The 60948-nt window shown below is 38.5% G+C and overlaps 2 protein-coding genes across 8 annotated transcripts; one reads left to right on the plus strand and one right to left on the minus strand.

Annotated features, from left to right (window-relative positions):
- The first annotated feature begins 25767 nt into the window (after positions 1-25767).
- LOC127413778 (polycystic kidney disease 2-like 1 protein) lies at positions 25768-42410 on the plus strand. The gene is made up of 15 exons (XM_051651208.1): positions 25768-25850; positions 32506-32698; positions 33308-33413; positions 34548-34675; positions 35943-36130; positions 36414-36638; positions 36832-37060; positions 37192-37335; positions 37463-37612; positions 37837-37935; positions 38039-38137; positions 38317-38438; positions 38525-38642; positions 38824-38900; positions 40921-42410. Exons 1-15 carry the CDS (start codon positions 25768-25770, stop codon positions 41108-41110), a joined length of 2151 nt encoding a protein of 716 aa, XP_051507168.1. The 3' UTR covers positions 41111-42410.
- A 669-nt stretch (positions 42411-43079) lies between these two features.
- On the minus strand, positions 43080-60693 carry LOC127414095 (nucleolysin TIAR-like). 7 transcript variants are annotated; one of them, XM_051651834.1, is made up of 12 exons: positions 60531-60693; positions 53045-53141; positions 52650-52802; positions 52463-52517; positions 52288-52375; positions 50252-50327; positions 49836-49944; positions 49552-49647; positions 49380-49464; positions 48496-48619; positions 48225-48364; positions 43080-43998 (listed from the first exon to the last, which is right to left on the minus strand). In XM_051651834.1, exons 1-12 carry the CDS (start codon positions 60557-60559, stop codon positions 43884-43886), a joined length of 1167 nt encoding a protein of 388 aa, XP_051507794.1. In that variant the 5' UTR covers positions 60560-60693; the 3' UTR covers positions 43080-43883. The 7 variants fall into 7 exon arrangements, 6 of the variants coding, with proteins under 6 accessions (XP_051507794.1, XP_051507795.1, XP_051507796.1 ...); XM_051651835.1 differs by lacking the exons at positions 52650-52802; positions 53045-53141; positions 60531-60693 and adding exons at positions 50792-50859; positions 51069-51138 and having other exon boundaries at positions 51277-52375; XM_051651836.1 differs by lacking the exons at positions 52650-52802; positions 53045-53141; positions 60531-60693 and adding exons at positions 50792-50859; positions 51069-51138 and having other exon boundaries at positions 52463-52504.
- Positions 60694-60948: the final 255 nt, after the last annotated feature.

Here is a 60948-nt window from a genome sequence, read left to right on the forward strand (position 1 = left end):
CACTGAAAAGGGGACATACCAGTAGATGCCACAGGAAGTGTATTGTGTGCATATTCTGCCCAGGTGAGCTGCTGGCTCCAGGAGGCGGGATTATGTGATGCCAGACAGTGAAGCATACGCTCCAAATCCTGGTTGGCCCGCTCGGACTGCCCACTGGTCTGCGGATGAAATCCTGAAATTAGACCAGCAGTAGCCCCAATTAGATGACAGATTTCCCTCCAAAAGTGGGAAATGAACTGGGGCTTCCTGTCAGACACCACATCCGTCGGAAGACCATGAATCCTGAAGACGTGATCGACCACCATCAGTGCCGCTTCCTTCGCAGTGGGCAGTTTGGGAAGGGAAATAGAGTGCACCGCCTTGGAAAAACGGTCAACCACCATCAATATAGTGGTGTTGCCTTTGGAGGGAGACCAGTAACAAAATCAAGGGAAATGTGAGACCAGGGGTGGGAGAGAATGGGCAAAGATTGCAGCAGACCAGCGGGAGCCTTGTTAGAAGATTTATTCTGGGCGCAAACCAATCAGGCTGCCACGAACTGTCTGGCATCTTGGTCCATGGATGGCCACCAGAAATTTTGATGGGCAGAAGCCAATGTTCTCCACACTCCTGGATAGCAAGCCAGCCTTGATGAGTCACTCCACTTCAACACAGCTGCGTACAATGGCTCAGGAACAAACAACAGACCATCAGGGCACCCCACTGAAACAGCCACCCCTCGCAGAGCTGCCCTGACCTGTCCCACGACCCCCCAGGACACAGCAGCCACCACAACATCCCCAGGCACAATCGTGCCGGGCAATGACTTACCCCTAGGGCAGTCAAAGAGATGAGACAGAATGTCAAGCCTGATGCCCTTCAACCCCGGCCGGTATGAAAGGGGTGAAACAGAATTGGCCAAAAAAAGAGTGCCCATCTGGCCTGCCAAGAGTTCAACCTCCTGGCCGAACGGATATACTCGAGGTTCTTATGATCCGTCCAGACCAAGAAGGGCTCTGCCATGCCCTCCAGCCAGTGGCACCACTCACCCAGGGCCAGCCTCACCATGAGCAGCTTCCGGTTTCCAACATCATAGTTCCGTTCAGCCGGGCTCAGGCGGTGCGAGAAGAAGGCACAGGGGTGTACTTTTCCATTGCGAAGAGATCGCTGGGAGAGGACTGCTCCTACCCCAACTTCAGATGCATCCACCTCCAAGATAAATTGCAGATCAGGGTCTGGAACTGACAGGACAGGTGCAGAGGTGAAACATTTCTTAAGTTTCTGGAAAGCTTCCTGAGCCTGGTCCGACCACCTGAAAGGTACACAAGTGGAGGTTAGAGCTGTCAAGGGTGCAGCAGTTTGACTGAAGTTGCGGATAAACCACCTGTAGAAGTTAGCAAAACCCAGGAACCGCTGCAACGCCTTACGGGAGTCAGGGACTGGCTATTCAGAGACAGCCCTTACCGTCACTGGATCTACCTTAATCCCCTCCACTGAGATTATTTGCCACAGGAATGGAACAGAGTCAGCGTGGAACATACATTTCTCCGCCTTGACATACAACTGGTTCTCCAGAAGATGTTGCAGCACCTGGAGTACATGCTGTATGTGTACTTGTAACGAAGGAGAAAAAATTAGGATATCGTCAAGGTACACAACGACAAATCTACTGATCATGTCTCTCAACACATTGTTACCCGAAGGGCATCACCCTATATTAAAAGTGCCCAGTGGGAGTGTTGAAGCCCGTTTTCCACTCATCACCCTCCCTGATCCGAACCAGGTGGTAGGCATTGCAGAGATCCAACTTCATGAAGACCCGAGCTCCCTGCAACAGCTCGTGAGCAGTCGACATCAATGGCAGGGGGTACTGGTTCTTTATGGTGATGTCATTCAGCCCATAATAATCGATGTAGGGGCGGAGTGAGCCATCCTTTTTCCCCATGAAGAAGAACCCCGTGCCTGCAGGAGAAGAGGAGGTCAATAGCACAGTCATACGGCCGATGCGGAAGAAGAGATGCCGCCCGGGACTTGCTGAACACGCGTCGCAGACCAAGGTACTCCACAGGAACACTGATTAGGTCCACCACCTCCTCTTGTAACATAGAAGAAAAAGAGCCAGAAGACGAAGCAGCACCCAGACAAAACTTATGACAAAAAGAGCTCCACACGAACACAGAATTTTCTGACCAACTCACATGGGGATTTTGCTTAACCAGCCATGGATGCCCCAATACAATGGTGGTGTTAGGAGACTTGAGGTAGAACACAATTTCCTCATGGTGGTTGCCCGAGATGACTAGGCTTACAGGGTCAGTGACATGGGTTATTTGGGCCAAGATGGAGCCGTTAAGTCCCCTCGCTGTGATAGGTTTCTGGAGAAGGGAGGAAGGGATTCTCCAATGAGCCACCAATTCAGCATCAATAAAGTCACCCTCTGCACCAGAATTAACTAAGACAGAGCAACGTCTCGAGTAGAGGCCCCAACCGACTGTGGTAGGAAGAAGGGTGCGGGAGCAGGGGGAACAAGACAAGGGGGTAACACTCACCAGTATTTCCCCAACTACTGGCGAGCCCTGGCTTTTAACGGGCACGGAGCTGCAAAATGTCCTGGTTTGCCGCAGAAAAGACAGAGTCCTTGGGCTATGCGGCGTTGTCTCTCCTCTGCTGCCAGATGCATCCGCCCCACCTGCATGGGCTCCGGCTCCGGGTGAGGCTCAGGACCACGGCTGGTTACCACCAGTGGAGACAAGGTACCTCTCCACTGGATGCGGACAGATCGTGTCTGACGACGCATCTCTAGACGAGTCTCCACTCTGAGGGCCAAATCCATCAAGATGTCGAATAATGATGGTAAGTCATGAATGGCAATTTCATCCTGGAGGTCGTCGTTAAGGCCCTCCCGGAAGCGGTCCTCCTCATTCCATCCAGTTAAGGCAGCAAGGGTACGGAAGCGGATGGAGTAATCAGTCATAGAGAGGTCCCCCTGTCTCAACCTGGCGAGCTGGCTACCAGCCTCCTTACCGGCCAATGAACGATCGAATACCTTCAACATCTTCTCGAACAGCTCGAAGGAGGCACAGAACGGAGCCTTGGCTGCCCACACAGTGGTTCCCCATTCACGAGCCTTGCCGGAGAGCAGAGTGATGACAAATGCCACCTTGGTGATCTCTGAAGCATAGGTGGTAGGTTGTAAGGCAAAGATGATGGAACACCAAGTCAGGAACGAATGGCAGGACATGGGCTCGCCATAGTAGGGGGTCGGTGTGGGCATTCGGGGTTCTGGAGTCAAATTGGAGTGAGCAGGTACAGAAGGTGAGGCAGCAGCAACTGCTCTGATGGAATCCTGGTCCCTCCGCAATTCTCTAAGCTGTGCGGTGATGTCTGCCATCTGGTTGGCCACTACCTCTACATCACGGGTGGTGGTTGTGATCTGTGAGGCATGTTTTCCTAGCAGAACTGCGTCTGACCCTGCTGAATCCATAGCTGGCCAGATCGTACTGTCAGGGTTCAGAAAGAAGACGATTCAATTTGCAGGGTAATACACAGTTTATTGGGAAATGGGAGTTCAGGGGGGGGTGACAAACAGAAGCAAGGGCTAGACTGGATAAGGTCCACAGTCAATGATGGCCTCAGGAAGCATAGACAAAGTCCATGGAACGGTAACGCCGTTACCGTTTTTTTTCTCTGTATTGGATAAGTACTTCATTGTGGATAGTGAAAGGTGTAAGATAGGCTCTTATTAAAAGAGGAGAATAATATTCCTGAGCTGTACAGACTTGCTGATATATGTTGATCATGTCTGCTGCAACATGTTCCTTGTCAAAGATATCTGACAATTTGCCAGACTGCAGTATTGCCTCTGAAATTGGCAGGTTAAGTAATTTTATACACAAGACTAGCTTTAAATATAGGCATATGTCAATATGTAGGCATTTAATAAGCATTTATGAATATTTTTTTTCATAAACTTTCACCACAAATTAAAGGAATAGTTCACCCAAAAATAAAAAATCTCTCATTATTTACTCACCCTCATGCCATCCCAGGTGTATTACTTTCTTTCTTCTGCTGAACACAAACAAAGATTTTTAGAAAAATGTCTCAGCTCTGTTGGTCTTTCAATTCAAGTAAATGGTGGCCAGAACTTTGAAGCTCAAAAAAAGCATATAAAGGCAGCATAAAATATATCATATAATCCCTATATATCCAGTGGTTAAATCCAAGTCTTCAGAAGCTATATGATTTTAGGGTTTGTAGAAAAAGATTTTGGAGTAGAAACAATGTGTGTTTGTCTGTTTCTTTCATGATCATAATGTGGATTCTATTCACAAAATTAATCATAAACTATAATACAGAGGGTAAAACAGGTGTATATTATGGCCATGTGTAAGGGTCAATGATGTGACGCTCAATTTTTTTTGTCCAGATCTATTAAACAAAAAATACATAAAAATGCATTTAGCACCAAACATTTACTTGAATGCACATCTTCTAAGATAAGCATATTTTCAATTTTTGAATTTGAAGTTACATTGATATGTTTTCTGGGGCTTAAAGTAAAAAAATGTCATGCGGTGTCCAGAAACATTAAATAAATAAATACAATTAAAATTAAATGCTCATTAAAAGCTGAAATTCTTTAAATAATAAATGTTGCCATGACTACTGCAGAATAATCTTTAGTTATTTCTTACAAAAAAATAGTGAAACAATTGCTTTAAAATGTGATTAATAATAATTTTTTTGTTTATGTTAACCATAAAACAGAACTGACACCTTGATACCATCAAGACAGCGTGAAGTTTTAAAAAACCATCTGAATTCAACTTCAAGTCAATAGCACCGAAATACTACCAACACAACAGTTTCAACACACGAGGGGACGGGGTTTTGGACCATTGCTACTCTCCCTTCCGGGATGGCTACAGATCCCTCCCCCGCCCACCATTTGGCAAATCGGACCATTCTTCCATTCTGCTTCTGCCCGCTTACAGGCAGAAACTGAAACAGGAAGCACCCACCCTCAGAACGATCCAGTGCTGGTCAGACCAATCAGACTCTACGCTACAAGACTGTTTTGATCACGCGGACTGGGAGATGTTCCGGTCCGCCTCTGATGACGACATCGAGCTTTACACTTAATGCGCGGACCTCCGCTTTTAATTCCGGGAATGCAGAGGAGCATAAACAAGCCAGTTATGCCCTCCGCAAAACTATCAGAGCAGCAAATCTCCAGTACAGGAACAAGATTGAAGGACAGTTTAACACCACCAACTCTAGAAACATGTGGCAGGGAATTAATATCATCACGGACTTTAAAGGGAATAAAAACTCCGCCGTGAACACCGCTGCCTATCTCCAGGATGAGCTAAATACTTTTTATGCTCATTTCGAGGGAAATAACACTGCCCTCGCGGCCGAAGCTACAGAGGTTAGTTCACTCTCCGTCTCTGTAGCGGATGTAACCCGATCCTTCCGACGGATGAAGATCCGTAAAGCTGAGGGTCCAGACAGCATTCAGAGTCATCAGAGCATGCGCGAACCAACTGGCTGGTGTTTTTACAGACATTTTCAACTTTTCCCTCTCCTTGTCTGTGGTCCCCACATGCTTCAAAATGTCCACCATTGTGCCTGTACCAAAGCAATCCAAAATCACTTGCTTAAATGACTGGCATCCTGTTGCTCTGACCCCCATCATCAGCAAATGCTTTGAGAGACTAATCAGAGATTACATCTGCTCTGTGCTGCCTCCCTCACTGGACCCATTGCAGTTTGCATACCGCAACAACTGCTCCACTGATGATGCCATTGCATCTGCACTACACACTGCTCTCTCCCACCTGGAAAAAAGGAATACTCATGTGAGAATGCTGTTTGTAGACTACAGCTCAGTATTCAACACCATAGTGCCCTCCAAGCTTGATGTGAAACTCTGGGCTCTGGGCTTAAAGAGCTCGCTGTGCAGCTGGATCCTGGACTTCCTGTCAAGCAGACGTCAGGTGGTTAGAATGGGCAGCATCATCTCCTCATCACTAACCCTCAACACTGGAGCCCCACCGGACTGTGTTCTCAGCCCACTCCTGTATTCCCTGTACACACATGACTGTGTGGCAACACATAGCTCCAATGCCATCATTAAGTTTGCTGATGATATAACAGTGGTAGGTCTGATCACTGACAATGATGAAACAACCTACAGAGAGGAGGTGCACACTCTGACATGCTGGTGTCAGGAGCACAACTTCTCACTCAACGTCAGCAAGACAAAGGAGCTTGTGGTGGACTTCAGGAGAAGAGATAGAGAACACAGCCCCATCACCATCAATGGAGCACCAGTGGTGAGAGTCAGAAGCTTCAAGTTCCTCGGTGTCCACATCACTGAGGAACTCACATGGTCTGTCCACACTGAGGCCATTGTGAAGAAGGCTCATCAGCGCCTCTTCTTCCTGAGACGGCTGAGGAAGTTTGGAATGAACCGCCACATCCTCACATGGTTCTACACCAGCACTGTAGAGAGCATCCTGACTGGCTGCACCACCGCCTGGTACGGCAATAGCACCGCCCACAACCGCAAAGCCCTGCAAAGGGTGGTGCGAACTGCCAGACACATCATCGGAGGTGAGCTTCCCTCCCTCCAGGACATATACACCAGGCAGTATGTGAAAAAAGCTCGGAGGATCATCAAAGACTCCAGCCACCCGAGCCATGGGCTGCTCTCACTGCTACCATCAGGCAGGCGGTATCGCAGCATCAGGACCCACACCATCCGACTTCGTGACAGTTTCTTCCCCCAAGCAATCAGACTTTTGAACTCTTGATCTCTCACAATCAACATACATCAGCACTGCACTTTATTAATCTTATTATCTCACACTGGCCTGTCATAAATTATATTCTCTCTTAACAACACACTGGCAACTGACTATCAACCAACAGCCTGAATGTCAATACAGTACAATACAACCTACTGTACATTTTATATGTACTATATATTCTATTTTTTATTGTATAATGTGTATTCTATATTGTGTGTATTGTATACTGTACAGTGTATATTATTATTTGTATATTGTGTTGTGTGTAATTATGTGTATATTAGATTTTAAACTGTGTTGTTGTTTATTGTAAATTGGTATATGTCTCATCACTGTCATGACTGCTATGTTGCTCGGAACTGCACCCAAGAATTTCACACACTATTGCACTTGTGTACAGTATATGGTTGTGTGACAATAAAAGTGATTTGATCTGATTTGAATGGAATTTATTTTTGACATTTTTATGAAAAGGCATTTTGCATTCATGTGTTGTAACCCTGAGAGAACGTCTTGATATTTTTGACTAAAAATTTCATGATATTTATAAAAAATATGTTGCACCTAGAAAAACGTGTTTGAAAACCTTTTTGAAATTAATGAATAAGTTGTTTATCCTCTCATGTATTCAAGGTGCAAAGAAAGTATTATAATACCTTTTACTTTGTGGTTAGACCACATTACATTTTTTAAAGTTTAAAAAAAAAATTTTTTGTAGAAAATGCTTTAAAGGTTTTTCAAAAATGTATGTAACCAGATTGAACATAAACATTACATTTCTAAGAACTTGACACAAGTGTTTTAATCTTAGTTTTTAAAAGATTTCTCTTCGGACAACCTTATATGTCAATGATACATAAGCATTAGCATAAATATATACAGGTGCATCTCAGTAAATTAGAATGTCGTGGAAAAGTTCATTTATTTCAGTAATTCAACTTAAATTGTGAAACTCGTGTATTAAATAAATTCAATGCACACAGACTGAAGTAGTTTAAGTCTTTGGTTCTTTTAATTGTGATGATTTTGGCTCACATTTAACAAAAACCCACCAATTCACTATCTCAAAAAATTAGAATACATCATAAGACCAATAAAAAAACATTTTTAGTGAATTGTTGGCCTTCTGGAAAGTATGTTAATTTACTGTATATGTACTCAATACTTGGTAGGGGCTCATTTTGCTTTAATTACAGCCTCAATTCAGCGTGGCATGGAGGTGATCAGTTTGTGGCACTGCTGAGGTGGTATGGAAGCCCAGGTTTCTTTGACAGTGGCCTTCAGCTCATCTGCATTTTTTGGTCTCTTGTTTCTCATTTTCCTCTTGACAATACCCCATAGATTCTCTATGGGGTTCAGGTCTGGTGAGTTTGCTGGCCAGTCAAGCACACCAACACCATGGTCATTTAACCAACTTTTGGTGTTTTTGGCAGTGTGGGCAGGTGCCAAATCCTGCTGGAAAATGAAATCAGCATCTTTAAAAAGCTGGTCAGCAGAAGGAAGCATGAAGTGCTCCAAAATTTCTTGGTAAACGGGTGCAGTGACTTTGGTTTTCAAAAACACAATGGACCAACACCAGCAGATGACATTGCACCCCAAATCATCACAGACTGTGGAAACTTAACACTGGACTTCAAGCAACTTGGGCTATGAGCTTCTCCACCCTTCCTCCAGACTCTAGGACCTTGGTTTCCAAATGAAATACAAAACTTGCTCTCATCTGAAAAGAGGACTTTGGACCACTGGGCAACAGTCCAGTTCTTCTTCTCCTTAGCCCAGGTAAGACGCCTCTGACATTGTCTGTGGTTCAGGAGTGGCTTAACAAGAGGAATACGACAACTGTAGCCAAATTCCTTGACACATCTGTGTGTGGTGGCTCTTGATGCCTTGACACCAGCCTCAGTCCATTCCTTGTGAAGTTCACCCAAATTCTTGAATCGATTTTGCTTGACAATCCTCATAAGGCGGCGGTTCTCTTGGTTGGTTGTGCATCTTTTTCTTCCACACTTTTTCCTTCCACTCAACTTTCTGTTAACATGCTTGGATACAGCACTCTGTGAACAGCCAGCTTCTTTGGCAATGAATGTTTGTGGCTTACCCTCCTTGTGAAGGGTGTCAATGATTGTCTTCTGGACAACTGTCAGATCAGCAGTGATTGTGTAGCCTAGTGAACCAAACTGAGAGACCATTTTGAAGGCTCAGGAAAACTTTGCAGGTGTTTTGAGTTGATTAGCTGATTGGCATGTCACCATATTCTAATTTTTTGAGATAGTGAATTGGTGGTTTTTTGTTAAATGTGAGCCAAAATCATCACAATTAAAAGAACCAAAGACTTAAACTACTTCAGTCTGTGTGCATTGAATTTATTTAATACACAAGTTTCACAATTTGAGTTGAATTACTGAAATAAATGAACTTTTCCACGACATTCTAATTTATTGAGATGCACCTGTATATGCTATTTAAATGCTGGCATATATATATACTGTTTTATATATATTAATATAATTTAATATAACAGCCTTCTGGTTTTTGGCCCACATTCGTAAACCCCGGGTTAATGTTCTTATTTGCATATTTGTGTACACTAACAATAACAGTAAAACATTGTGGTTTTGTAAAATAAAGAATTCATACAGGATGCGCTTTCTGCCGTCTCGGTCTCCGTGAACTTCTGTCTGGTTCGCGTCACGAAAATGAACCGAAACTCAGCGTATACTTGCCTCGCAGACATGAGAAATATGTCTATAGGAAGCTTGAATTGTCTACTTTTAAATGAACCAACTTAAATTGAAAACAAATATTCTCTGATTGTGTAATCTGTATGAAACCAGCGAGAGGTACAGTCTTTCCCGTTTGAGCTCATTATCGTTTTTGGAAGAAGACACGCTGTGAATTTACCTCAGAAGAAGAGCGTGATCCGATACGGCCTTTCTAACACAAAAAGTGTCTCAGAAAAGTTAATTTTGTGAGTGAAAACTGGAGTCTACAAAATCTGTTATGTGTTTCATGGCCTTATTTCAGTGACTTAAAAATTACTAACCACGCATAATCTTGATTTTCTCAAAATGCAAACATGTACATCTCATGTTTGGAGGCTCTTATGTTACAACACTGCTGAGAAAGTGATGCAGTTTATTGATTCATTTAGTTAATTATTCATGCTTGACAAGATGACTACAATCATGTCAACTGTATCTGGGCAAACTTTTGTATTGTTATCACAAAGTTATGGCATTTGGAACCAAGGTAGCCTTTTTTATCAAAAGTCCAAAAAACTCTCCAAACAAGTGATCTGAGGGTTTTACTGAACCTAAGAACTACTTACATTTGTAAATGCCACAATAAACCAGAAACATAATTACATAGAATAAGTAACAAGTAATAAGATCCAGCACTGTTTCAGTTGTGCACATGGTAAATCAAGACCTGTCAATCTAAGCGATCAGTCCAATCCAAGCTGTAAAACAGTGGCCGATTGGTCTCTACACATCGTCCCTTCCCACCATACCCACCCACATACCTGAGATCAGAGATGATAAGTTTGCTGTTTGTTAACTAGATATGAACACATTAGCTGTTATATTGTATTTAATTAATTTAACGTTGAACAGGTTAGCTTTTTTAATTAAATATGCTATAAGTTGATAATTGTCATTTTCTTCAATCATCTAATTATTAGGACACCTAAAATATGTTGCTTGTAAGTGTTTGTTTCAGCCAGTGGAAGGCATGGTACAAGTGTACAGGTGCATCTCAATAAATTAGAATGTCGTGGAAAAGTTCATTTATTTCAGTAATTCAACTCAAATTGTGAAACTCGTGTATTAAATAAATTCAATGCACACAGACTGAAGTAGTTTAAGTCTTTGGTTCTTTTAATTGTGATGATTTTGGCTCACATTTAACAAAAACCCACCAATTCACTATCTCAAAAAATTAGAATACATCATAAGACCAATAAAAAAAACATTTTTAGTGAATTGTTGGCCTTCTGGAAAGTATGTTCATTTACTGTATATGTACTCAATACTTGGTAGGGGCTCCTTTTGCTTTAATTACTGCCTCAATTCGGCGTGGCATGGAGGTGATCAGTTTGTGGCACTGCTGAGGTGGTATGGAAACCCAGGTTTCTTTGACAGTGGCCTTCAGCTCATCTGCATTTTTTGGTCTCTTGTTTCTCATTTTCCTCTTGACAATACCCCATAGATTCTCTATGGGGTTCAGGTCTGGTGAGTTTGCTGGCCAGTCAAGCACACCAACACCATGGTCATTTAACCAACTTTTGGTGCTTTTGGCAGTGTGGGCAGGTGCCAAATCCTGCTGGAAAATGAAATCAGCATCTTTAAAAAGCTGGTCAGCAGAAGGAAGCATGAAGTGCTCCAAAATTTCTTGGTAAACAGGTGCAGTGACTTTGGTTTTCAAAAAACACAATGGACCAAAACCAGCAGATGACATTGCACCCCAAATCATCACAGACTGTGGAAACTTAACACTGGACTTCAAGCAACTTGGGCTATGAGCTTCTCCACCCTTCCTCCAGACTCTAGGACCTTGGTTTCCAAATGAAATACAGAACTTGCTCTCATCTGAAGAGAGGACTTTGGACCACTGGGCAACAGTCCAGTTCTTCTTCTCCTTAGCCCAGGTAAGACGCCTCTGATGTTGTCTGTGGTTCAGGAGTGGCTTAACAAGAGGAATACAACAACTGTAGTGTCTGTGTGTGGTGGCTCTTGATGCCTTGACACCAGCCTCAGTCCATTCCTTGTGAAGTTCACCCAAATTCTTGAATCGATTTTGCTTGACAATTCTCATAAGGCTGCGGTTCTCTCGGTTGCTTGCGTATCTTTTTCTTCCACACTTTTTCCTTCCACTCAACTTTCTGTTAACATGCTTGGATACAGCACTCTGTGAACAGCCAGCTTCTTTGGCAATGAATGTTTGTGGCTTACCCTCCTTGTGAAGGGTGTCAATGATTGTCTTCTGGACAACTGTCAGATCAGCAGTCTTCCCCATGATTGTGTAGCCTAGTGAACCAAACTGAGAGACCATTTTGAAGGCTCAGGAAACCTTTGCAGGTGTTTTGAGTTGATTAGCTGATTGGCATGTCACCATATTCTAATTTTTTGAGATAGTGAATTGGTGGGTTTTTGTTAAATGTGAGCCAAAATCATCACAATTAAAAGAACCAAAGACTTAAACTACTTCAGTCTGTGTGCATTGAATTTATTTAATACACGAGTTTCACAATTTGAGTTGAATTACTGAAATAAATGAACTTTTCCACGACATTCTAATTTATTGAGATGCACCTGTATGTGTGCACATGATCAGGATGGTACCACCTCTGCCTCATTTTAAACCAGGAAAAACCCTATATAGCGGACAGCTTCATGCCTAAAAGAGCAGGACTCAAACACCATTGCCAATATTAGAATATTGCCGTTATTGTAGAGGTTTCAACTAGTTTCTGTGGAAGGACTCCCCATATGCATTAGCACGCAATGTCAAGTGTACTGAGTCGTAAGGGAACTGCAATGCTCCCATTAGCTTAGCAGGTGCAACCCAATTCAGAAACAATCTGCAACGCTAGCATTTGTGCTACAGGTGTACGATTATCAAAAGAGAGTATAAGTTACCATGTTTTGAACACCTGCTACTCTGCTAACGTTTGTTAAAAAGAAAACAACATATTTCTTAAAAGAATAGTTCGCCCAAAAATTGAATTCCTCTCATCATTTACTCACCCATATGTCATCTCATTGTATATGACTTTCTTTCTTCTGCAGAACACAAATGAAGATTTTTTAGAAGAATATTTCACCTCTGTTGGTCCATACAATGCAAGTGAATGGTGACCAAAACTTGGAAGCTTCAAAAAAGCATATAAAGGCAGCATAAAGGAAATCCATAAGACTACAGTGGTTAAATCCATATCTTCAGAAGTGAAATGATAGGTGTGGGTAAAAGAAAAAGATCAATATATAAGACCTTTTTAATTATAAAGCTCCACTTTTGACCAGCCTGGATCAGTAGGTGGCGATATGCACGAAGAATACGAATCTCAAAAAAAAAAAAAAAAAAAGGTGAGAAATGAAAAAGACTTAATACATAAGTCACACAAGATATAAATTCAAATATAAGAAATATATATATATATATATACAGTACTGTGTAAAAGTTTTAGGCACTTAAGATGTTTCACAAAAACATTTGTCTTAAGATGGTTATTTATAAAAACAATTTCAGCTTTAGTGTGAAATATAAAAGATTAGAATAGAAGAACAGGGCACTCTGCAAGAGAAGGCATTGCCCCCACAGAGACCCCCTGGGGTCTGGGATTACAAGAAGAGACAGAAGCAATTGAGACAGCCTAAATAGATAGAAGAACTGTAGCGAATTCTCCAAGAAGGTTGGTACATCCTATCTGCCAACAACCAAGAAAAACTGTGTCCAGGTGTACCTAAGAGAATTATGGGTTTTAAAAGCAAAAGTGGCCACACCAAAAAATTATTTAGCTTTTTTTATGTTTACTGGACTTTGTATGATGTTAATTGATAAATGAAAACTATTTATGGCATTATTTTTGAAGACATCCTCACTATGCAACATTTTTCACAAGTGCCTAAAACTTTTCCACAGTACTGTATATATCTGTTTCTCACCCACACCTATCATATCACTCCTGAAGACATGGATTTAACCACTGGAGTCTTATGGATTACTTTTATGTTGCATTTATGTACTTTTGGAGCTTCAAAGTTGTGATCACCATTCACTTGCATTGTATGGACCTACAGATCTGAAATATTCTTCTAAAAATTGTAGTTTGTGTTCAGCACAAGAAAGAAAGTCATTCACATCTGGGATGGCATGAGGAAATTATGATATAATTTACATTTTTGGGTGAACTACTCCTCATATATATAAAATTATCCAGGTGCAACAGTCAGGCTGAGAGAGGATTTTCAGAAATGTGTTCTTGGGCTGACAGAGTAGGTATCTCACTTTATTCAAGTAAATTGACAGTCATTATAATTTATCCCAGGCAGATGCATCATGTATAATTATGTTAAGCTAAAAATATTCTTTATGAAGACTAAAGACATATGCAATAAAAAATACTCGTTTAAATCTTACCTAAAATTGGCATATGCAAATAAATATCGCCATCTACCGTCCATTACAAACATGCAATACTCCAAACCATGCCACAGTTATTGTTGCTACTTAAAACCATCGAAGGTTCATAAAAATCGGAAAATAAGTCCCACGACCCTTTAAATGTCAGGAGACCATCAAATGTAACATTCATTCATACTTGTCATACGGCAAATGTTTTCATTATTGAATGTCATCGTAGTGGACGTGGTCAAGACTCAACATCTAACTCTTCTCAGCAAACCCCAGAAAATCCACCGGAAAACAGGTACGCTGTTCTTAATTCATATACACAAAACTGTTCTTGTGTTTTTAGATAATGAATATTGTTGCAGAATATCATTTAATTATATGTGATCGTATGTTTTACCGTCCCACCCGTCGCTTTCAGGTGAAGTGGGACACTTAAAAAAAAAAAAAAAAAAAAAAGAAAGTGAATTAATATTATTATTTTAAACTGACATGATCCATGCCATCAACAACAGCTAGAGACAGGATATTTCATGATAGCCTTAACTGATTACATGTGCTAGCCAGGGGTGGTCTGGGAAGAAATATCGGCCCGGAATTTTACATAGAAACTGGCCCAAACGTTGGCGCCCGTTCTGCATATCGCGGCGCCGTTTTGTGGCCCTTTCTGCACAACGCGGCGGCTCATTTCAGCTTATCGCAACTGGAAAGTCGTGCGGAACTTTTAAACTTCAAACGAGATGCAGGTGCGTCACACAGTAATGTCGGCACCCAGGAAGATATACAAAATAATGATAAACATTCACTTGTATTAAATAATATCGATAAATGAGTCAAAGTTCCTACATTACATAATATTAAAGCGTGTTTAAATAAGTCAGTTAAAATCTCATACAGAAACATAACATGCTGTATTGGAGGGGTGTGGGTGTCACATTTGCTCTGCTAAGACAGTGCATGTTATAGTGATTTGAAAACGCAAATCCAGTTATTTTTGCAAATCACTGCAAAATAAAATTCCTAAAATATATTTGTGTGTCTTCTGGCCACTTATGCTGACATTGCTGTAATTTCTCTGTACTTCAAACTAAAACCAAAGAAGGCAGTTTGAGCAAAGTGATGACATTTGTGAGTAGCCTTATTGCCACAGGCTCTAAGATATATATTAACAATGTCAATGATAGCCTATGCAAAATAATATATTATTTTAAATATAAATATATTAAATAATAAATAATTTTTTAGTACAAATATGATATGTAGCATTTGTGTACTTTTAAATTTGTCTCTTTGTAGGTTCTTTTCTGTTGTTATTATACAAAGTATGTCCTTTAATTGTCTTAAGGACAATGTAAAAAATGTCAATGCCATAGCCGAATGTAAAAAAAAAAAAAAGAAAAGAAAAGAAAAAGTGACTAATAGTCTCTAAAACTACTATGATTTAAACATGCTGTAAAAGCAACAGTTTTTGTCCTATTTTGTGTGTGAAGTCTAGGAACACATTTTGTCAATAATTCATATGAAAGTTTTATATCTTGACATCTGACAGCATTTTGGTATAATGGTTTAGGTATTTTGCCAAACAGGTTTTAAGTAAAAGTACTAAGCTATATAAACTATAAGCTATATATATATATATATATATATATATATATATATATATATATATATATATATATATATATATACAGTAATGTGCAAAAGTTTTAGGCACTTCTGAAAAATGTTTCATAGTGAGGATGTCTTCAAAAATAATGACATAAATATTTTTCATTTATCACTTAATATAATACAAAGTCCAGTAAACATAAAAAAAGCTAAATCAATATTCGGTGTGACCACCTTTGCCTTTAAAACAACACCAATTCTTCTAGGTACACCTGGACACAGTTTTTCTTGGTTGTTGGCAGATAGGATGTTCCAAGCTTCTTGGAGAATTCCCACAGTTCTTCTATCTGTTTAGGTCTCAATTGCTTCTGTCTCTTTATGTAATCTCAGACTGACAGGATGTTCAGTGGGGGGCTTTGTGGGGGCCATGCAGGGCTCCCTGTTCTTCTATTCTAATGTTTTCTATTTGAAAAAGTAATGTTTGGGAGTCTAACATTTATATTTCCTATTGACACACTAAAGCTGAAGATATAAATAACCATCCTAAGACCAATGCTTTTGTAAAACATCTTATGTGCCTAAGATTTTGCACAGTACTGTATAGTATATCTATATATATGTACTGTATGTGTGTATGTATGTATATATATATACGTATTTACATATATATATGTGTGTATGTATGTGTGTGTGTATATATTTTTTATTCTATGAATACTTTATTTTCAATATTGGTTTTTTTTAATTAAATTTTTAATTATTTTTTAAAAGTCTTGTTGCTGTTTTGTATTGTTGTGTACTGGAAGCTCCTGTCACCAAGGCAAATTCCTTGTATGTGTAAGCATATTTGGCAATAAAGCTCATTCTGATCTGATTCTGATATATATATATATATATATACTGTATATATATACAACAGTTAGTTCCGGTCTTCGAATCTGATTGGACGAGAGACGTTCCATGAGTACTGATGGTCTCACACTATCAGAACTCGGACACTTCACTGTGTGTATCACTCCAAATCAAATCAAATCACTTTTATTGTCACACAACCATATACACAAGTGCAATAGTGTGTGAAATTCTTGGGTGCAGTTCCGAGCAACATAGCAGTCATGACAGTGATGAGACATATACCAATTTACAATAAACATCAGATTTACACAACACAATTTAAAATCTAATATACACATAATTACACACAACACAATATACAAATAATAACATACAATGTACAGTATACAATACACACAATACAGAATACACATTATACAATAAAAAATAGTATATATAGTATATATAAAATGTACAGTAGGTTGTATTGTACTGTATTGACATTCAGGCTGTCGGTTGATAGTCAGTTGCCAGTGTGTTGTTAAGAGAGAATATAATTTATGACAGGCCAGTGTGAGATAATAAGATTAATAAAGTGCAGTGCTGATGTATGTTGATTGTGAGAGATCAAGAGTTCAAAAGTCTGATTGCTTGGGGGAAGAAGCTGTCACGAAGTCGTCTTGTGCGGGTCCTGATGCTGCAGTACCGCCTACCTGATGGTAGCAGTGAGAGCAGCCCATGGCTCGGGTGGCTGAGTCTCTGATGATCCTCCGAGCTTTTTTCACACACCGCCTGGTATATATGTCCGGGAGGGAGGGAAGCTCACCTCCGATGATGTGTCTGGCAGTTCGAACCACCCTTTGCAGGGCTTTGCGGTTGTGGGCGGTGCTATTGCCGTACCAGGCGGAGATGCAGCCAGTCAGGATGCTCTCTACAGTGCTGGTGTAGAACCATGTGAGGATGTGGCGGTTCATTCCAAATTCCTCAGCCGTCTCAGGAAGAAGAGGTGCTGATGAGCTTTCTTCACAACGGCCTCAGTGTGGACAAACCATGTGAGTTCCTCAGTGATGTGGACACCGAGGAACTTAAAGCTGCTGACTCTCTCCACTGGTGCTCCATTGATGGTGATGGGGCTGTGTTCTCTTTCTCTTCTCCTGAAGTCCACCACAAGCTCCTTTGTCTTGCTGACATTGAGGGAGAGGTTGTGCTCCTGACACCAGCGTGTCAGAGTGTGCACCTCCTCTCTGTAGGCTGTTTCATCATTGTCAGTGATCAGATCTACCACCGTCGTATCATCAGCAAACTTAATGATGGCATTGGAGCTATGTGTTGCCACATAGTCATGTGTGTACAGGGAATACAGGAGTGGGCTGAGAACACAGCCCTGTGGGGCTCCAGTGTTGAGGGTCAGCGATGAGATGTTACTGCCCATTCTAACCACCTGGCATCTGCTTGACAGGAAGTCCAGGAGTTTCTCATCAAGCTTGGAGGGCACTATGGTGTTGAATGCTGAGCTGTAGTCTACAAACAGCATTCTCACATAAGTGTTCCTTTTTTTCCAGGTGGGAGAGAGCAGTGTGTAGTGTAGATGCAATGGCATCATCAGTGGAGCGGTTGTTGTGGTAAGCAAACTGCAATGGGTCCAGTGAGGGAGGCAGCACAGAGCAGATGTAATCTCTGATTAGTCTCTCAAAGCATTTGCTGATGATGGGGGTCAGAGCAACAGGATGCCAGTCATTTAAGCAAGTGATTTTGGAATGCTTTGGTACAGGCACAATAGTGGACATTTTGAAGCATGTGGGGACCACAGACAAGGAGAGGGAAAGGTTGAAAATGTCTGTAAAAACACCAGCCAGTTGGTTCACGCATGCTCTGATGACGCAGCCCGGAATGCCGTCTGGACCCGCGGCTTTACGGATATTCACCCGTTGGAAGGATCGGGTTACATCCACTACAGAGACGGAGAGTGAACTAACCTCTGTAGCTTCGGCCGCGAGAGCTCTCTCCGCGAGGGTGGTGTTATTTCCCTCGAAATGAGCATAAAAATATTTAGCTCATCCGGGAGAGAGTCAGTGGTGTTCACGGCGGAGTTTTTATTCCCTTTAAAGTCCGTGATGATATTAATTCCCTGCCACATGCTTCTAGAGTTGGTGGTGTTAAACTGTCCTTCAGTCTTGTTCCTGTACTGGCGTTTTGCTGCTCTGATAGTTTTGCGGAGGGCATAACTGGCTTGTTTATGCTCCTTCGCGTTCCCGGAATTAAAAGCGGAGGTCCGCGCATCAAGTGCCACGCGAACATCGCTATTAATCCAAGGTTTCCGGTTGGGGTAGATCCGTGTTGTTTTGATCGGAACAACATCCTCTACACACTGTCTGATGAAACACGTCACGCTATCAGCATAAAGCTCGATGTTGTCATCAGAGGCGGACCGGAACATCTCCCAGTCCAAGTGATCAAAACAGTCTTGTAGCATAGAGTCTGATTGGTCTGACCAGCACTGGATCGTTCTGAGGGTGGGTGCTTCCTGTTTCAGTTTCTGGCTGTAAGCGGGCAGAAGCAGAACGGAAGAGTGGTCCGATTTGCCAAATGGTGGGCGGGGGAGGGATTTGTAGCCATCCCGGAAGGGAGAGTAGCAATGGTCCAAAACCCAGTCCCCTCGTGTGTTGAAACCGATGTGTTGGTAGTATTACAGTGCTGTTGACTTGAAGTTGGCTTTGTTAAAGTCCCCGGTCACAATGAACGCAGCCTCAGGGTGTGCAGTTTCCTGCTTGCTTATGATCCCATACAGTTCCTTGAGTGCCTGGTTTGTGTCGGCTTGTGGCGGGATGTACACAGCAGTGATAATGGCCGCTGTGAATTCCCTCGGTAGCCAGAATGGTCGACACAGAAGCATGAGAAATTCCAGATCAGGAGAGCAGAAAGACTTGATAGAATGTGCGTTCCTCTGATCACACCAGGATTTGTTGATCATAAAACATACACCACCACCTCTGCTTTTACCTGAGAGGTCTTTCGCTCTGTCCACTCGGTGCACGGAGAACCCCGCGGGTTCGATGGCTGAGTCTGAAATCTCCGCTGACATCCAAATTCCTGTAAGGCAGATAATGCAGCAGTCCCTCGTCTCTCATTGGAAAGAGATCGACACTCTCAGCTCGCAGAGCTTGTTGTCCAGAGACTGAACATTTGCCAGTAGAATACTGGGTAGCGGGGGTCGATTTGCATGACGTCTTACTCTGATGAGAACGCCGGCTCTATTTCCCCTTTTCCTTCTGCGTTTCCGTGGCCGGGCTGCCCAGACAAAGGGCTCTGCTGCCATGTTTGTAAACAGCATGTCGGCATTGAGGAATTTGAAGTCTGGTTTATGGTGTCCAAAAGTGTTTGTCTGTCGTAGACAATAAGGCAGACAACATCCAAACAAAAAACACAAGAATTGTAAACAAAACAAACAATAAAACTACAATGTTGTGTTGGAGCTCGCAACGCAGCAGCCATACTCGGTGCCACCTTGAGTCCGCTTGTGTTCGTGCATTCTGAAGTAAAGTGTAAGAGCAGTGCAGATGTGTTAAGAGCTATCTGTCTCTTTACATTTAATATTGTGACATTACATATTTTAGCCAGCAGGTGGAAGCAAAAGACCATTTTTGTTTGTAATATGAGCCAGTTGGTGATGTGAAGTGAGTCAGAGTCACTTAGCGTTTACATTCAACAACACTCCGTGATCACTCGTATTACTACTACACTACTAAAGCTAGGAAATAGCTTTAAATGGCTTTAAACTAACAACTTCAGCATTAAGGCTCATCACAGCTGAGAGACACAACAGACTGATTAATTGCACAAACTCAAGGCGCTTACCTCTTAACAGAGTTTCCATGGTGGAGGACACTGCGGTTTCTTTAGTGAAAGACTCTTGCGCACCGGCTACCGTGAAATAGAGAGGAATACCCCCGCTTGGATGGTTATTTTTCCACTGAGAAAATAGGATGAATTTCACCAAAATGACATTATCTTCAGAAAGCTGACTAACAGACTACAGCATCATCAACAGGTGATGGCACACACTCCATCTCTCTCTCTCTCTCTCTCTCTCTCTCTCTCTCTCTCTCTCTCTCTCTCTCCACACACACACACACACACACACACACACACACACACACACACACACCTTTGTTTCTCCAATAACATGTTAGAAACAGCCCAAGCCGTGATACTGTTAGTTCTAAAGTGATGTTTTTGAGAGGCTTGGACACATCATTTGTTTTGAACCAGCAACGGCAGATTCTGATCTGTCATGTAAGAAAGTAGTTCCATGTACAAATGCGTCTTTTATGACCGTACTCAGTTATTCCTAATTTTTTTTTATTTACTTGTTCATTGAACTGTTGTATATAAGCAGTATCACACTCGCAATCGTGCTATATGGCCCTAAATCAGCACTGCTGTTATCACCTATGACACTCGGCCTGCGGCAGGATCATGTCAGTGCTGATGTAGGGCCATATCGCACTCTTGTTCGTGTGATATTGCTTATATATATATTTATGTGTGTGTGTGTGTGTGTGTGTGTGTGTATGTGTGTGTGTGTATATATATATATTCACACACACACAAACAATTACGATTTTTTTGTGTTGTGGCATTAGTTTTATGGCAATTGGGCACATTTTACCATAATACTTCTGGATGTTTTACAAAAAAAACTAAGAATATATATACTCTTGTTTTTTGTAAAACATCCAGAAGTATTATGGTAAAATGTGCCCAATTGCCATAAAACTAATGCCACAACACAAAAAAATCTTAATTGTTTGTGTGTGTGTGTGTGTGTGTGTGTGTATATATATATATATATATATATATATATATATATATATATATATATATATATATATATATATATATATACAGTATATAAATACTTTTTAGTCCTGTAAGGCAGGGTGCCAAGGTGTTTGCATTCAAAGGACAAAACTCCCCAGGAAGGCAAAGAGCAAATGTATGATCTCTGAGAAAATCAACATATGAACTTTCTAACAGTTAGCATCTCTTCCTGAGGCACCACACCCCACTGAGCGAAGATTGCAAATTCACTCATTGTTGCTCTTCCACATCTGTCCCATTCTCTCCCCCCTCCTCCTCCTCTTTCATTCCCCTTCAGCTCAGAATCCCCCCAAACTCACCTAAGATCTGTATGCAACAAAATATCATATCTGATGTATACAAATTATGTAACTAGGCATGTTTGGTATCATTTAAAAGGTCTCAGTGAGACTGGTACTATGATCTCATCCCCACAACAGCATAATATCTGGTAATACAGTTTTAAGAATGTAGACAAATTCTGGCCACTGCTTGGGGGTGCACCTACCTCCTTGGTCTTTCTTTTAAATTACATCCTGTATGCAGATAAAGTATGACCCCAGGACTTCCAAACCTAGCCGCTCCCAAATTCCCTTTGTTTATGTTTTCTCTGGTTTGGGTATTTAAGGAAATGTAACACATTGTTCATTGGAATTTTCTGTAGCCAGAAATCCCCATGGTGCTTACACTACATATTTTGCTGAAGTCAGGTATATATATCTGTTACTCTTTATTTTTAAGCATTAGATATTTTGTATTGATTATTTCTGAACTGATTAATTATGTAATTGGCTTGATATATATTTACCTGACTAATAAATTGTTAAACTTGATTCTATTCTGATTTATTCTGAAATTATTGGCTTTATTAGATTATGTTAAATTCCTGTTACCGCAAATCTATGATCAGGATTAATACATACTAAAACCCAGCATTTGATGGAGCATGAAGCACATCAACTGGGATCTTAAGCTTTCTGATTAACCATTTGGCTTTAGTTACGTGTAATAGACTGTAAAGGCTAAAGAAAGTACTATCTGGCACAATGTAGGCTAATATTGATCAACCAGTCCAGATAGCACTAGTCATGACCTTAATTGCTAATATTATTGTAGTCAAGTGTTATAGGAAACTAAGAATTAAACAAAACTACTATTTGGGTAGTGGTATGTTGGTCGGCCTTATCCAACTAGTATTAGTTGTTTACCTCTGTCTAGAGATAATATTACATTAATTAAGTGTATACAGAAACTAAGCAAAACTACTAATTAGAAATAGATATGCTGCGATAGTAATCATTCTTTCAAGTAATCACCTGATAAGTTTGTGACCGTGGGATCCATGTACACGGCCGGCGTGAGACCCTAAGCAACAGGAATGCGAATTAACGAGTGCAATTTAAAAGTATAAAATTAACTAGAATAATCAAGTATCTAAATCTAGAGAAGATCTCAATTGATGATCAATAATAACTGGAATCTCAAACTAAATTCGAGGTCTAATATAATTGGAGTCAGATAAAATTATTAATGGAGTCAGATTCGGTCTTAACTAAAACAAACAAGTTTAAGACGCCAAAACCACACGTGCGGCTGAAAAGACAAAAATACCTTTACCACTTCACTGGATTCCGCCATTTGGCCAGCGAGGTGGCATTTTTACACTCCTATAGAACTGTGTGGGAATAAAATATTGTGGCTTGTCTAATTAACGCCATATGATGTCATTCATATTATAATTTTTAAACAGATTTTTTCTAATTGACTGGCTCTACAATAGGACATTGCTTCATTGACCAGTTAAGATTAAATATAACAACCAGAAGGGGAAAAAAGGTTCAAATAGGCATGAAATCACAAGCAACTTGCTTGACCTAATTACAGTCACTAGCCTCATCTCACCAGATGCCCTATTTTGATGGTGGTGGTGTTGAGTGTGTGTGTGTGTGTGTGTGTGTGTGTGTGTGTGTGTGTGTGTGTGTGTGGAGGGGGAATGGGGGGTTAAATTCTAGTCAAGTATGGGGTCAGTGTTTTCACAAAATGCCTCTGAATGACCCCATTGGTCAGAATGCAATTTTCTATTAATTCTTTCAAAAATATTAACACATTCATTTGTTTTAAAGTTGTCTGCAAACCTAAAAATGTTCTCCAGATGAAATTTAACAGTATCTGTCAGCAATTCTGCTTCAAATTAATGATGTGTGATTTATTATTTGAAAGGCTATGTTTATACGACTTCATACCAACTGCAAAGGTTTGTAGTACTAGTAGCTCAGAGATCATAATGTAAATTAGCTGAACTCTCAAAGAACATACTGCTCTGCAGGTGATAATATTTCATAAAATGGTGATAATAACAGTTTTCAGCAGCAGTACTGAACCAGTCAATAGTACTGTTTAAGGCCTCTGGTTTGGTTGTCAGAGGGTGAAATGTTAAGTAGCAATGATTAATTGTATTACTTTCAATCAATGCAATAGATTGTCACTGTTACTTGTGCTTTCAGGATTACATGCTTAGATTTTTAAGAACATAATTTCTCTGTGGGAATCAATGGAAATAATTACATGAAAATCAGATTTACTAAATCCTGTCTTAAGACATTACGCTGATAATAGACCTTCTCACTTTCCCCTCTTCAAGACTGAGTAAATCCTAAAGATAATCTGCTCAGCACTGTCTCAAATTTAGAGGCCTATATTGTAACATATGGCCTTTTTGCATGGGGCAGCCTCCAAATCCAGACAAGCCAATCATGTGAAAGTGAGGAAAACAAGGCTTTTCTACATGTCTGAACCAAGCCCTTTAAACAGGACAAGCAGCAGCTGGCTAACCATGCCAATCTGCAATCAATGAAATCAAACTTGTGGATTGGATTTATATGCCCAATTGAACAGCAAAATGACTTTCCCAAATGAGCTTATTTGACCTGAACTGTGGTCTGCTGGGACATGAATTATGCAGAGACTCCAGAGATGTTTAATTTGGACAAATGTATGTCACAAAATCAATTTACTTATATCTGAGGGACATTTTGCATATTATATTCTACTTTGTTGTGACCGAGTATGCCATTAGGAAAACACTGATCATGCACTGTTGCATATAAGTCCACCAGTTCAGTGTGAAATTTGGAGTAAAGAGGGTGGGAATGTTGCTTAAATTATACTTAATAAATTATATACTCTATGTATTAAAAAGTTATATATTTTTATATATTTCATTATTTAGACTGGATTAAGTTGTTCAAAATTGAAGGTTTTCCTGGAAAATTCATTGAATTCATAAAGGAAAAACCTTTATGTTTAATACCTTGTTAAAAATCCAATAATAATAATAAAAAGACCATTCTATTTGACTATTCCTTTTTAAATGAATCTTTTCACTGAACCATCATAGGTAGCAATGGGAAAATAATTTATTCTTCAGCTGTCTTTTTTGGATGGAATTGTGACCACCTATGACTGTCTAAACCCACCCCAGCTTTATTTGATTCAGTTTGAACAGATTAAGGCAGACAGCTTCTCGAACACTTCTGTTTGTCTCAGACACTCAGATCAATTATTAATTGCCCCAGCAATGTTTATCATATGGCTTTGTCATCAGAGCTTACTGGTGATTTTAGAAAATGAAACTTGCTTGACGTCTGCTACAATATTATAAGCAAAGATTTGATTTCCTGCAGATAATCTAAATGTACTTTCAGTTTCATTAAAGTGTGAATATCGGTTCTAAAATATAAATTAAAAATAACTATTATATCATACTTTTCTAATTAAAAAGATTTATGTTAATATCAATGATAATATTAGAAGACTGCAGTCTTCAAACGTTTTATACAGCATGAATATGAATAGAACTTTGCAGATGAGACCAGGTTGCTTGAGAACTGCTTTATCGTGCACTGATTTATTTATTTATTTATTTTTATTTTTTACCAAACTATGTCCTTGTGTTATTTTTGCCTGTTTCTATTTAACTACTAAAACTATTCCAGTAAAATAATGTGACAAAATAAAACTGATTCCATGCAGGCAATTACTTGCAAACAGTGTTCTTGAAGATGCATGCACTTTTAATTAAGTAATGCTCCTTGTCATTCATCCCTGGTTGTTTTTAGTGGCCCTGCCAGATGGTAAGTTATGTGTGTTTGTAACGCATGGCTTCAGTGGAGCCTTGGCTGATAGAGCAGCCAAAGTTAATTGGAATGCCATTAAAGTTTGAGTTAATGGGGGTTGGGGTGGGGAGCTAGTTGGAGTGCACTAGTCCTGCTGTTGAATATGTGTGTTTCATTAATAATAATGGATGTTTGGGTGGAGCAACAAGGGTGGGGCTATATAAGCATCACTCATTCTTATGGCAAACCAGAAGTCTAATGGACTAGATTCAAGGACTGCACCACTATCTGTATGTACTTTTGTGGTGTGCAGAAGAACTTTGTGTCTCTTTTCTTCTACACTCTTGTGCATTAGAGAAGTCTGGATAATATCCACCTCAAAGAACCAGTTTTGAAGGCCTTTGGCCCAGTGTGCAGGAGTCATGAAACCCCACAAACTAAGCTGTGCAGATTCTGGCTCTGAGTCTGATTCCAGAGATCCAGAGAAGTTTGAGAGTTCAGTACGGTGAAGGATGGCGGCCAGTGCTCATGAGAGGAAGAGGATGCAGGGCTTGAACACGGCATTCGATCATTTGCACAAAGTAGTTCCTTAATGGGGCCAGGACAAAAAACTCTCTAAATATGAAACTGCAGATGGCCCTGAGCTACATCATGGCCCTCAATCGGATCCTGACTGACGCCAACAGACACACAGCTCCTCAAAAGGACTGGTTAAATCTACAGTTTGAAGGCCTACAACCAGAGACCTATTCTTGCTTTATGCAGTATAACTCGCCCATGGAAAATGACTGCATGCATTCCTCCTCCTCATACTACTACGAAAGTACCTAAGTTCTCACTTAGACTTAAACACAATGGTGCATTAACTTGTATCTTTCTTTGCGTTGGTACAGGTGTCAGTAAATACATTTGTATTAATATATAATAAATTATATTTATGGTTCGGAAAATCGAGTGTTTGATTAGCTTTAATAGAGTCTGAACAATTCTAGGATTAGAGTTGCTTTAATAGTTGCAATCAAATAGTTTTTCTATGCAATTTTATAAAATCTTCCACCAGACAATATAAAAATGACAATATAAAATCGCATTTGTCAGTGAATTTCTAGGTCAGATGTTTGAATTTTTTCATTGCTTTGTATCAAATCTTCGGTGAAAAACAAAACCCTGTGTAGTGAAAGCTGAATAAGATATAAAAATTACACTGTGGTCGTCTTTTGCCAAAATGCCATCCTAAAAATTATTCAATTAACAGTGCATTATCTTGTTGAACTTGTTAAATGTTTTGTGTTTTGTACATACTGCTGTTCATCAGTACAAAAATAAACATTGAATTCAATGAACTTGTGCCAATTTGATACTTCATTTTCTATTTAAACAGCACATTAATGTAAAGAAATAAATGTATTTAAATTTTTTAAATAAATGACCACCTGAAAACACGTTTTTAATTTTTATAATGTATTGTATTATACTATATATTGTATTAATTGTATTACAATGTGTAACACTTTTTTTTTTTCTGGGTAGTAAGTGTTATTTCCTAATTGCTTATGCCTCAAAAGTATAGAAAATGGCTATTATTCCCCACAAACTTTGCTTTTGTGACCGGGACAGTGAAATTTTGAAATTTACCTATTTCCAATGAGGAAACAGGCAGGTGGAACTGGCCACAGCGGACCGAGTTCTCTGTGGGGAGGAACAACGTCAAGTGGGAGCCACTGGTGGACCCCCGGAAGGTGCTGATGCCACCACTGTACATCAAATTGGGCCTTATGGTACAATTTGTCAGAGCTCTAGATAAGGAGTCGGCAGCCTTCAAGTACCTTCAAGGCTTCTTCCCTAAGCTGTCTGAGGCAAAGGTCAAAGCCGGTGTCTTCGTCGGACCACAGATAAAGAAGGACTTTGGATTCATATGTTGTTTTTTCTGACTTTATGTGAATGAAAAGACACAAATTTGCCCGTTTTCTCATTGGAAATAGGTAAATTTGAAAATATCACTGTCCTGGTCATAAAAGCAAAGTTTGTGGGGAATAATAGCCATTTTCTATACTTTTGAGGCATAAGCAATTAGGAAATAAACACATTTCAGTAAAACCCTCTGTGTCCCAAGATAAGACTGCACTAAACAAACGTCTCCGCTGTCAGTAAAGTAAATGTATAAATAATGCTTAAACAACGCTGAATGATGTCACCATTGGCCTGTGTGTCCAGTTTGCTACTTACAAGATGAAAGGAGAATTTAAGGTATGGGAAGTGTAATTTTATTAACCAAATATTCAAAATTTGTATCTCTCTTTTTCATGCTATATGTGGTAATTTTAATTTAGTATGGCTCATTTCCTAAACCAACAGAATGTCCTGTATTTACAGGTCAAAGATTATCAGGACAGTAAAGAATAAATATATATTTTCAGACAGAGTGGCACATGCTTGACTACGGCATCCTTATAACCACTCCAGAAAAGAGATTAAACATTTTGCTGCCCAATGACTGTGTATAAAATGTCTATTCGGGGGTAATGAGGTGTGAGGTGTGAACAGCCAGTGCTTAACCAAAAGCATGTCCATGAAGCTTGATGCATCCATCTAAATCCATTTAGTTTCAACTGTCATTACGACCAGTCATTTTGTCATCACGATCACAACACACTAATCTCTGTGAAAGCCACTTCTTGCATCTTGTATGTAATGCCTATTAAAATTATTAAATTAGGCCACCACTCATTCATACTAGAATACATATACAGTAGCATGTGAACATTCTATCATGGTTTGTGTAATTTAGCTGCCCCTTTTTACCAAAGGAACTTCATCAGTCCATGTAAAAGGTCTCTTCTTTTTTCTTTTTGATTTTCTCCCCTTTTCGCCACAATTTGGAATGCCCAATTCCCAATGTGCTCTAAATCCTCGTGGTGGCATAGTGACTTGCCTCAATCTGGGTGGCGGAGGACGAATCTCAGCTGCCTCCGTGTCTGAGACAGTCAATCCATGCATTTTATCACATGGCATGTTGAGCGCGTTACCGCAGAGACGTAAAGCCCACGCTATTCTCCACGGCATCCACACACAACTCACCACGCGCCCCACCGAGAGCGAGAACCACATTATAGTGACCACGAGGAGGTTACCCCATGTGATTCTACCCTCCCTAGCAACTGGGCCAATTTGGTTGCTTAGGAGACCTGGCTGGTATCACTCAGCACACCCTGGATTACTCGCGACTCCAGGGGTGGTAGTCAGCGTCAATACTCGCTGAGCTACCCAGGCCCCCAAAAGGTCTCTTCTTAATGGAAAAGAGGAAGCGGGAGTCTGCAAATTCAACACAAACTTTATTTATTTTTATAAACAAACAAACTCGCTTTTCAGCGTAATCTTAAAGGGCTCATAGGCACAGCACAGTCTCCGGGTGTGTGCGTAGCTCTCTCTGCTTTACTGCCGTCTGGCTTGCTCCTAAATCCGTCTCTAACTCTCACTGCAATGACAAACAGCAGTTAGAGACAATCATTGACAGGTGATGATCCTTAACGTTCTCATCTCCGATCTCGCTCTCCATTCACAAGCTGGCGCTCAACCACGCCCCTATCTCCACAGTCCACTACTAGAGTAACCTGGTGGTTAAGTATCTGGCTTAAAGTTCACAATGTTTTCTGTGAGCCCAATAACTCTCCAGTTTATGATTAAAAAAGCTATCACCACCACCAATATGATCAGCATCCTGAAACATTCAACATGAAAATGAGAACCATTTCAGAATACAGAAATATTACAGAATATCTGTTTCAATTGTTAATCAACTCATTTAAGAACTTTTTTGAAACTGGTATTGATTAAATTAATTAAATATATTTTGCTTCTATTTGTTTCCATTAGTTGCAAGTGGTTTAGTGGGGTTTTGTGCGCAGTATCTTCTACAGATGGCCTCCATGACTCTGATGCTGGGTTGACTGTTGCTGCATGCTCTCTGACAGGTGGTCATCCATATGTTAATGTTCTTAATCAATGAATATACAGTTGTGCTCAAAAGTTTGCATACCCTTGGAGAATTGGTAATATATGTACCATTTTTAAAGAAAACATGAGTGAGCAGGCAAAACACATTTCTTTTATTTCTTATGGGATTCATATTCAACTGTAGGTTATAACAGAATGGCACAATCATACAACAAAACACGGCAACAATGAAAAAAATGAAATGACCCCTGTTCAAAAGTCTGCATACCCTTAGTTCTTAATACTGTGTATTGCCCCCTTTAGCATCAATGACAGCGTGCAGTCTTTTGTAATTGTTGTCTATGAGGCCCCAAATTCTTGCAGGTGGTATAGCTGCCCATTTGTCTTGGCAAAATGCCTCCAGGTCATGCAAAGTCTTTGGTCGTCTTGCATGAACCACAAGTTTGAGAACTCCCCAGAGTGGCTCGATGATATTAAGGTCAGGAGACTGATGGCCACTCCAGAACCTTCACCTTTTTCTGCTGTAACCACTGGAGGGACAACTTGGCCTTGTGCTTAGGGTCATTGTCATGCTGGAAAGTCCAAGGGTGTCCCATGCGCAGCTTTCGTGCAGAAGAATGCAAATTGTCTGCCAGTAATTTCTGATAACATGCTGCATTCATCTTGCCATCAATTTTCACAAGATTCCCCGTGCCTTTAGAGCTCACACCCCCCCCCAAATATCAGTGAGCCACCACCATGCTTCACAGTGGGGATGGTATTCTTTTCACTATAGGCCTTGTTGACCCCTCTCCAAACATAGCGCTTATGGTTGTGACCATAAAGCTCTATTTTGGTCTCGTCACTCCAAATTACATTGTGCCAAAAGCTGTGAGGCGTGTCAAGGTGTTGTTGGGCATATTGTAACCGGGCTTTTTTGTGGCATTGGCTTCTTTCCGGCAACTCAACCATGCAGCTCATTTTTGTTCAAGTATCGTCGTATTGTGCTCCTTGAAACAACCACACGTCTTTTTCCAGAGCAGCCTGTATTTCTCCTGAGGTTACCTGTGGGTTTTTCTTTGTATCCCGAACAATTCTTCTGGCAGTTGTGGCTGAAATCTTTCTTAGTCTACCTGACCTTGGCTTGGTATCAAGAGATCCCCGAATTTTCCAAGGGATTGAACAGTACTGACTGGCATTTTCAAGGCTTTGGATATCTTTTCGTATCCTTTTCCATCTTTATAAAGTTCCATTACCTTGTTACGCAGGTCTTTTGACAGTTCTTTTCTGCTCCCCATGGCTCAGTATCTAGCCTGCTCAGTGCATCCACGTGAGAGCTAACAAACTCATTGACTATTTATACACAGACACTAATTGCAATTATAAAAGCCACAGTTGTGGGAAATTAACCTTTAATTGCCATTTAAACCTGTGTGTGTCACATTGTGTGGCCAAACATTCAAGGGTATGTAAACTTTTGATCAGGGCCATTTGGGTGATTTCTGTTATCATTATGATTTAAAAAGAAGCCAATCAACTATGTGATAATAAATGGCTTCATATGATCACTATCCTTAAATAAAAGACAGTTGTTTTGCATGATCAGTCATATTTTCAAAATCAATGCCAAAATTTCACAATTTCTGCCAGGGTATGCAAACTTTTGAGCACAACTGTATGTTTATTAATTAGGATGAACTTATAATGCATCCATATTTAATTGATGGCTACTTGTGGCTTACGTCATTTGTAAGCAGTTTTTATTTATGCAGTAATTAATTTATATACATTTTATTTTTGGGTGTTTCTTTAACTACAGGTATATTTATGTCTCCGGGGTTGATTTTTATCAAAATTAATAGATTTCACTGTTTTAATTTTGATATGGTCACATTATCTTCTTTATAAACAAGTCTTGAAAACTTTTTACCATGCTACTTTTAATTTTTGTCCCAGAATTACAACCTTAAATTTGAAAAATCCATTATAAAAAACAAATTAATATAACAATTTAAAACTATGATAATCTGAACAAGGATTGAAATAATCATAATTCATTAAAAAATGTATTGTATGAAGATTATTTATAGAACTTGCTACTTATGAATGTAGTCATATTAATCACATCAAAAATTTGTATACATGGTTACCAAGGAGACAAATGTGTAGGTGGAGAGCATGTTTGAGATCAAATATGAGACATGTGGTGTGTGAATAAATTTAAGAAATATCAAGGGAATTATCACTTTTCAACAGAATATTTTTATGATGTGTCATATCTAATCAAGCTGTAATTTTGTCTAATTATGCATAAAGTGTGAACATGTTATTGTATTTGGATACATAATATGCCAGGTATGAAATTAGCCTAAGCAAGACATTGGAGTCTGCCATTTTATTCCAAAAATGTTTAAAATGTCATTTTGACTGCCAAAATTTCCACCACAGAATGCTGTAAAAAAACAAAACTTTTGAGATGTGGTAATGTCCTAAATGTTGACAATGACAAAATTCTCCTGTGATGTATGGACATTGTTAGTTGACAAAGTAAATAAACCAGTGAGAGAGTAACAATACGCTGTTTTAAGTTTAATTTCTAAAAGTCCACAGAGGCAAAAGTGCCCATAGTTGATGAAATACCCCAAAGTTTGCTCACTATAACTAATCACCATTTGTATAATATGAATTTTGTAAGCACAAACCTACAGTATGTGGACGGCCATTGGTCAAAACACTGTAACACAAAGTACTGTAAAAAATGAAAACCTAAATATGGTCCTTCTTGTGATAATTTCTATACTAAATTAACTGGCTTTATTGAAGTAAAAAACCTGGCTACAACCAAAGTATTTTTTAAAGGTTAGATCAGGCAGACACAGCACGTTCACTTTTTGCACTGTAGTTTAAAAGCTTGTAATTTTTTCCATGCATTTAACACCGTAGTGACACTTTATTATACAGTATATATATATTAAAAGGTATTGATCACAGTCATTGCATGTCTAAAACAATATGATGCAAAATCACATTAGTTCTGTATTGTCAATGATGCAATTCCTAGATCTGTGTACAAAAGCTCAGCCCCTCCTTCCACAGAACCATTGCCCTGCTCTTTTTGAGTGGGTTTGAGCAGAAAGATATAAATGCAGGTGGCGCCTATATCCTTACCCAAAAGCTTCACTTGAGCATTATTTGTTAAAGCCATCTGCGTACATCTCTCCATTCAGCACCATGCAACACCTAAATAACCGGCCAGAGAATCAACTAGGCAGCACAGTGGGATGCGAGCTGGACAACTTCAGAAAAGGAGCCTGGGTGAATCAGGCCTATAACGGGTCTCCCCCAACTATCAAATGTCCTATCAGCACCATCTACAGCCCTCAGCCCATGTTCCACAGCTCTTTGGAAAACATGAACCAAGTGAATATGTCTAAACCTATTCGGCCAAGAATAAGGTGTTGGTCCACCCAACTGGCGAGAAGAAATCTGGATGCTGTTCCTTTTTCCTGAAAGCATTTAAAAGTAAGGGAGGATAAGACACACAGTAAAAAGTGCTGCCATGTTGTTGTTACCTTAAAGATATACTTCTATCTGATCTAACTTTAAAAATTACTTATTTTGATGTAACGTAATATAGTCAGTTTAATGTTTTTTAATTTAATTTTTTTTAATGTTAAATTCTTTTTTTTTATTTGAAAAAACAAAAACAAAACAACAGTTTATTTAGATGTTACCAGACAATTTTTTTACAGTGCTCTACCAGTAACTGCTATCTGGTAATTTGTGAATAATTTCATGATATTATTATGAAAAGTGGAGCCGCACATCTTTATACTGTCTCTTATTTTATTTTAAACATCTATACTTTTACACTTACTTAAGCACTGCTATCTTTTACCAAGTTTTTTTTGTAAGAGAATACAATTTATTCTAACAAAACAAGATCATATTTGGAGTGTACCTAATATTGTTCAAATAATTTTGGGTTAAAATGCATCAAATAAAAAAGTGTTTAATTAAATTTGGTAGGATTGTGCTCTAACCAAGGACACAGAGAAGAATCCTGAGCAGTTGGTCAAAACAAAATTCAAAGAACTGCTGGTGTACATTGTTTTCTTAGTGGATTTATGCCTGTGTAAGTATCAGGCTTGGTGAATATGGTTACATGATTGGAATACAGTGATTTTTATTATCAATGGTTATCTGTAAGTAAAGTTCAATCTTGTTACACTGCATAAATACCTGTAGGAGTTTGGAAACGCTGAATGAAATCATTGATAATAAATACATATAGAGCAGTAGGTGTGGATATTTTTTTATTTTCCCCTTTTTCTCCCAATTTGGAATGGCCAATTCCCAATGTGCTTTTAAGTCCTCGTGTTCACGTAGTGATACGCCTCAGTCCGGGTGGCAGAGGACGAATCCCAGTTGCCTCCGCGTCTGAGACCGTCAACCCGTGCATCTTTACCGTTACCACGGAGACATGGCACGTGTGGAGGCTTCACGCCATCCACCGCGGAAACCACGCTCAACTCACCACGTGCCCCACTGAGAACGAACCACATTATAGCGACCACGAGGAGGTTACCCCATGTGACTCTTCCCTCTCTAGCAACCGGGCCAATTTGGTTGCTTAGGAGACCTGGCTGGAGTCACTCAGCATGCCCTGTGAATCGAGCTAGCGAGCTCCAGGGGTGGTAGCCAGCGTCTTTACCACTGAGCTACCCAGGCCCCCCAGTATGTGTGGATATTAAAGAACACTTTGTGGCACTCCATTAAATCCTCATTAGCATGTACTGTATAAATGTAATATTGCTAAAATGTTTTTAGCTTGCTCTTTTGTCAATGAAAGTACTGGGTAACTGATCCCTGACCCTCCCACCATATTGTGCTCAATTATCACCAGAGATCTGTATCAGCCTAAGTGGTTATTATAAAATGTCTGGCATTGTCCGATGGAAAATTAGGCCTGAAAGGAGCACAAGCTGGGCCCTGCTGTCGTTTATTGATAAGAGCTCAGAACATGCAATTGAGCCGTTGTCTGTGCTAGATTCACATTGTTTAAGGGGTCTGTTTGTGTTTGTTCAAACAAATGACCCACCCCCTCATACCTGCCCACAGCTTTCATGACGTGTGCACTGCTAATGGATGAAACTTAAAATTAAATGATGTCTTTTATCTTTGTGAGGGTAAATGGTGTAGCACATATGTGCAAAGTCCAATAAGTGATGATTGTTGACTGATTTATAAACATGTTCTTCTCTCGCAGTGACCTATTGTATGACCAGCAGCTCTACTTACTATTACACAAAAGCTATGACCGATCTCTTTGTGAATTTACCAGGAGATGGTGGAGTCAGCTTTTCCTCCATTGGCAGCATGAATGATGTCTGGACAGTGAGTTCTATCTATTTCACTTATTCCAAAGTGAATAAGTCAGGTTTGAAGAATAGTATACAATGGTGTCAAAATGCATTTAGACACTTCAGCCACAATACAAGTTAAGCTCAATCAACAGTATATTGTGGCATAACGTTGATTACCACAAAAAATAACTTTGACTTGTCCCTCCTTTCCTTTAAAAAAGCAAAAATCTGGGCTACAGTAAGGCACTTACAATGAAAGTGAAAGGGGCCAATTTGTAAACATTAAAATACTCACTGTTCAAAATGATATCAACTAGATGTAAACAATCTGCATATTAACATGGTTTTTGTGTGATGAAATCTCTTATTAACCTTTTCTGTGTAAAGTTATATCTAATTTTCCAACTTTGTTGCCATGACGACTGTAACAAGGTTCGGGAAAGGAGAAAGTGGGAACCGGATTAACAATCAACAAGACTTTAATCAACACAAACGCTGAACTGAAACATAACAACAGACGTTGACACACACACACAGCTCCGTCTCTCTCTCTCTCTCTCTCTCTCTCTCTCTCTCTCTCTCTGCGCGCGCGCGTCCCCGGCTCCTCCTTTATCTCTCTCCCGCTGATTGGGCAACTCAGTGCCAGGCGTGCATCCTCGCAGTCCGGCCATGCCCTCCTCCTGTAATGCTGTAAACCCTAAAACGACAGCAAAAACGTCAATTTAAACAACTTTACAGCTTAAATAATACACAAGTTTTAACAGAATTAATGTAAGTGCTTTTATAAAAGTATAAGCTTTGCATTTATGCTTTTAAACCCTCCAAAAATTGGCCCCATTCACTTCCATTGTAAGTGCCTGTAACCTCCATTTTTACTTTTTTAAAGAACTTTTTTAACTTTTTTTTTTTTTTTTGTAATCAACATTATACCACAGATGCTGTTGATTGAGCTAAACTTGTTAAACATGGAATATTCCTTTAAAAATTTATGAATATCTTTGCATTATGACACAACATATCAAATCAATGGCATTGAAAACACACTTTTCAAGCAAAACATTTCACAAAATTACTGTATGTTTCAAATAATAAAATAATAGATATGTAGATCAAAATGAAGACTGACTTAGTGGATGCTGACTTCAAACAACCACTAAAAATCGCTGACACCAGTTGATTATAATTGAATAAATGGCTCAGAAAAGTAAACATTTTTGTCTTTAATCTTTGCAGTACATGGAAGGCCCCTACTTGACAGCCTGTATTGGACTAAGTGGTATAATGACTTACCTCTTCAGAATGGAAATCAGTCCTTTATTTATTATGAGAACATGTTGTTAGGTGTCCCTCGCATCCGCCAGCTCAAAGTGAAGTACAAATCCTGCAAGGTGCACAAAGACTTTCAGCAAGAAATCACAGATTGTTTCAATGTGTACATTGACAAGAAAGAGGACGACAGCATGTTTGGACTGATCAGTGGAACAGCGTGAGTGACATTGGTCTGCCATTGGAAATAAAAATTACAAATGAGATCACTTTAACATCTCAATTGTTTCTGCAAGACAACAATTGAGAGCAACTGAGACATTTGCTGCTCCTGACTGAGTCTCCTCCTGCTGCTCTGATTTTTTTACCTTAGAAATAGACCATAGTCATTTCTGTGAAATCTGTGATGTTGCATAATAGAGTTTTAGCATTGTGTCCTTAAATCACTCTATTCAGGTCTTGCAATGTGTTTACTTATTATATATAATGTCATTACTCTGCAGCTGGCAGTACCACACAGAAAGGGAGATCAAAGGGTCAAATCACTGGGGGTTGCTGAGCACATACAATGGAGCAGGATATTACCAAGACCTCACAAAGACCAAAGAAGAGAGCACTGCTATTCTGACAGATCTCAAAGACAACCTGTGGCTTGATCGTGGAACTCAGGCTCTGTTTATTGACTTTTCTGCATACAATGCCAATATTAATCTCTTCTGTGTTGTAAAGTACTTGTACTTGACCTAAACCAGCACCATACATGCATAATTTTGCTCTTTTTCTGAATGTCCAAAATTGTACATTTGGTCAGACATTTTGTTATTCTGTTCTTTTCAACATACAAAGCAGAAAAATAATAAATTTCTGATTACATGCATAATCTTGCATAAAAACATGCATAAAAAATGTTATCTTCATTAGATTAGTGGTGGAATTTCCAGCTACTGGTGGAGCAATTACATCCTACCAGATTCGCACTGTAAAGCTGATTCGTTATGTCACCACCTGGGATTACTTCATCATTGGCTGTGGGATAGTGTTCTGTGTGTTCATACTTTATTGCATTGTGGAGGAGATTCTGGAACTCCGCATCCTTAAACTGTCACATTTCAGCAGCGTCTGGAACATTCTAGATTTAGTGGTGATCCTGGTAGTGAAAAAAAAAAATCATAAGCACAATAATACATTTCTGGTCAATATTTCTATTAACATTCATCTTATACATTGGTAAACATTGTTTGAAAACAGCAGACACAAGTAACTGTGTGTTCTTTTTTACAGCTTGCTATTGTTGCAATAGCTTTCAGTGCATTTCGTACCCTAAAAGTGAATGAGTTACTTGGAAAGCTTCTAGAACAACCAGACATCTATGCTGATTTTGAGTTTCTTGCATTTTGGCAAAGACAGTACAACAACATGAATGCTGTAAACTTATTTTTTGCTTGGATTAAGGTAATATTTTTTAAATTTAAAAAGTTTTTAAAATAACATTCTATAAGATGGAGTTTCAAATGAACCAGTTTTGATATTATGATCACTTTAATCTCTACAGATATTCAAGTATATCAGTTTCAATAAGACGATGACCCAGCTAACATCCACCCTGGCACGGTGTGCTTTAGATATTTTTGGATTTGCCATTATGTTCTTCATCGTGTTCTTTGCATATGCTCAGCTGGGACACCTGTTCTTTGGAACAGAAGTAGAATTATTCAGCACATTTAACAAGTGCATGTAAGGATGGGATTTTTTAAATTTTTTTATTCTGTATACAGTATAAATAAATGTTTGTGTGCTTATTGGGGCACTCATAAATATTAATTTATAACACTTTCAATAAATAAGCTAGATGAATACAAATAGCATTCAAGACTGCCTCCATTTTAAGAAAACAAATGTTAATCATTTTTATTTTGTCCTCTGCAGTTTCGAATTATCCTTGGGGGTTTTGACTATAATGCCATTGACAGGGTAAACAAAGTTCTTGGACCCATATACTTCTCCTATGTGTTCTTTATGTTGCTGGTAAGTCATTCAGAGTAAAAAAATAAATAAAAAAGAATTAGCAAAGAACTGATTTTCCTACTGCATTAATGCCTCAATTAATCTGGTGATTTGGATTTAACAGAACATGTTTCTGGCCATTATTAATGACACATACTCTGAGGTGAAGTCAGAGCTCGCTTCTCAGAAAGCCGAATTCCAGATTTCAGACCTCATCAAACAGGCAAGTGATGAAAGGTCATCTGGGCATGGGATCTGTCTGCATCTATTAATCCAAGTTTATGTTTGTTAAATTGTGTAGTCACCATAAAAGCCAGTATTACTGTGTTTCAACTGTTTTAATGCACAAGTAAAAAGGGAACTAAAAGTGAAACTAATATCATTTATGCGGGAACATTTCAGAGTTATACAAAGACTTTCATGAAACTGAAACTTAAAAAGGAAAAGATCTCTGATGTTCAGAAAGCTTTGGATTTATGCTCAAATGACCTGGAGTTTAAAGATTTCCAAGATGCATTGAAAGAGTATTACAAAATTACAAAAACACTGATGTTTAGTAGCAGTGATGATGCACAAAGAATTTATTCTTTTTGTGTATCCCACTTGTCAGAATGGGCCATGATGATCAGGAGATCTCAGCTGCTTTCAACAAATTTGACCAAGATGGGAACCAGACGTTGGACAAGCGGGAGCAGGAGAGAATGAGACAAGATCTGAAGGAAAAAAGGGTGTGCTTTCTTTGTTTAGGCATTTTTCATGGGGAAGTCTTCTGATCTATGTAACTACTAACATGGTGATCTAATGATGGTTATCTGAATATCAGATTAGGCTGTGAGAGAATGATTAAAATATTTCTGAATTTATTTTAACGTAAAAGTGTTTTTTTTTTTTGTTTTTTTTTTCAGTTAGGATGCACTAAGTGAAGAGCTTAGTAATTATGGAAATACAGCAGAGGACAATAGAGAGAACACAGAGGAGTTTCAAAGGTTTGTGTACAGAATACTGAAACTTGTCCTCTTAGTGTCATAAGTAATTCAATGCCTAAATTAACTTAATTAGACTTTATACATTATCAAAGTATCAAAAAGTAAATCACATCTGTATTATATATATATACATATACACACACACACATACACAGTAAGCTGAGGTTGCAGTGGACCTACCACCTGTGTACCTCAGCAGAAATTGAGATTCATCTGACAAGGCTGTTTTTCCAGTCTTTTAACTGTCCAATTTCGGTGAGCCTGTGCCCACTACAGCCTCAGCTCTTCTGTTCTTAGCAGACAGAAGTGGTCTTCTACTTTTGTAGCCCATCCGCCTCAAGGTTTGGCATGTTGTGCATTCTGAGATGCTATTCTGCTCACTACAAGAGTGGTTATCTGAGTTACCGTAACCTTTCTGTCAGCTCGAACCAGTCTGGCCATTCTCCGTTAAACTCTCTCATCAACAAGGCATTTCCATCCGCAGAACTGCTTCCCACTGAATGTTTTCGCCACAGTCGAAATCACTGAGATTAAATTTTTCCACCATTCTGATGGTTGATGTGAAAATTAACTGAAGCTCCTGACCCACATTTGCATGATTTTATGCATTGCACTGCTGCCACACGATTGGCAGATTAGATAATCCCATGAATAAGTAGGTGTACAAGTCTGCCTAATAAAGTGGTTACTAAATATATATACAGTAGTGTGCAAAAGTTTTAGGCACTTGTGAAAAATGTTTCATAGTGAGGATGTCTTCAAAAATAATGACATAAATAGTTTTCATTTAACACATAATGTCATACAAAGTCCAGTAAACATAAAAAAGCGAAATCAATATTCGGTGTGACCACCTTTGCCTTTAAAACAGCACCAATTCTCCTAGGTACACCTGGACACAGTTTTCTTGGTTGCTGGCAGATAGGATGTTCGCCACAGTTCTTTGATCTATTTAGGCTCAAATTGCTTCTGTCTCTTTATGTAATCTCAGACTGACACGATGTTCAGTGGGGGGGCTTTGTGGGGGCCATGACATCTGTTGCAGGGCTCCCTGTTCTTCTATTCTAATCTTTTCTATTTGCAAAAGTAATGTTTGGGAGTCTAACATTTATATTTCCTATTGACACACTAAAGCTGAAGATATAAATAACACCTTAAGACAAATGCTTTTGTGAAACATCTTATGTGCCTAAGACTTTTGCACAGTACTGTATATACACCGATCAGCTACAACATTAAAACCACCTGTCAAATATTGTTTAGGTCCCCCTCGTGCCGCCAAAACAGCGCCAACGCTCATCTCAGAATAGCATTCTGAGATGATATTCTTTCACAATTGTACAGAGCGGTTATCTGAGTTACTGTAGACTTTGTCAGTTTGAACCAGTCTGGCCATTCTCGGTTGACCTCTCTCATCAACAAGGCATTTCCGTCCACAGAACTGCCGCTCACTGGATGTTTTTTGTTTTTGGCACCATTCGGAGTAAATTATCAAAGAATCAAAAATTATATATCTGTTTTGTATATAATATAATATATACAATATATACAATATATATATATATATATATAGAGTATACTTTCCATTGTTCATAACGCTGCCAGTGTACACAATGTTTTTTTTTTTCATATCAGGCTGGCTCAGTTTGAAAATGCTGTGGCCATTATAATGTCCAAAGTTGATGCTGTTATGGGAAAAATGAGACTTCAGACTTCCAGCACAGAAAACAGACACAATGTATAGGGTGAATAGAGATGATGTGTTTACTTCTTAAAGCTTATGTTGGTAATATCATACTTTAAATTCTGTTCTTTAAAGTACCCTTGAGGTTATGATACAAAGGAATTATTTAAGGCCAAAGAGATGGAAATTGTTTTGCCTACATATTAGAACCAGGACGTGATTGCAATCACTGGCACTGCTAGCTGTTTTTTTACCTTTTCTAGAGTATATCAAATACATGATTCATACATGTATTATAGAAGAAAAAAAAAGCCCTTTGCTGCTATATTGTTACAGGATCACGGCCAGCTTTAGGAGGGAATATTCATGTAAACCTGGAAAGAGTCCTGGCACAAAGGCCACCAGCTGCTCCAGTGGGAAATGCGAGGAATCGTTTGTTCCCAGATGTAGTACGACCAGTCATCACAGAGAACAGTATTTCTGCACGTCACTGATTCAACAAAACCTGAGTTTTGAAATATGCTAATACAGGAGGCTTAATCCAAGCCTGATCTGTGGATATACAGACCCAGAATGTGACAGAAGAGAGTATGGTATTATTTTATAAATGTACCCTACATTAGCACTGAAACAGAAATATGCTTATCATACTGACTGTTTAACGCTTGTACATTTACTGTTGCACTTCTGGAAGAGGTGATATGTCTGGCAGTTTGATTCAATTCCACAGTACGGCATGATTAATGGTTCTTGGACTTTATATCAAGCCAGAACTCTTCCTCTCTGTTAAAACAGAGCTTTCATTATTACTATTGATTACTGTGAAACAACTGTTTATGTACATGACGTGAGCTAAAATCGTAATTTAAATGAAAGCTGAGATAATTTCGTATGTCTGTTGATATTTAACCACATGGCAAATTTACAGAGTAAATAGTTGGTTCTTGTATCCTTTCCCATCTTATATTATGGAAACTTTACAAATAGCTAAATTTAGAAGGAACAGCATGACAGTCATGGGAAAGTTCTCATTTACTTTTAGAGATATCTTCCTGGACATAATTGCTTTATCTTGATCTGGACTTAATTGTTCTAAATGTATTTTATTGTGTAAAGCATATCAAGGGTATTCTCAAAATGCCATAGTTTATTAATGAATCTTTGCACAACGTAGCTAGATCATGTGTATTTAAAAAAAGATGTAATATTTATCTTTTTTCCCTCCTGTTGAACAATAATTATAGGTAAATAAATACTTAAAATTGCAAAACAAATGGCTTCCTAATTTACTTTTGCACACCAGAGCATAAATCAAAATATTTCTTGTCCAATGGTTCATTTATTGAGACTCATTTAGACTAAAAAGAAAACTTTAAATGCTAAGTTGTATTCAAACATCTCTGCCTTTTACATTCAATGCTTTGAGCAACCTCAATATTATGGTTCGAAACATGCAATTCCTTACTGTCCCCAGGACAAAAAAAATATCCAAACTTCTATTTCTCTGGCTACTCAAAAATGGCACGCATATTTGTTAAAACAGCAAAGGGACGGAATTTACACGGATGGCTCTAAAAATCAATGATACAGCTTTTTACAAGGGTCTCAAAGTGTTAAACTGAATTGTGTGACTGACCAAAAATTAAGGCTTTCTTGTGAAATTCACTGAATCGGTTCAGCATGTCAGTCACACATTAAACATTTGTCTAACATACACCAATCAGCCACAACATTAAAACCACCTGCCTAATATTGTGTAGGTCCCCCTCGTGCCGCCAAAACAGCACCAACCCACTTCTCAGAATAGCATTCCGAGATGCTGTTCTTCTCACCACAATTTTACAGAGCAGTTATCTGAGTTACCGTAGACTTTGTCAGTTCAAACAGTCTGGCCATTCTCTGCTGACCTCTCTCATCAACAAGGCGTTTCCATCCGCAGAACCGCCCCTCACTGGATGTTTTTTGTTTTTGTCAACATTCTGAGTAAATTCTAGAGACTGTTGTGTGTGAAAATCCCAGGAGATCAGCAGTTACAGAAATACTCAAACCATTCTGTCTGGTACCAACAATCATCCATGCGATTATCTAATCAGCCAATCGTGTGGCAGCAGGGCATAAAATCACGCAGATACGGGTCAGTAGCTTCAGTTAATGTTCACATCAACCATCAGAATGGGAAAAATGTGATCTCAGTGATTTGGAGCGTGGCATTACTGTTGGTGCCAGATGGGCTGGTTTGAGTATTTCTGTAACTGCTGATCTCCTGGGATTTTCACACACAACAGTCACTAGAATTTACTCCGAATGGGGCCGAAAACAAAAAACATCTATTGAAGGGCAGTTCTGTGGATGGAATTACCTTGTTGATGAGAGAGGTCAACAGAGAATGACCAGACTGGTTCAAACTGACAAAGTCTACGGTAACTCAGATAACCGCTCTGTACAATTGTGGTAAGAATAGCATCTCAAAATGCTATTCTGAGATGCGAGTTGGCGCTGTTTTGGCAGCACAAGGGGGACCTACACAATATTAGGCAGGTGGTGTTAATGTTGTGGCTGATCGGTGTATGCTGAATATTCTGCAAAATTCTGTCAAGTAGAATGCATGCTTTGAAACCCTAATTACAGGCCAAGTTATCAAAAGATATTTACAGGTATGGCCATCATCTCCCTTCTCCATAGTGAATGGGAGATATTTCACTGTGTCTGTAAATGGGAGTAAAAAGATACATTATACACACAGTATCAAAGAGTGCTAGTACTTCAAAGAGAATGGGGAGCTAATGTGGATTAAATATACACCACCGCACATAGAAATTCATTTACACGTCAACATTTACATGACACAGGTCCAATGAACCCCCAAAAAGTGCCTTTACTTACATTTGTTTGCAGAGTCAGAGTGCTTAGTTTTTGTGTTGTTTGTTGTGTTTTTGTACAAATTAGAAGTCCAAACTGTTATGAATAAGCAAATGCATGACCAGCTATTTAGGAAGGGAAATTTTTTTTTAACTTTGTTCAAGAAACAATATATTCAGATCATTTATACCATGGGTTTTCTGCATTGTACCTGTGAAGTTCCTGAAGCTGGCATTAAGGGAAAAAATCTGCAGTTTTCTTAAAGATATGCAGGAATAAATCTTGTGAATGAATTCATATCTCCATTGAATCTAAATTTATGTCTTTATACTAAAGTGTTCAGACCCAATGCTTGTGGGGGAAAAAAGATGTGCTCTCCCCGTGAGAGCAGGTTCTAAACAAGTGACAAGAGGTGTGTGTTATGGAGAGTGAAGGTCAGATCACTGTGTCTGGTACCCTGCCATGCCAAAGTTAGCTTGGTTCATCACTGGGCCAGGCTGAGCCTGAGAAGGTTGTGTCCCAAATCCTCCCATCCATGCAGGGGACTGTGACTGTCTAGAGAAGAGAAAATGTAGAGGTAAACACAGAGCCTACAGGTTATTTTCAAGCTGTTCTACATGTAAAATATAATGGACCATAACACAAAACCATTTTTCTTTGCCACCTTGGAATGTTGTCAGAACGGAGGCCTAGTGAAACACACGACAGTCTAAAAATCCCTTCTTCATTAGAGAGATTTAATTTGCATACATCAGAGATGCACCGGATATATCACAAACATTTCAGCCGATTGTTTAAAAACGGTCGTTGATCAGTGCCTATTACTTCCTGTCAAAAGAGGTGGAAAAACGCCTCGGACAATTAGCCTACAACTTGTGCTGTGTGTGAAAGAAAATGTTTCTTTTGTAGAATTAACTAGAATGTGGAGATAATGAGAGCAGAGTTTCAATTTGCAAGCTTTGCACTGCCAGAATATCACGTGGTGGAACTACCATTAAAACTTTTAACACAACTAATTTGATTACTCACCTTAAAGCTTGGCACAGCAAGGAATATGATGAGCTTGTAAAAGCTAAAGTGAAGGCTGCTTGATAATTGTTATTTTGACCAGTTGTCATTTTCTGCAAATAAATGCTCTAAATGACAATATTTTTATTTGGAATTTGGAATAAATGTTATCAGTACTTTATAGAATAAAATAAAAATGTAAATTTTACTCAAACATATACAGTGGTGTGAAAAAGTGTTTGCCCCCTTCCTGATTTCTTATTTTTTTGCATGTTTGTCACACTTAAATGTTTCAGATCATCAAACAAGTTTAAATATTAGTCAAAGATAACACAAGTAAACACAAAATGCAATTTTTAAATGAAGGTTGTTATTATTAAGGGAAAACAAAATCCAAACCTATATGGCCCTGTGTGAAAAAGTGATTGCCCCCTAAACCTAATAACTGGTTGGGCCACCCTTAGCAGCAACAACTGCAATCAAGCGTTTGCGATAACTTGCAATGAGTCTTTTACAGCGCTGTGGAGGAATTTTGGCCCACTCATCTTTGCAGAATTGTTGTAATTCAGCCACATTGGAGGGTTTTCGAGCATGAACTGCCTTTTTAAGGTCATGCCACAGCATCTCAATAGGATTCAGGTCAGGACTTTGACTAGGCCACTCCAAAGTCTTCATTTTGTTTTTCTTCAGCCATTCAGAGGTGGACTTGCTGGTGTGTTTTGGATCATTGTCCTGCTGCAGAACCCAAGTTCGCTTCAGCTTGAGGTCACGAACAGATGGCCGGACATTCTCCTTCAGGATTTTTTGGTAGACAGCAGAATTCATGGTTCCATTTATCACAGCAAGTCTTCCAGGTCCTGAAGCAGCAAAACAGCCCCAGACCTTCACACTACCACCACCATATTTTACTGTTGGTATGATGTTCTTTTTCTGAAATGCGGTGTTACTTTTATGCCAGATGTAATGGGACACACACACCTTCCAAAAAGTTCAACTTTTGTTTTTTTTGTTTTTTTGAGTATTTTCCCAAAAGTCTTGGGGATCATCAAGATGTTTTCTGGCAAAAATGAGACGAGCCTTAATGTTCTTTTTGCTCAGCAGTGGTTTTCGTCTTGGAACTCTGCCATGCAGGCCATTTTTGCCCAGTCTCTTTCTTATGGTGGAGTCATGAACACTGACCTTAACTGAGGCAAGTGAGGCCTGCAGTTCTTTGGATGTTGTTGTGGGTTCTTTTGTGACCTCTTGGATGAGTTGTCGCTGCGCTCTTGGGGTAATTTTGGTCGGCCGGCCACTCCTGGGAAGGTTCACCACTGTTCCATGTTTTTGCCATTTGTGGATAATGGCTCTCACTGTGGTTCTCTGGAGTCTCAAAGCTTTAGAAATGGCTTTATAACCTTTTCCAGACTGATAGATCTCAATTACGTTCTTTCTCATTTGTTCCTGAATTTCTTTGGATCTCGGCATGATGTCTAGCTTTTGAAGATCTTTTGGTCTACTTCATTTTGTCAGGCAGGTCCTATTTAAGTGATTTCTTGATTGAGAACAGGTGTGGCAGTAATCAGGCCTGGGTGTGGCTAGAGAAATTGAACTCAGATGTGATAAACCACAGTTATGTTTTAACAGGTGGGGCAAACACTTTTTCACACAGGGCCATGTAGGTTTGGATTTTGTTTTCCCTTAATAATAACAACCTTCATTTAAAAACTGCATTTTGTGTTTACTTGTGTTATCTTTGACTAATATCTAAACTTGTTTGATGATCTGAAACATTTAAGGGTGTAAGAAATCAGGAAGGGGGCAAACACTTATTCACACCACTGTACCTATAAATAGAAAATACAGATCAACTGATCATTTTGCAGTGGTCTCTTAATTTTTTTCCAGAGCTGTATAATAATATAATATAATGGCGATACAGGTTGACTGGGTTTAAAAAAAATAAAAAAATAACTGTTTGAAAATGTAAAACAGACCAAGATTAAATCTGACAAAAAAAAAGAAAGAAAAAAAAGATATATTTTAGTTATTTAGAAATATTTTGATACTTAAAATATTACTTTTATTATTGTAAAATGTATACTTTTATATTTTATATTTGATTGTCATTCATAAATTTTTAAGGCCTGAAAAGGAAATCGTATACCCTTATTTTATTAGATGACCCAAGCTAAATTTGTTTAAATGACTTTGTGTGCATGAAGCAGAAGCACACAGTGATAATTTGTATGACAATTAAGTCATATTCGCGAAAGACCTAAACAGACAATTAATCGTCAAAGCCCTAAAACAGGCAATTAATGGTCATAATTGCAATTATTTATTTGACAATTAATTGTCAGCCAAATTTCATGATCGTGACAGCCCAAATTTTCATTATTAGATTGCAACCTTGTGTATTTTTTTTGTTAAAAATGTGTATAAAATTTCAAACAGTGACAACAGCTTGCATCATTATTAAAAGTGCAATTTCATAAAATCATATAAATTGATAATATTTAAAACTGCACATTTTTCAAGATTTAAAATGGGATTAAAATGGTAAGGCGAAATATAAAATAAAATATACAATATTGCGTGAAGTCATATGTATGAAGAGGCCTTCTTTCTCAGTTTAATGATTTAATGCTTAATATCTTTTTCAGTTGCATTACTCTTAAATGTCTTTAAAAGTCTGGTGAGTAAAAACAAAAATGTACAGCCAATGACGATTCTTTCTCCAACATGACTTTAGAGGGATGTAGAGACAGAGAATAGAGTAACTATCTAAAATTAATTTGAATTTGTGTAATTACTCCGTGATTTGAAACAATAGCTGGTTTTCCATCCACATTTTTATGCACATTTTTGGAATATAGCATAAAAACTGCTGGATGGAAACACCAAGATGCGAATAAAATCTCCAAAATGCGCATAAAAATATGATCTTCAACACGTTTACTGGAAAAACTCCTATTGAATTTATTAGGAATACAAGATGTGCATCAAGTCATGTGACTGAATAATTTGTTCATAACTGGACTAACCAGCATACCAATCATTGCATCTGAAATGTTGCTCTGGTCATCCTAAAAGAATGGCGTCCTGTAAATTCAAAGCATGCAAACAGTTTGCAGAGCAAATAAGTCGAATGCAAACTTGAACTGTGCGGAAGAGCAGGTTTTTTCATACTTTTGAAAAATATCTTCTAGATCTGCATGGTAAAGTCATTAGGATGGAGGAACGCACAGACATGGTGTTCCCAGAAGTGTGTGACATGAGACAAGTTCTTTACATTGTTTTGTCTGCGTGTCCTAAACAGGGAGTATTTTATTAATAAAAGAGTCACATGGCTTCAATTGTTCCAGAAGTGACGATTTTGTTCTTTTGAACACATGTGATGGAAACACAGCTTTATCCGCACATTGTTTTTGCGATATTATGGTTTTTCACATAAATTAAATTCGCAACTTGGATGGAAACATAGCTAATGTAGAAAAATCTAACTATCGTCATTGTTAGAAGATCCTCTAAATAATCTGATATCGTATCGGCACATACATTTGTTATTGGTGCATCCCTACTATCTATATTGGAACACTGTGCATAAAAACTTTAATTTCCAATGAAAAACAAGGAACATCACATCTTTAAAAATCTGAAACACTTAGACTGAACAGTATGAACATAGCTATTTTTTCTGATTTACAATGGTACAGAAACATATGAACAAATCATTATGGAAAATCAACAAAGAACGCAAAAATACAACAACAACATCAACAAAAAAAACTTACTCTACACCAAATCCTTGCTGATTCCACGTTTGTCCATACAATCCATAGGATGGTACTTGCCAGCCATTCGTCATGTACTGACCATATTGTTGAGGATTGCCATACATTTGATTCCAATGTCCCCACTGACCATATTCCATCTGAGAAAGCAGCAGAGACCTTAAGCTTAACTTTTACTTCAAAGAAAAAAGAAAAGAAAAAAAGAGAACCAAAGAACAATGAGGTTTAAAAAAAAAAAAAAGGGTAAATTCCTGGGCACTGGATGCATTACCGGTTGGACGTTTTTGGCCATGTCAGGTGACTCTTTGCCCCAGTAACACTTCACAACATGACCCTCGATGGTTGTCCCATTCACTGACACAATAGCATGGGCAGCGCTTTCATGAGAAGAGAACCTGAGAGAAAACAATGGACCATAAATACATGTGAATACAGCAAAATTGTGTGGTTATTGTCACCACATAGTTAATGAAATCTTGATATTTCTTTTCTATAGTAAGGCCTACATTAAAGAAACAATTTCTTACAAAAAACAAACAGACGTTGCCTAAAAATTATTTTAAAGCCTTAAATCTGTGGCAAGACTAAGAGGTCAAAAGATTTTTGCATCAGTTTATATGATGCTCCCTTTTGGGAAATCAGTGTAATCACACATTTCATGCTTGAGGTTGAGACACATGAGGTCCCCACATCTAGCAAAAGGCCGATACTTAGCCTTTTTGAGATTAAGACATCAGCCAATAATAATATTATTGCATTGTTCATGCTTGGTAAATTGACAGAAGTGGTCAATTCCAAAACTTACAGCTTTATCAAAAGATAAGCCATATTACTCATCATTATAATTTTATTTTGTGAAATCTGTTCGTAAGTAAATTAAATTGTGTACATCCATTTGCCATCATTACAATGTATTACGCACATGATATTACAACAGCCAGAAGCCACACTGCTCTCTAGGTATCAGCATTGTCCATTGATGCCAAATCCCATCTCAACTGACCATTACAAGCAAACGTAAATGTCATACCTATGCATTATATTTACATGTTACAATTTTTACATACATTTACATTACTAACTGACCTGTGGAATACATCGACTGACTACATATAATCATGCTAACAAAATATCTGACAACAGAGTAAAGCATACCTGATAAAAGAATAGCCCTTCTCTGGAAAAACTCTAATCTCCATTATCTGTCCAAAAGGAGAAAACGTCTGTCGCATAAGGTGTTCTGTGTGAAAAGAACAGTGTGAGTCATCTTAGCAAGCCTACAGACAAACAGTCAAAAGAGGAAAGTGAAAAGAAAGCGCAGACTTACCTGTGAGACCTGACTGAATGCCACCACAGTACACAGTGCAATTCTGAGGACTCGACTGATTCACCACCTCATCAAATCTAAGCTGCTTGGAACTGTCTGAAATTTTTACCAATTGCAGTCATGTTAATTCAGTTCACCTAATCCATTAATGGGCATACAACAGTTAGCTTTTCATTCTTGAAATCAGAAGATACAGTCTCAAGAGCAAAGACAGTCAGCATATAAGAGAAATAAAAACTAAGTGGTTATTATCACTAAAACAGCAAGATTAAAAACAGACTTACTGTCTTGCACACTCTTGGGGGCAGGTGGTTTCCGAGTTGCCCAGTTAGTCCGGATTTGTCGCCCACCAAGCCACTGACCCCCCATGTGTACAATGGCATTCTCAGCATCCTAGAAAAGAAAAAAATGGCTTCCACTCTGGGTTCTTAACATTAAGAAACCAAGTAACTAACAGAATTTCCAAGCAAAACTACTAGCCTTTAATTGGTTCATCTGTGTCATTAGGAAGTTAAGTTTGTTTTCTATTAATTTAACTGATTAATAAACTGACTAAAATCTCAACCAACAGAAAAGTCATCTCTTAAAGTCTAAATAATTTCAGTAAGATCAATATCTGTATTGCTACAGCTATAAAAAATAATTGTAATAAACAGAAATAGATTAACCTTCACTCTGTGTTCTTGTACTGGAGCCTTACCAGTTTGTTATAGAAGGACACAAATCCATACCCCTTTGATTTCCCTGTTGTCATATCCTTCACCACGCGTGCATCCCTGAAAGAAAAATGTAGCAACAGAAAAGTCAGTTCATTGATGGCCTGCTAGAGGATACAAAAAAGAAAGGAACCACACACACACACTGAGTGAGACATTGTTACAACATCCTAAGTAAATCTAACATATAACATATCATTACATTAACAACTTCTGCATCTTTTTTGATTACTGGTACTTTAAAAAGATCAAATAATAATAATAATTTAAAAAAAAGATCAAAGTCATGCATCCTACACTAATGTGTGTTGTTTAAAAGCTCCTGAACAGATTTCAACTTCTTTCATCTTCTGACAACATAGTGATCCTATTTTCATCTTAATTGCTAGGCCTTAAACTCTCATGTCAGTAAAATTAATCAATTTCATTACCATGCATTCCTAATTTGAACTGTTGTCTCTAATTCTACTCATAATAGTACATGGAAAAAATATCAAAAGAGAAAAAGGAATTAAACGGCATACATGGCCTGTTAACAGATTTCTTTATTTTTCCTGGTCAATTCTTTACCACCAATATGGAGTTTGGGAAGCTGCAAATTTTGAAAAATTAACATTTTCAGAATTTTAGAAGAATCAAACTATCAACACAACTAGGAAAACCATTATGAACAATTCTTTACAAGCAAATATTCATGTATTATCTCAAGTTTGTTAAAAGTCTACACTACATCAGCATTAATAGGAAAATACTGCAGTATACAAATATGAAAAGCAAAGAGTGAATAGAAAAAAAATCTACATCTGAGTTCCCAGAGTGCACAGTTCCTTGCTGTTAGCCTTCAAGCTCCTGTCCAATCCTATGAGCATTTCTGTAAAATAACCAGAGCTCTATTAACTGACACTCAGAGCTAAAGGAGAATTTGAAAATTTCTCAGAGTAGTAGAGTGCATATATTTTTTGTGTTTTCAACCAAATATTGAACTGCTTTAGCAAACAAAACTACTTACCAATTTCTGCATTGCAATGTAGATTAGTGATGAAAAATTTAAGGTACACTTTAAAGTGTCAGATTGATCTGGGGAGTGGGGACAAAACATTGACTAGACTGCTCTGTGCTTATTGGTGATAATGATTAGCCTATGTGATTCAAATACATTAATGCGAAATAAACTAAAATGTCTCCAGCTAGAACATTCTGTTCTTGAAATAATTACTTTAGTAAAACTAACCAACAACAACAGAGCTGTTCAGCTGTTATGTCAATTTGTTGGCGAGGATATGTGATTTTCCCATGGGGTTTAATAATGGGAGTTTTTAAATTTATGAGTAAAATAAGATCTGTGGTAAACATTACATAAAGAAACATGGATGTTTTGTTCTACATAAATCACACTCTTTCAGACCCCAAATGTTTTTTTAAAAAGTGAGTTGCTTCAATTCGGCATCAAAATTGACATTTGAGGTATTCCTATGTGTAATTTATGTAGTAGACCTTATTTTACTCATAAATCCAAAACACCCATTATAAAACCCCATAGGATATAATCCATGGCAAATTCTCTTCCAGATTTGTGGACTACAACCTGAACAGCTCTGTTGATGGGACAAATAACTGTGAAGGTTTACAGTTTGTGTAGGTCTGCCTTGTTTTATAAAGAGAAATATATTAAGACAGGATAGCATATATTTGTGAAACAAAGCCATCACTACTGTCAGAAGTGTGACTGCATGTCAGCCAATGAGCACCTCAAGAAAATGAAAAAAATTGAACTAAATGTAACAATGTTTTTTTTTTTCTTTGTATCAATGCATTCTCAAAATTTTGTTAAAGTTATCAACTATCAACAACCAGCAGAAACAAAGTCAATAAAACCTTTGCTCCTAATTTTAGGAAAGTCTGGCTGACAAGGGCTAAAAAATATAAACAGATTGTCTGACTCAAGTAATTACACACAACCACTCAACATTATTCAGACAAAAGCACGTTTCACAGAAATGTGTGACCTCTTGGAACTTACGAGATTTTCCCAAAGGGTCCAAAAGCAGCTCTGATGTCATCAGTTGTGATCTCAGGGCTCAGATCTCCCACAAAAACGTGAAAGTGATCTAGATAAAAAACAACAACAAAAATCTGCATTAGGAAAAAAATGAACCACTATTGATTGAAAAATAAAATACAGTAACATTACGTACTGGATGTGTCTTTCTTCTGACTGCTAGGAGTGGTTGCCCAATTTACTTTCACTTCCTGTCAATAAAAATAATCTGTTTTAGGCATTATGTTTGGTAACAGGATAGGGTACAAAGCTTCATAAAGAACAACCCCAGACCACCCAAATCTTGCTATAATTATGTAATGAACTGATGAAAGAAGACCAACCTTTCCCAAAATCTTCCTTCCGTTCATAGCAGCTAAAGCAGCTGCTGCGTCTCTGTGCTCAAAGAACTCCACAAAGCAATACGGGTCATTGCTTGTATGCTGCAAAACAGAAAATCCAATAGAAGAGTTCACCTTCCTGCTGCTATCGGATTGCTGAGAAGAAAAGCCAGGAAAATATATTATTGCAATGAAAATGGGTTTTGTGTGGAACACTCATCTTAAATCATTCTGGCTGCAGTTGGATCATTTAAGTAATCATTTTACAGGCAATTTCATTTCAATGTTAATACAGAGGTACAGTTTGGTAAGTGTTTCCACACACACCCATTTAAAGAACTGGGCTCAGAATATTTCAGTGAACATATGACAATGTGTAATATGAGATGGATGTTTACCTCTGTTATCATCTTACAACTTTTACATGGCCCAATCTGAGTAAATAACTGAAGGATCAAGTTCTCTGTTACATCTCTTGAAAGGTTCCCCACGTAGCTGAAAATGCAGATAAAAATACATTTTTATAAAAAAAAAAAATTGCATTTACAGTCTGGCTCTCATAACATATCGCATTCCTCCAATTAGTTACTTATCTACTCAGATGTTTCCAAAAAGAAAAGAGAACTACAGACATCAATATTAGAGGTCGACTGATAAATCAGTTTTGCCGATTAATCGGCACCGATAACAGATTTCTGGAACTATCGGTTATCTGAAAAAAATCCACACCAATAATTTTTCCCTGTTGCTGGAGCGGCTGGCAAGGGTCCACTGTTGTTATACAGTACGAGAGCGGCCTCTAGAGGCGAAATAAAAACTTCACTGATGCCTTGTGGTGTTTGTTTTGACACGAGAGACTACACGCTGCATTGAGTGGAACACTTCAGATGCAGATTTAAAACAACAACGAAAAGGTATGTCTACTGTACACATTGTCATATCATTATAAAGTAATTCATTTGTTGACTAGATGCTGCATTAGTAGAGAACAGCAGTACGTTTACCGACAAGGCTGAGAGGACGCTAACATTAAAGCTAACCTCAAACAGTTAGAACAATGTGACAAAAAAAACACACAAGTCTTACCCAAATGTTTAAATGTCATGATTGTTACCATCTATTACCATCTATTTGCATTAGTTTATATCCAGCTGGTCACATTTATGCATTCATTAGTCAGCCAAGTTGCATATTTAAAGCTAGTTTTAAAGCTTAGATTTCAAGCAAATTAAAATCTTCATGTAGCCGAGAGAAACATATAAACAAATCAGAAACAAATTTTTTTTATCCTGTAATACGATGACTTCAGATTGACAGACATTCTTGCACTAAAATAGGCTAGACACAGTACAACAAATACAGTTTAACAGAAAGCAGGTGTGTCAATATGCTTTTAAAAGTTCTTTTTAATTAGACACATCATCTAAAAAAACAGCGTTCCTGCACGAGAATCTGAATAAACAAAAGGAAACTAAGACGTTCGTCTAACGTGCGTTTACACAGAAAAACAAATGGATGGTTGGAGGGCTCCAGACAAAAAAAAAATTACTTGGGAGCCATTGGCTCCTTAACTGAAACATTAAGGAGCCAAATGGCTGTTTTTAGTCACCAAATCATATAACTGCTCGATTTAGATTGCTGTTCAGAAACAAGACAGAAAGCAGAAGAAAAGCAAGACAGCTGATAACCCATTAATCGGAGGTTTAATAAACAGTACATATAGTTGAGAAGATACATAAGTTTGCATTCCCCTTTGGTCTCATCAGTGTTCACACCCCTTTCATAATTTATACAAATGTAAGAGATAAAACATTTTTGTATTTAGTACTGCCCTTCAGAATCTACATAAGCAGATATTTACATATAGTAGTGTGTCGTCTTTTTGAGCATCAATGAATGTTTGCACCTTGTGTAATAGTTGTGTAATAAAAGTCCCTCAATTGTCCTAAGTGTCAAAAGCTTGATCTCATATACGTGTATATATATATATATATATATATAAGAGTGGTGCGGGACTTTCAATTATAAAGAAGCCCGAAATACACATGGGACTCCTATTTTGAAATGTCTGCACTCCCAGTTGTGAACACACTGACGGATGATTCGCTGAGAAAGTAACTCTGATTCAAACTGCTAACCTGAGCTCCTGCGTTCACTTCACACCCTCAGTTCTTTTTGGGTGATTCATGATAAAGAGTCATTTGGTCATGACTCTCGCGCCTTTCTGCAGGTTCGAAGGAATGAAATGTAAAACTTTTAAAGGCCAAATAAAATACAAATTTAAGACTACTTTTGCAATAATAATATTAAAAAAAAACATTAAATAATTCAATAGCTGGTAAATACAAAACCACTGAGGCTATTTGGATGTCTCTGGACATGTTTTTTATATTTGATTGTGCATTTATGCATTTTCTTTTTTAAATAACTTAATGAATTCATTTAGAGTTTTACTGTTGTATTAAGAATGCATGTAGCCTAAAGTATGTAGCCTATATTGTGACCCTTCTCTTTAGTCACTTGCTTTCTAGCAAGATGTGACACAATAGACCAATGCTTTGGCAATGTCACCACTTATGTCAAACACAGAAGTGGTGGCAAAAACCATGCGTAAAAAACAAACTTTTATTAGATTACGTTGTTGAAAAATGATTCCGAGGGCTCTAGTTGACTGCTGTGGCTTCAAGATCATCAACAGAGCTGACTGGACTGAGGAGATCCTTTCAACTCACAACTTTGCAGGAAAAATGTATAGCGATCATAATTACATGTTTGTTATTAACTAATTTCATTATAGTAATTGTATCGCTAAGAACATGTTTGTATTTATGATGGTTTTGTGTCATACTTTCGTTTAATCATCTAATCTTTCAAATCTAACACAACAGTCAGCGGGCTTTCTGCCACCACTTACTATGCATGCGCTAAGAGGATTGGTCCTTATTCATTTAGACCTTATTCACAGTAGCACCATGTTTGATTTTTAATGGGAATGGAAATGAGGCTGTGAGGGATAGACTTACCATCTCTTCAATGGCATGCACAGTATAAATCTGTAAAAAGCTCCTAGATCCCATCTGATTTTCCACAGCTCATGTTGTCTAGAGTTTTTTGTCTACTGAGTGTCCTTGAAGATATTTTTCCATATGCGGAACCATCTAAAAACACTTTAAACTACAGTATAGCCCACTGAAAAGACTTTACTTCTATCCCTCACAGCCTCGTTGTCATTCCTATTAAAAATCAAAGATACCGCTGCTGTGAATAAGGTCTAGCATGTGCTGAATAACATTTATATTTTTTTTCTTGGCAGATAACTTTAACAAATAATTTAAAGGGTTCTAATACTTTAAAGGGCTGTGGAACAAAAAAGGAGATGTTAAGCAAATTTTTAGTCTCAGTCACCATTCACTGTCACTGCATCTTGTTTTTCATTCAGTGTAAGTGAATGGTGACTGAAACTCCCTAATATCTCATTTTGATATCCACTGAAATAAGAAAGTCATACAGGTTTGCAACAGCATGAAGGTAAGTAATGACAATTATCATTTTTGTGTGAAATAGCTGAAGTAAAAGTCAAAACTCGTCAGTTACTTTAAAAATGGCCATTTAAAGTTGACATGTATTGAAAATGTTAACAGATTAAATTATGAAAGAGAACTGTGCTGCATAATTAGTTATGATGTATATTGAAAACAGATTATATACTAAATATTAAATTTAATCATATATTTTCATTTTATGTATATTATTAATATTATAATATTTATATAACTATATTATTGTTTTGTATATTATTATTATTATTTTTTTTAATTGACTGATTCAGATGGCAGAGAAAATACCTGTATGTCAAATCTAGAGAGATGGAGATATAACAGGTGTAACTCTGCAGCTGAGTAGTTCTGTTAGCTTTACAATTCTTATCAAAGGTTATGTAAAATAAGGAAGCGCAACGATTTGAAAGGCGTCAAAAGACCGCTCCAACCTCGCTTGCTTGCAAATTGCAATGTTAACAACTTTGTCGTTTATAACCAGGAGCGACAGTGTTAGATACGCAAAATAATGATATTTGCATTTCAGATTAACGGGTTTATGAAGGTTTATACATGTGTAACATCGTAAGTTCAGTAAAAATGCGCTTCCCTGTGTGTGCTCACACTAAACTCAAGCGTCAGCTGCTGAATAATGGATGTACAAGAGAAAGTGATTATGATTATGACTTGTGACTATTCAAGCCCCAAAATTTAAGACCTCAGCAAACGAAATTTAAGACTTCTTGTAATTTAAGATATTTAAGACTTTTATGGCCTTAAATTTTAAAAAGTAAATTGAAGACTTTTTAAGAACCCGCGGGTACCCTGCTCTGGGTTATGAGGGGCTCGGGCAAATGCTGAAGGATGCAGCGCCAGTGGAGGCTTGAGCCCTGAATAGGTCCAGGGGGAGGGTGGTTCAAATAGGGGCAGTCTCTGACACAATGCTTACAGTAGATGGTGGTAATGCACTATTTTAGCTTGCGAACCGCCATTAAAAAAAGAAAGAATAAGAAGACTCTCTCGTGCTGGGTTTGTTGTTGCGTGCGGTGCAGCGTGCTCATCACAACAGAATGGGTGAAAAGCGACGCGAGACACACTGGTGTCTCCAAGCTTGATGAGAAACTCCGGGCCCTGGGCTTAAACAGCTCGCTGTGCAGCTGGATCCTGGACTTCCTGTCAAGCAGATGCCAGGTGTTTAGAATGGGCAGCAACATCTCATCACTGACCCTCAACACTGGAGCCCCACAGGGCTGTGTTCTCAGCCCACTCCTGTAATCCCTGTACACACATGACTGTGTGACAACACATAGCGCCAATGCCATCATTAAGTTTGCTGACGATACGATGGTGGTAGGTCTGATCACTGACAATGATGAAACATCCTGCAGAGAGGAGGTGTACACTCTGACACACTGGTGTCAGGAGCACAACATCTCCCTCAACGTCAGTAAGACCAAGGAGCTTGTGGTGGACTTCAGGAGAAAAGACAGAGAACACAGCCCCATCACCATCAATGGAGCACCAGTGGAGAGAGTCAGCAGCTTCAAGTTCCTCTGTGTCCACATCACTGAGGAACTCACATGGTCCGTCCACACTGAGGCCGTTGTGAAGGCTCATCAGTGCCTCTTCTTCCTGAGACAGCTGAGGAAGTTTGGAATGAACCGCCACATCCTCACACAGTTCTACACCAGCACTGTAGAGAGCATCCTGACTGGCTGCATCACAGCCGGGTACGGCAACAGCACTGCCCTCAACCGCAAAGCCCTGCAAAGGGTGGTGCGAACTGCCAGACACATCATCGGAGGTGAGCTTCCCTCCCTCCAGGACATATATACCAGGCGGTGTGTGAAAAAAGCTCGGAGTATCATCAGAGACTTCAGCCACTCGAGCCATGGGCTGTTCTCACTGCTACCTTCAGGCAGGCGGTATCGCAGCATCATGACCCGCACCAGCCGACTTCATGACAGCTTCTTCCCCCAAGCAATCAGACTTTTGAACTCTTGATCTCTCATGATCAACATACATCAGCACTGCACTTTATTAATCTTATTATCTCACACTGGCTTGTCATAAATTATATTCTCTCTTAACAACACACTGGCAACTGACTATCAACCGACAGCCTGAATGTCAATACAGCACAATACAACCTACTGTACATTTTATATATACTATATATACTATTTTTTATTGTATAATGTGTATTCTATATTGTGTGTGTATTCTATATTGTGTGTATTGTATACTGCACATTGTATATTATTATTTGTATATTGTGTTGTGTGTAATTATGTGTATATTAGATATGTAAATTGGGTTGTGTAAATCTGATGTTTATTGTAAATTGGTATATGTCTCATCACTGTCATGTCTGCTATGTTGCTCGGAACTGCACCCAAGACTTTCACCCACTGTTGCACTTGTGTAAATGGTTGAGTGACAATAAAGGGATTTGATTTGATTGATTTGGTGGTGCACGCTCTAAAGATGTGTTCAATAACTCACAAGATTATATCTGACGAAACCGCATATGGACACACACAACCCGACTATCGCCAATGGTGACAAGATTTTAAATTATTGTCCCAGTCAATTATTTTTTGTCACATTTGCGACTGTTTTAGTCGCAGTCTGGAGCCCTGGGTTGCAAAAGCGTTCGGTGTGATATGGCTATGGCCTCTTGCTCTCTTATAAGAATTTCGCAGATTAAGCAATGAGTTGTTTAAATGCTTTGTCAGGAAAGATGTTCAACTTGGAAATGTGTGTCTTGAGATCCTCATGTTCAGTTCCAGTCTGTTTAGTTCCATCTGTTTGAACAGCCCCTGGCCTGGGCTCATAGTTTGAGCCGCTTCACCACCGAGTTCAGCCGAATACCATTGCTATCTGTGAATATTGCTCCTCTACACACAACTGTACTGAATAAAAAACAATGTGGTATTTCGCTGTTATTATGAAGCTTGAGTCTGGAGTAGTAGGAATCAGTGCAAGTGTAACACAATGTGAACTGCCTATTGAAGCCCCCCCCCCATATTTTATTTTTGACTTTTGAGAATATGGACCGACTAAAACTTTTTTAAATTTATTTTATGCACATAAGTTGAAAATGAAATGCTCTTTTTTTAACACACAGGATATGAATGTTCTATGCAATAATATAACGGTGCTGAATGGTTTAGGTATTTATTGCACCCTGTTATGGACTAAGGAAACAACCTCAATGTAAAAAATCATCTGACTTTAAAATTTGAATATTAGTTAATATATATTAATATTTATTTCATTTAAAAAAGTACAATACATTTTCATGTTTCAGTCAGTAGTTTATTTTTGTATAAAGTTCAGCACTATTTTACTTTAGTAAAACATTTTTTTCATTCAGTATCAATTTTAAAAACTATTGGATGATTAATTGGTTATCAGCAGGTACTGCCCAACTTAGTTATCGGTATCTGTAAAATCCACTATCGGTAGACCTCTAATCAATATATCCCTGTAGTGGCACTGATCTATCCAAAAATAAAAGTGTTGCTTCTGAGGTTGTTTAGTTTAATCACAACACAACATGGCCAATCACAACAATTACAGTTCAAATGCTTATTTGAGAAGCCAAATTTCCACTGAATTGTAAACACACACATATTATTCCATGAAGAGAAACAACAACACCACCCTTCATGTTCATGTGTAGGAGAAAAAAGATGTTCACCTTGTATATATAGACCAACCAGACAGAAATCTGACAGCCCCTTTGTCTGAATGACCTCAGCACAAGAACACACACACATATCCCATCATAACTGAACTACTGAAATCATGTGTTAGTGCCTGGGATTAACATAGAATGAACCGAGGAGAGACATATTTATCTGACAGTGTAGCACCAAACACAAAATCCAGACTTCTAGAACTGACAGCAGGCCCTGAGATTAGATAACAGGCCTTTACTAAACCAGCAAGACAATGACACACTCATTTAAACACACGGTCAATGAACCTTGTAGTTTAATTTATAAAGTACCATACCCTTATAATCTAACTCTGTTGATACAATTCACTTGTATGCGATGTTCTTTGTATATACCCTGCGTTTAATTGTTTTCATATACTTAACGGCTAGTTTAGATTAAGCATGCATGCTACTTCTAATTGTGCTTCCCACGCTGTCTTCTTTAACAAAGGTAAGAAATAATAATTCCCCGACACGTTTTCAATAATATGTGCAGGTTATTACGCGCATACAGTGTCAATAACTTTGGTACATTCGGAGCTAGCTGCTAGCTGTAAGAGTGACAATGGTGCTAAAGATTGAGCGGCTATTCTGACAGGGGCTGTGTTTTCAACTACTTACAGGGTTTTTGGATGGCTCTCGTCTTCCATTCTCGGATGCCGGAGGGAGTGTGAACAAAACTTGTTTTCGGGATCTCAGCTGCGGGTTTATTTTTAGGATGAACAACACAGGACTGGTGTCACTTTCAGTCTTGTGTAGAAAATGGCGGAACCCGGCTAGTCAGGAAGACGGCCACTGCGCATGCGTTAAAGGACATGGGTTTTGGAGGACGATGGATCAGAAATTAGTTTTGTGCACCTGAAATGTGAGAGGAGTGGGGCTTGATAGAAGTCGCCGTGCTGGTGGTGAGTTCAGGTGATGCGTTACAGGTTTTACTTGATATAAGGAGATATTGGTTTTCACGTGCTTATCTGTTTTTTATTTCATTTATTTTTTTATTTTTTTTTTTGGTGACAGGGGCGTAAATTTAGATGAAAAT

This window comes from Myxocyprinus asiaticus, chromosome 23, assembly GCF_019703515.2.
Source record: "Myxocyprinus asiaticus isolate MX2 ecotype Aquarium Trade chromosome 23, UBuf_Myxa_2, whole genome shotgun sequence".
Taxonomy (NCBI): domain Eukaryota; kingdom Metazoa; phylum Chordata; class Actinopteri; order Cypriniformes; family Catostomidae; genus Myxocyprinus; species Myxocyprinus asiaticus.

Excerpts from the sequence above, each read along its gene's own strand:
- LOC127413778 (XM_051651208.1), top strand. The coding sequence starts at position 25,768 with ATGAAACCCCACAAACTAAGCTGTGCAGATTCTGGCTCTGAGTCTGAT. Across the intron at positions 34,676-35,942 it reads GCATGAATGATGTCTGGACA|AATGGAAATCAGTCCTTTAT; the intron begins GTGAGTTCTATC and ends TTACCTCTTCAG. Across the intron at positions 37,936-38,038 it reads ATGTGTTCTTTATGTTGCTG|AACATGTTTCTGGCCATTAT; the intron begins GTAAGTCATTCA and ends TGGATTTAACAG.
- LOC127414095 (XM_051651834.1), bottom strand. The coding sequence starts at position 60,559 with ATGGAAGACGAGAGCCATCCAAAAACCCT. Across the intron at positions 53,142-60,530 it reads GAGAGCCATCCAAAAACCCT|CTACGTGGGGAACCTTTCAA; the intron begins GTAAGTAGTTGA and ends CTGCATTTTCAG. Across the intron at positions 49,648-49,835 it reads CCCCAAGAGTGTGCAAGACA|ACAGTTCCAAGCAGCTTAGA; the intron begins GTAAGTCTGTTT and ends TAAAAATTTCAG.